The 70,414-nt window shown below is 33.1% G+C and overlaps 7 protein-coding genes and 1 long non-coding RNA gene across 9 annotated transcripts; 3 read left to right on the forward strand and 5 right to left on the reverse strand.

The window, feature by feature from the left end:
- Window positions 1-4,737: 4,737 nt before the first annotated feature.
- Window positions 4,738-11,270, reverse strand: LOC114715581 (ABC transporter C family member 8-like). The gene is given in 12 exon segments (XM_028900443.1): window positions 4,738-4,906; window positions 5,160-5,399; window positions 5,770-5,833; window positions 5,961-6,028; window positions 6,031-6,265; window positions 6,387-6,601; window positions 6,705-6,999; window positions 7,089-7,253; window positions 7,351-8,061; window positions 8,155-8,475; window positions 9,066-11,014; window positions 11,246-11,270. Coding segments are annotated over 12 exon segments (4,419 nt in total). The 3' UTR covers window positions 4,738-4,775.
- A 13,697-nt stretch (window positions 11,271-24,967) lies between these two features.
- On the forward strand, window positions 24,968-25,799 carry LOC114715571 (uncharacterized). Its single transcript, XR_003737560.1, has 3 exons — window positions 24,968-25,028; window positions 25,146-25,346; window positions 25,552-25,799. It is a non-coding gene; the product is annotated as an uncharacterized LOC114715571 (long non-coding RNA).
- Window positions 25,800-26,052: 253 nt separating this feature from the next.
- LOC114715570 (inactive protein kinase SELMODRAFT_444075) lies at window positions 26,053-30,643 on the forward strand. The gene is made up of 9 exons (XM_028900431.1): window positions 26,053-26,499; window positions 26,709-26,866; window positions 26,957-27,051; window positions 27,215-28,251; window positions 28,665-28,825; window positions 29,067-29,143; window positions 29,228-29,375; window positions 29,475-29,624; window positions 30,137-30,643. Exons 1-9 carry the CDS (start codon window positions 26,310-26,312, stop codon window positions 30,368-30,370), a joined length of 2,250 nt encoding a protein of 749 aa, XP_028756264.1. The 5' UTR covers window positions 26,053-26,309; the 3' UTR covers window positions 30,371-30,643.
- A 1,193-nt stretch (window positions 30,644-31,836) lies between these two features.
- Window positions 31,837-36,686, reverse strand: LOC114715572 (U2 small nuclear ribonucleoprotein B''). The gene is made up of 10 exons (XM_028900432.1): window positions 36,336-36,686; window positions 35,214-35,276; window positions 34,495-34,576; window positions 34,229-34,303; window positions 33,950-34,016; window positions 33,763-33,805; window positions 33,436-33,539; window positions 33,210-33,279; window positions 32,165-32,247; window positions 31,837-32,071 (listed from the first exon to the last, which is right to left on the reverse strand). Exons 1-10 carry the CDS (start codon window positions 36,519-36,521, stop codon window positions 32,041-32,043), a joined length of 804 nt encoding a protein of 267 aa, XP_028756265.1. The 5' UTR covers window positions 36,522-36,686; the 3' UTR covers window positions 31,837-32,040.
- A 4,327-nt stretch (window positions 36,687-41,013) lies between these two features.
- Window positions 41,014-41,866, reverse strand: LOC114715583 (PRA1 family protein F3-like). Its single transcript, XM_028900444.1, has one exon. It carries the CDS (start codon window positions 41,794-41,796, stop codon window positions 41,233-41,235), a length of 564 nt encoding a protein of 187 aa, XP_028756277.1. The 5' UTR covers window positions 41,797-41,866; the 3' UTR covers window positions 41,014-41,232.
- Window positions 41,867-50,583: 8,717 nt separating this feature from the next.
- LOC114715575 (calcineurin B-like protein 10) lies at window positions 50,584-53,766 on the forward strand. The gene is made up of 9 exons (XM_028900436.1): window positions 50,584-50,674; window positions 50,907-51,081; window positions 51,159-51,241; window positions 51,641-51,700; window positions 51,817-51,925; window positions 52,025-52,077; window positions 52,272-52,352; window positions 52,442-52,554; window positions 53,235-53,766. The coding sequence occupies exons 1-9, from the start codon at window positions 50,612-50,614 to the stop codon at window positions 53,320-53,322; spliced, it is 825 nt and encodes a 274-aa protein (XP_028756269.1). The 5' UTR covers window positions 50,584-50,611; the 3' UTR covers window positions 53,323-53,766.
- Window positions 53,767-54,363: 597 nt separating this feature from the next.
- Window positions 54,364-60,745, reverse strand: LOC114715576 (protein FLX-like 3). Of its 2 annotated transcripts, XR_003737561.1 has the most exons (6): window positions 60,507-60,745; window positions 59,597-60,142; window positions 59,341-59,486; window positions 58,759-58,838; window positions 58,497-58,676; window positions 54,364-54,829 (listed from the first exon to the last, which is right to left on the reverse strand). XR_003737561.1 is itself a non-coding variant. In XM_028900437.1 (5 exons), exons 2-5 carry the CDS (start codon window positions 60,130-60,132, stop codon window positions 58,626-58,628), a joined length of 813 nt encoding a protein of 270 aa, XP_028756270.1. In that variant the 5' UTR covers window positions 60,133-60,142; window positions 60,507-60,745; the 3' UTR covers window positions 58,362-58,625. The 2 variants fall into 2 exon arrangements, 1 of the variants encoding a protein (XP_028756270.1); XM_028900437.1 differs by lacking the exon at window positions 54,364-54,829 and having other exon boundaries at window positions 58,362-58,676.
- Window positions 60,746-64,138: 3,393 nt separating this feature from the next.
- LOC114715577 (3-epi-6-deoxocathasterone 23-monooxygenase CYP90D1-like) lies at window positions 64,139-70,078 on the reverse strand. Its single transcript, XM_028900438.1, has 6 exons — window positions 69,826-70,078; window positions 69,478-69,723; window positions 67,221-67,313; window positions 66,584-66,769; window positions 66,318-66,439; window positions 64,139-64,655 (listed from the first exon to the last, which is right to left on the reverse strand). The coding sequence occupies exons 1-6, from the start codon at window positions 69,919-69,921 to the stop codon at window positions 64,565-64,567; spliced, it is 834 nt and encodes a 277-aa protein (XP_028756271.1). The 5' UTR covers window positions 69,922-70,078; the 3' UTR covers window positions 64,139-64,564.
- Window positions 70,079-70,414: the final 336 nt, after the last annotated feature.

The raw sequence follows: 70,414 nt of genomic DNA on the forward strand, positions 1-70,414 counted from the left end.
GGTCAGACGCTCTCATCTCAATAGTTTCAATATTTTTCTAGTTACTCTTTTTTTCAAAACTGATGTTTTATTAATTCCCCATTTCCTAACCTCTTCAATGCCTGACTTAATTGTATGACTTTTTTTATTTTATAAAATTGATCTTTTTATTTTAAAAAAAGTCAAATAGTTATGACGTAAACTTGTGTTTGTGCTGAGTACAATTATATTCGGTTAATTATTTCCTGACGTACGTAGTCCATCCGACCCGCTATATACAACATTCAATTTTTAACATATCGTTAGTTCTTTTAAGAAAATCTCAAAAAATAGACCCTTAAAATTATGAAATTATGAAATGAGTACTTAAACTAACAAAATTGCAGTCAACAATCGGGCCTTAAACATGAATTATGAAATGTTGGATTAAATAAAACTAGAATGTCCTTCTTATTCTCTTTCCTCCATCATCCCATCTCCTTCTCTTTCCTACTTTCTTCCTCTTCCTCTCTTTGTCCTTCTCTTTTCTCTTATTTTACAATAATTGCCCAGCAAAGTCATAAGCCATGATATTCCGCATAAGCCGCAAAGTCATAAGCCAGGGCCTTAACATGCAAAGCCAAATCCCCCTCCTCCTTTCTTTTCATGTTCGTTACGGAAAATGAAGGAAATTGATTGGATCATGTTTGTGAACTTTCAATAGATAAACGTACTGGTGTAACCACTTTGTCTCTCGCATCATCCCCTACTGTACTAATTCTTTATTTGCTCATCATTTCCGAGCTGCAGTGTGCCCCGGAGATGTGATAGTAAAATTTATTTTGCTCGCCTATTGTCTGAATCTGTTGTTCCTTTTATGAGGCAAACTTCTCTTGCAAAGGTTCCTACAATTGCTTGATTTTCACCTGCTTCAAGATTCCTCAACCATCAACATATTCTTTTACGTAACTTCTCTTGAAGAGGTTCCTACAATATTTTCTTTCTCACTAGTTCCGATAGACCCTTGCTATGCTTGGATAAGAAAGTAAAAAATTTCCAAGTTCAAATTTGATTATACTACCTTCGGTCTTTAATATAAGATCTTGTTTGACTTTTATTTTGGTCCTAAATATAATATCTCAATTCATTTTGCTTCTCATATTTATACATTTTTTCCTAAGATAGTCCTTTTAATGATGGTAATTCTATCCAATATACTTGATTAGCAATGATATTTTAGGAAATACAGCACATATTTATTACAAATAACTAACTTAACTTATTTTCTTAATCTCCTCAAATTAGTTAACTAGCTCTTATAATTAGGATCGAAAATAGTATGTAATATCCTAAAGGAATAGTTGCTGTCAAACACACACTGGTTTTTGTTATTAGTGATAAAATTGTTATTATTTTTCACTGAAGACTTCTTTTTAGCAACTAAATTGTAAAAATTGACATTAACTTAAGTTTTAGCAAAATTTGGCTTTATTTTTACAATTTAATTGTCAATGATAAGTCTAATATGAAAAATAATAAGCGTTAAATAACTATTCACATTAGCTTATATTTTAATAGAAATTGACATTATTTTCATAATCTAGTTGTTAATGACAAGTCTAGTATGAGAAATAATAAGTGTTCAAAAGGTATTTACGTTAACTTAAATTTTAATATAAATTGACTATATTTCCACAATTTAGTTGCTAATGACAAGTCTAATATGAAAAAAACAAATGTTAAAAAACTTTTCATATTAAGTTAAATTTTAGCATAAATTGGCATTATTTTCAAGTTTAATTGCCAATAACAAGTCTTGCATGGGAAATAACAAGTATTGAAAAGCTATTCACATAACTTAAGTTTTAACAGAAATTGATTTATTTTCACAATTAATTGATACTAACAAGTCCTGCATGCCAAATAATAAGTTGTGAATGTCATGTTACTAATTTAGTTTTAGCTAAGTTTGTTGAACAAGATTCTCAAACTTATATTTATTCGGGTTAGACATATAGATAATGTTAGCTATAATATAATAATATAATATAAGTGACCGTTTTTTCTAAAATATCATAATCATTTTTCTTAATACCCCTTATTCCTCTCTTACTTGATTATGGTTGAGGGAGTATCCATAGGGGTAATTTAGAGAAAATTGATAAATATGATAAATGGGTCTTATATTTAGGACCAAAACTAACTCAAGAATTGAGTCCTATATTAAGGACCGGAGGAGTTATCATTTTAGGAATACATACATAATGATCATTAACAACTAATAATTATGCTGGCTAATTATTAGTACAAAGTCAAATATTAAACTTGCACCAACATTATCCACGAACTACAATTTATCCCCATTTCATTATTCACTGAATCAGTCTCTTTTTTTGGGCCTTTCTTCTGTCGGTTGATTGTGATAGAAGCTTCAAAGTGTGATCATGCCATTGATTGAATTCATGGGTGACCAACCACTACATAAGATCAAAGATCAGGGTGAAAATGTGACACGTAAGCCTGGACATAGGTTTTGAATATAAAAATAATTTATTAGTCTCTTGAGCCAGGTAAATCCATTAACTCAATTTGGTTATTCCTTTCTATTCTTAAAACCCCCAAATTCAAAACTCAAATTAACTATTCAAAATAACAAGTTAAGTTTTACAAATAACAAGTTAACTTTTTCAAATAACAAATTAAGTTCTGGAAATAAAAATTAAGTACAATGTTAAAAATTATAATTTAGGTATTTAAATAACAACTCTACAGTTAGAAATAACAACGTCATGTCAAAAAATAGAATCCATTGAATTAAAATGCTATAATTACTCATGTCACTATTGGTACTTCTTTAGAAGTAAAATGAAATATAATCTGTAAGATGTTTATTGTGCATTTTTTTCATCTAACAGAATACGTTTTTTTTAGTTCGTATCAGATCATCATAATCTTCAAATGCATCTTAGATGGGCATGATGCAATATTTGTCTATGAACAAGGTCTTTTTTCTCAATCAAAACATCTCCTTGCAGAAAAATTTAGATGGAGTGAGAGAAGATATTTTTTTTACTGTAATATTTGGGTCTGAGAAAGGGAAAGAAAATGAATAAGGAATAATGGGACATGCCCTCACTTCTACAGAGAAGAGACCCGGTGAGTGCAATTACGTTCAACAGTGCTGGTAGTGGCAATCCATTGGCCCCCCACGCTTTTCCAAGACATAGCCCCTCAGCCGCCACCCAATTAATCATCTCCACACGCGCATTTCGTCAAGCACTTCACATCCCATCTCTCTTCTCTTCACTTCCGTTCTTCCAGATTCCTAGAGCTCTGGAAATGGCTGGAGTTGATTTTGCCTCACTCCATCATCCCACTTCCAAGTTTTCTAAGCCTCTACCTGCAGAAAACCAACATCTACACCTTTGTTCTTCCAGATTCCTCGCTATCGCCATAAGAAAGGAAGAGGGAAACGAGTCCAAGAGTAAAGAAAGATGAAGTTGGGACATGTGAGCAAAGGATTGGGAAAAAGCAGAAGGGCTTTTTTAATCTTTTAACTAAGATTTTATAATTTCTATTTAGAACCGGGCCTTCAACAAAAATTATGTAAATTCAAGAACCCAAGTCGTAATTTTATACATTCGAAAGTCTTTGTTTGTATTTTTCCTTTTATAAATTATACTTTATATTTATTTAAAAAATTTAATTCATTTTTTAAGTAATTACATGTCCTTTTTATCTTTTTTTCACTCATTAATATCTCTCATTTTTTTCCATCCATGGTCCATTATTCTTGCCATTGCTCACACATCATACATAGAAGTATAGTTTAAAAAATATGCATTCTATAAATTTATTTTTAACTAATTTTTTTATTGTCATTTGTAATTTATATACAAGATCTCAGCCAAAAAATGGCCAATATATCTTCAAATATAATTTAAATTTATATTATTAAAATTAAACATAACCGATCTAAAATCTGGTGTAAAATAAGAGACACATCAGTGAAGAAACTCGGAATGTACAGCACACCCACGACAACTGCATGAATGTCATAAACACGTCTTTTCATGGTGAATACAGTATAGAGAATTGTTATAATAAGAATCACAAGTTATAGTAAAAAATAATAACAAATAATAATTTTCATGGAGAAATTGTTTTTACTCTGACCCTATTTATTTTATAATAATTTTACGTTAAGTCACCTCAATTAAACATGCAATTGTCTAAAAAGAAATCCATTTTGTATAAATAAGTAATGAAATAAAGAAATATAGGGAATATGTTTCAAAACAAGATGAGGTCTAATTTAAAACAAAAGGAAAAAAAGAAGAAGAACAAGATAATATACAGTGACAACATAAAAAACAATGCGTGGGAGGAAAAGGAAAATGAAGTACTCCCCTAGTCCTTAATATAAAATCTATTTAACTAATTTGATTAGATTAAGGAAATTAGATAAGTTAGTTAATTATAAGAAATATAACATATTTTTTTTCTAAAACACCATAATCATCTTCATTAATATCCCGTCTCCCTCTTCTACTTGATTATAGTTGAAAGAATGTCTATAAAGGTAATTTAGAAAAAATTAATAAATACGATAAATAGGTTTTATATTTAGGATCAAAATTAACTCAATAATTAAGTCTATATTAAGATATGAGAAGTATTTCTTAATTATACATACAAATGATTAATGTTAATTTAACTTGCTTTGTGTGCATAAATTTAGATCTCCTCAATTAATTAAAGATATGAATAGAAGAAAAATAACAAATAAAGAGTGAGATTAACACATCACACTCACCCTATATATTAATATCAATTACAAATTTGGGGGAGTTCTTATTGCGGCTGTACCAATACTCAGCAACAAGTTTGGAGAAAGAAGAGTTTGTCTCTATAAGCTTTGAAGGCTCATCATATTCCACCACTTTCCCTATATTCACACAAATAACAACGAAAGTTTGGCAAAAAATAGAGAAATTAAATTTCTGATGAAAATAAGGAATGACAGAATAAGAATTTTTTAAGCATACTTTGAATCACCTATATAAATATCCAAAATTTTATTTTTATTTTTTTATTGGAGATCCTAATAACAAATAGTTAAAGAAACGTATTAAATTTAAGTTTTATTATAACAAATATCCTCGAGGTTTTTTTGGGAGAGAAGAAAAGATTCAACATACCATAAGAGAGGACCATAACCATATCGCTATCTATTACGGTTGGAACTCGATGAGCTATGGTTATAACTGTGCACCCTGCAAATTCTTGTTTGATAACTCGTTGAAGGATGACGTCTGTGGTAGAATCAATGGAAGCAGTGGCTTCATCAAGAACAAGAATCTTATTTCGCTTCAGAAGAACTCTTCCTAGGCATAAGAGCTGACGTTGTCCCACACTCCAGTTTTCACCATCATCATTTACTGTTAAAATTTTCACATCACACTAGTTTAGTTATTGGGTCTCATATCATAATTTGAGTCTTGACAAGGACTATATATATATAACTTTGACTTCTTGCATATCACTTTTGGACTAAAGCTCCTGAGGTAAAAGATCATAAGTTCAAACTACTTCTGCATAAAGGGCAGGTCTGTTTTTAAGGTGAAAAAAAAAAAAAAACCTTGTGTGAGATGAGTTAAAAATATTAATAAAACCAATCAATAGTTTTCACATAGCACATCGCGTTTCAAGCTACGTTATTCTTACAAAGCATGGTACATAGCAATCAGCTCAGAGTTGCTTATGTGTGTGTCTGAGATTGAAAGCATCAAGTTCCGGGATTAAACTCACCAGAAGAGTCCAATAGATTTGGAAGCCTGCTGATTGTTGACTTGAGCTGGCATTTCTCTAAAGCCTATAAACAAATACAGTGGACATCAAACCTGCACTTGCTATGAAGCTGATGTAGAACAATATATGTGTGTGTGTGCAGATATGTAGTCATTTTTTAAACTATAGAGGTAATTCATTAAATCATTCACCTCCCAGATTTCATTGTCAGAGTAGAGGCCAAGAGGATCCAAGTTGGTTCTAATGCTACCCCTAAAAGAGTGGGTTCTTGAGGAATAATGCTCAGCTTCATCCTCAAATCCTTCAACCCCATTGGGAATATGCTGATCCCATCGATAAGAATATCACCTCTTGCAGGATCAACCAAGCGAAACAAAGCACTTACAAGTGTACTTTTTCCACTTCCAGTCCTCCCTACAATTCCCACTCTATTCGCTTCTTTAAACGTACAGGTAATTCCCTTAAGAACTAATGGAGCATTTGGACGATACCTTATCTGAATTCAAAATATTTATTTAAAAAAAAAAAACATTGATCAGATTCCACCTCATACACTTAAATTATTTTGGGGGGGGGGGGGACAGGTCTTTAAAATGATGTATAATTTGTTTTGTTACCTCAAGATTTTGAAGCTCAATCCTACCCTTGGAAGGCCACGACAGTGGAGGCTTTCTGGACTCCACAATTGCAGGAGGCTCTTCTGGTATGTGAATGAACTGATTAATTCTTTCAACGGAAACAATATGATTAGATAAGTTGCAAAGCCAACGAGTCATAAAAATTTGGGTTCCTGTCAATGTCAAGGCATATGATAGAGAGAGTCCTGCAAGGCCTGCAAGCAAAATATATGCCAAGAATTTTTAGCATGTTAGTAACAGTTTAAAAGTAGGCCTTAGAATAAACTGTAAACTAATTTCTTATATTAGGAATGCTACCGGGAGACAAATATCCCTTTGGAAGAAGAACAAGCAGTAAAGCTGCTGTGAAGAGTGTAAAATTTTGAAGTGCTTCAATCCTCAAAAGTAACCACTCCAAGGACCCAGCAGAATGAAAGAATAGCTTTGCATCTGTGTCCACAAGTTTGAGGTAATTTTGGTAAAATCTGTCTATCATGTTGAAAGCTCTCATAGTCACAACTCCGAGTGATGTCTCAGCTGAGAAATTCATAATTGGAGCTTTTGTGGTTCCATTTATCCTCATTAGTTCCCTTGAAGAGGCTTGATAATAGCCCTTTAAGCCAAAGAATTGAAGTCATCACCTTTATTTTGACAGAGTCAGAATAGGAAATCAACAAAAAGAAAATGAGGAAATGGATAAACCTGCAAGTATTTAGAAGCTATTAAGGCAGGAACTGCAACAATAAGTACTTGCCACGTGACTGAAGCCATTATCCCGATTGTTGCCAGGAGTTCAGTTCCACCAGCGGTCACAAGGTCCAAGGCATGAGGTATATCGAAGTCTAAAATACTCAAATCTGATGAAACCTGCAAGATCAATTAGCAAAAATTAATGATAATTCCCAAATGGGGGCAAACAAAGTAAATTAGGTATTCAATACAGTTGGAAATGAAGAAATCTCACACGGGTCGTAATCCTCCCTACTGGGGTTGAGTCAAAGAAGAGCATAGGAGCTTTGAAGATAGCATTAGTGAAACTAGAGAAGAAAGATGTAGAAGCTTTTAATCCAAGATAAGCACTGATGATAGACCTTGAGCACGCAAAGACAACACCTAGAAGTGAAACTATTGTGTAAACTCCAATCAAGATGACATTTGTTACATTTGGGAATTCAATGGCTAGAGCAAGCCAAAAGATTGATGTTGACTGCAGAGCAATAAAAGTCAACTGTGCTAAAATGCTCAAACCCATAAGCATTAATCCTTTAGAGAGACAAAGATAATCCCAGAATGGCTTCAAGCCAACATCACCAATCTCTTTTTCTTCTTCTTGTGTAAGTTGTACCCCAATTTGAACTTCTGTAGAAATGTTCTCCTCGCAAATATGATCCATAGTGACATGAAAGTCATGAGGTTCCAGTGGCTGATTAACACCAACTGCTCCTTCAGATTCTTTTGGAATTTCAGTGTTTTTATCAGACCCTGCTATTCCTTCTCTATAGGCATTTACAAGCTGTTTAAAAGTTGTCCCTTCTATCATAAGGTCTTCATAACATCCTGATTGTGTAACTATTCCCCCCTCCATTACCAAGATTTTATCAACTTGTGCAAGAAACTCCACCTGATGAGTCACTAGAATGACAGTTTTCTCCCTTAGAGCAGTCATGACACAATCCTGTTATTACATGGTAGGAATTAAGATTAGCTCAGTGAAAAAAGGCCGATAGTTTAACACTAATACTTAGAGTACAAAAGACTTTCTCATTACATTGAACAGAATAGCAGCAGTATGCGCATCTACTGCACTGAAAGGATCATCTAAGAGGTAAATATCAGCATCATTGTATACTGCTCGAGCCAGTTGAATCCTTTGCTTTTGTCCTCCACTCAAGTTGATCCCTCGCTGACCAATTTCTGTAAGGTCACCGTGGCTAAAAGCGTTGATATCTTTATCCAAGGCGCAAACTTTGATGGCATTCTCATATCTGGTTTTTTCCATTGGCTTGCTGAAGAGTATGTTATCGCGTATTGTTCCGCTTTGAATCCAAGATGTTTGAGAAACATAGGCTAGGTTTCCACCCACTTTAACCTATTGTTAATCACCAAGATGACATAAAGTAAACTGTTTTGAGTATTTCAAACTAAAATGGCGTCAATTTCATTTAAAGTTAAGGAGAGCTACCCCCCCCCCCCCCCCTAGTTTATGAGGAGTTTGATACAATTGATTTGAACTTTAAAAGAGTTACACATCAAAAGCAAGCTCATGAGATTAGGTAGCTCAAATAATCATCAAGAAAAGATAAAGTGAACTGTTTCAAGTATTTGAAATTAAAATGGCATGACTTTTATCTAAAGTTTGGGTGAACTACGCCCCAAAAGCAAGCTCATGAAAAGTTTAATGCAATTGATATGAACTTTGAAAGAGCTAAACCTCATAAGTAAGCTCATGAGATTGGGTAGCTCAATAGTCAATATCCTCATAGACATCACTTTAAAATGCATTATTAAATGACAAAATAAAATGTTCTGATGCTATGAATATCAACTTAGCGATACCCTGTACATCCCAAAATTAGAGAGCGTATATGTTCCAAATTTGAATAACATACTCCAATATGGATCTCATCTAGGAAAAGTGTCATAACAAATTAAACTGAACATTTCGTATTATAAACTCACAGTTCCTGAAATTTTGGGTATCTCGCCAAGCACTGCATGTATGAGGGATGATTTTCCAGCTCCAACTGGTCCACACACTGCAATTTTCTCCCCCCGTTTGATTTCTACATTCAAATTTGTCAAAGTTGGAGACATTGACTCCAGATCCCAACTGAAGTTTCCACCTTGAATTTCCACACCATTAACTGGGCTTTGCGTTGAATTCCTTCCAATATCTCCATCTTCTAGTTCTTCATCAAGCAAAAACGTGTTGAGACGATCAAAAGAGACCTTAACTTGGATCAGCACAGAAATAGCCTCTGGGATCATTCTAATAGGTTCACCCATGCTCCTCAAAGTTGCAAGAACCGTGAAAATGGTTCCTGCATTCAAGGGGGCACTCTGGAAAACAGAACATCCTAGGAAGATCACAGATGAAACAATGGTAGGAGAAATCCAATAGGTCGCCGCCCCGTAAGCTTTCAAAAATTGTGCCTTAGACAGAAATTTGAATTCTTTCGCACGAAGGGTTTCAACCAAAGTCCTGAACTTTTCCTCCCAAGATTGCAACTTTATGATTTTCATATTATTTAGCATCTCTGAAGTTGACCTTAGACGTTCATCTTGGGCAACCATAAATGCTGACTGACATTTTCGAAGAATATTTGCAAAGGGTATATCAAGAAGGCTACATATGACAAGAGGGGCTAGACCTGGAAGAGCACCAATGCCGACAATACCAAATAGGATCCCAATGCCTAGAAAAAGTTGTAATGAATAAGTCCATGTGCTATGAAACCACCATGGAAATTCTCCCATTCTATAAGCATCAACTGCTATGTAATTTACTATTTCCCCTGTTGAGTGTCTTCTTCTGGCTGCACTTGAAAGCTTCAACTGCTTGTCATAGACTGCCACCATTAGAGCTGATCTCATTCTCATTCCCAACCTTCTTGAGTGAAAATGCCAGTGTCTTTGAGGCAAAGATTCAATGACCTTACAGATAAACAGGCAACCCAGTATGGCAAGACCCTCTTTTAGATCTTCCTCTTTACTATTTGAATAGTTCACAAAAGCATAAAGTAATAAAGGAGAAACTACTACAGCAATTGTCCTGGGCAATGCCCAGATTGCTATAAGAAAGTTCTCTTTCAGGTAAACTCTTGATATACACCAAATAATCAAGTTCTTGGTATTACTATTTTTGCTTCTATCTCTTAAAGAGGAATTCCATGCATGAGAAAAAATTTTATAGGCTAAAGCAGCTTCGTCTTCAGAAACAAGAGATGGGATATCTTCAAGAGCTAGTGGCTTGGAGTAGCCCAAACTCAGTAAGGGATTAATCCAAGAGAAAGTCAATTTTCTGAGAAAAGTGGCATGAGAAATTTTTATTTTTTTGTTTTCAGCCTTTTGATTTTGACCTAAAAGAGGCTCTGAAACAGTGGGATTTTGGATTCTCTGAGGAATAAAATAAAGGCTTCTGAATGCACAGAAAATGAGTAGAAACTGTGCTGGCCATTTAACCATATCAAATGTTTGAATTTTATGCTCTTTGTACAGAATCTCAATATTGAGAGCTGAAACAAGTATGCATGAAGAAGCCCACCAAACAGAGTTTAGAATTTTAATACATTTTGATCTCTGAACAAGCAAGGAGATTGTTAAAGAAATCCACACTAGTCCACGGAAAAAATAAACCAACCACCCCAACTTCCTAAGATCTTCAGGTTTGGCTATAAGATTCCACACTCCGTTACTAAAATATGCAATGCTTATAAGGGCACAATAGACTGAGGCAGCTAAAGAAACCCATCCCTTTCTGTGGAAGTCATTTGCGTACTTTTTTCTGATCAAACTGCTAAGAAAAGATATGTAAAAAGCACAGACAAATAGTATATTCATAGCGTCAATGATGCTCCTCTGAGTGCAGAAGGAAGTGAAATCTTTGAGACAAATCCATGAGAAATCCCCTGTACATTCAATCAAAAGTATGTGTTGTCACATTTTCAACGTGAGAAGGCATAGTCTTAATTTAAAGGAGAGCAATCTTTCCTTTTATGACACACATCAAACACATTACAAACATGACACTCTTCAAGAATATCATTGTGAGAAAAGAAGTGACAACCCATCAAACCTTTATAGAAGCAATTAGAATCTGCTAAAGCTATATAAAGGCAATAAGTTAACAACCAGCTAACCTTTTGAACTCGCTACGTTGGCCATTTTTGGAGCTTCAATGGTCTGATCTTTTTGCATATCTCTGGAGTTTCAACGAGGGTTAACAGGAGGACTTGCCCCTAAGGTAGTGGCTTAAAAATGATATCTTTTAATCAGATCACAAAGCTTATAAACAAGATGTTTTCAATAGGTGCTGCAATACCCTGACGATTTTGTTTTTATATTCCCATGTGAAAGGACAGATAACAATAGTAAATGCTTCGAGGAATTTTTCTAGGCATTAAATAATCCATCTTGTATTTTTATTACGTAGAAGCGCTTGTCAAATAACGACAAAATTCCTTTTTAGAAATCTGGTGCAAGCAATCTTGTCCCTTGTTCTAAGCTTATGATTATAGTTTTGTCTAGTGGTATCTCCAAGTCAGACCTAGGGAAAAATACAAGCAAGTATATATATCATATATATATATATATATATATATAATAATATAGTATCATCCATTGCTGAAAATTTAAACACCGTTTAAGGTCACTCAAAGGACGTAAAAGCTTATCTATTTCTGATGATGACATAGAAATCCTACTCATGGAATAATAATAAAATGACAGAAACCATCGTAATGAAAGCGAATAATAAATGTTTAAAGGTGACAACTTATTCAAGGCCGTTAATTTTTTATCTATGGAGCTACACATTGTATTTAAGCTTCATTATTTCTTCTTTCTTTTTTTTTCACTTCATAGGTTTAGTGGGGATATGGTGTTTCTTAATTGTCAAGTTCATGAAATCATATTTGAAGCGATATATTATCATCAATCAATCAAGCAATATATCTCTAATCTTTTACTTTGATGATTTCAGCGTAGTGAATTTCTACAGTAAATCAAACAATGAATTCTACAGTATTTAATGTTTAATTGAGTAGTTTTTGGCAGGGTTGTTATCAGCATGTGCGTTGCGGGATGACATAAGATTATTTGATTATTTGTATAAGAAAGTTAGTTAAATTAATTATTTATAATAAGTGGATTTTTTTCTTTCTTAAATTATACTTATTAATCATGTGCATTGAAATTACCGTTAATGAAAACTCTTTAATGTGCGTAATCACTATAGGAATTATTTAGAGACAAAATGAATAAATATGAGCTACAAAATGAATTTGAGTATTATATTTAAAATTAAATTGAATTTTTAACTAGTTCTTACATTAAGGATCAGAGTTGTATGTATATATTTGTGCCAAATCCATATGCCTTTTTTGTTTTTTTAATCTAGTACACATGAGCTCAGCTGAGTTGGAAGCCACAGTTATAATTTTTAATAGTGTGAAGTAATATTTCTCTAGTTGATGACTCAAAATAAAATTATACATCCATCCATGGTATTGTTAATTAATTAATTAATGTATTATTAATTAATTAATTATTATATCTTAACCTACGATGTACTCGTCTTGACGTGTTAACAAACAATCCTCTTTATTTATTAAAAAATCTCAACGTGTAACCTAATTAACCTGCTTCAAATTCAATAATATTAATCACAATTTTATTTATATTCCCTTTGTTTTCTTCATCACAACACAACCATGACACAATTATAGTGGGTTGACTACTTCAAAATATTCTTACATTAATGATAATAATGCTTATTATTCTGAAGAAATATGTTGCAAAATTAACTAAACTTGATTTAGCTACCATGCTTTGATGTTTATGATTCATTAACTTTTGTAGAGTAGTATACTAGTGTAGTATAACTGTATAAGTCATCATATTGAATAATCTTGATAAATGTAATAAATGATGGTTGAAAATTATTGTAATATATTAAACCTTAGAAATCGGGAAGCATTTATGACAGATCCACAGGTAATTTATGGGAAGAAAAATAATTAGACCAACTCGCCAACTTGTGGATAAATTCTTACATGCTCCGGATACACCACGTCATCTGTGTATTGTCCAATAAAAGTATGCCACATCAGATTTATTTAATCTTATGTGTCATCAATATTTCTCTCCTCTCCTCATTTATATCACCAAACATTCAAATTATTTTAATAATTTGTCCTTAATGACGTTGACCCTTATAAATAAAGACTGAACTGAATCTCTCAGCTATTACGTCAAGTCCTACCCTTAAAAGAAAGTCATTTTTATAACAAATAATACTTCATTTGATAAGCATGATCTCTACCAGTAATTAATAGATAAATAAACCAATAATCGTGATCAACTATATTGTTAAAAATTTGTACTACTCAATTCATTTAAAAAACAAGTCAAATATGACATTATGAGATTCGAATCTATTTAATTAATAAGATTTGGATAATGCTTTGATTAGAATTTGGATATACTCCTCTAATCCTATTTATAAGTCACTTCAAGTATATTTCACACAGACCAAGAAAAACTTTAAATTTCATTAACTCTCATTTAAAATTTAACGACTTTCCAACTTTATTCTTATTTAATATATAATATACCTCATATAAACAAAACCACACACTATTTTTATTGAGAACTGAGTTGCATCAACTCACAACTAAGTTATTAAGTTATAAATAAATTAAACTTTGAATGATTAAAAGATTAACTTTTTTTTACTTTTATCCACTCTCTTTCATAAGCAATATATACCAGAAATCATTTTATTCTGTACGCAAAAATCAAAACAACACAGCAACAAAGATGAAGAAAGATTCCCGTTCATCACAAAGGCGGAAAAAAAGGTTGTTATTAAAATCTATATTTATAATATTAGTGATAATATTATCTTCAAGTTCTCTCTCTACCAAAAAAAATTATCTACTTTTTTTTTGGACACAAGAGAATTATCTTCTAGTTTTGACTTTTGATGATGACATAGGAATCTTACATCACTCGTGGAATAATAATGATAGAAAACAACGTAATGAAAGCGACAAATAAATGTTTATTTTTTCATTTTTGAAAAAAAAATGAAAATACCTAGTAAAACAAAAGATACATGATTAGAAAGTCCTAGACAAACAAGAAACAGGAGAATTCTTGTCCCTTAAAATACATTCCTAGACATGGGAAACTACAAACACCTTAATCTACAAATCGAAGCCTCTTATGGTCACCCATTTTAATGAAAGACTTTTCCCAATCGTTTACCAAAAAAAAAAATTTCGGATTCTAAATGTAAAACTTATTTTATAGTATAAATTATATTATAAAATGAGTTTTAAATTAAAACAGAAGGAGTAATAAATAAGAAAGCAGATAAATCCCTGCTAAAATTGTAAAATCGAGATGAGGAAATCCAAATTATCAAATGACACTTAAAATAATTATGACCATTTGGGAATTAAGTTTTAATTTGGAGTTTGATGATCTTAATATGGCACCTGGAGAGCTAAAGCCTAAATGTGTGGGCTTGTGAAATAAATTAGTTTTTGGGCCCTATTGAGGCCCAATTATGAAATGAACAACCACACCAAACACGTAGGAAGTGCAATTACAGACCGGTAGTTTGACTCCTTTTGGAGCTTCCATTTTTCACAATATTTTGTTCAATGTTATTAAAACAAATTGTGATGTGTTTATATTAATAATAAAGAATTAATAGTAATTATGCATAGTGATTTAAATTGGCTACCCTCAGAGTTTATCAGGACAAATAAAGTCATGAATTTATTAAAAGTAATAACTTTTTGTGACCAGTATCAAAAAGAAATAATAGTTTTTTTGTTAAACCATAACGGTAATAATATTGAGATTATTATTATTATTATTAATTATTAAATAAACTTGAAATGTCCTTTAGGGGCGTGAAAAGTCAACAAAGATGAAAAATGAGAAGGAATAATAATTAAAAAAAAAACAGTTGGACAGGTGAGGCTATGATTGCAGACTTTGTTTTTTGAGGAGGTTATTATTTTGAGTTAAGATGGAAATCCGTCTCGTTGCCACAAAAGCCAATTAGAGTTTGAAATACAGCACATAATAGTGCAATGAATAGAAAGATCTGATCCAAAAAACAAATTTTAAAATGAGGGGAAAAATCAACAGTGGTTAATCATAAGCAGCTCTTTTTGTGAATTCCATGGACGTAATCATTATATTATTCTTTGAAAAATATGCTGATGGATAATCATTGCTTCGTCTCCCCGTTTATAATTATAGGACATATTTTACAATATTCTCTTGATAATATTATTTCCCTAGTTCTATTTATATATTTTTTTTAGTCTTATTTAGAAGGTATTAAAATTTTTTTAATATAAATCTATACTTTTACTTTTTATTTATTATTATGTTAATTTTTTACATGAAATATATTATATATTAAATGGAGATAAAATTGAAAAGTTGTTAAATTTTAAATGAAAATTAATGAAGTTTAAGATTTTACTTCATCTATATAAAGAGTAAAAGCTAAGAATACGCATTTTTCTGGTGAAATATCACATCTGATTTAATACATTAATGAGAGTCCATTCCGATTTAACCATGTGAAATAGAATCCCACTTAAATTGTTTAGGCATATAAAATAATATACAAGGAGTATAAAACAATCCACCAATGTTTATTTGTTTTTTCCCTCCTTCCAAACAGCGACAATTTTATTTTAATGAAGTTAAAGGTACAGATGACGATTGGTATCCTTTGCACCTGCTCGTATAGAGCAGGTGAGCATTAACCATCCGAGAAAGTCATCAAGTACAAGAGTGTCTCTTGGAATACAGATTTCATAATACGTTTAATTATTCTTTTTTTTTTTGTCATAATTGCTCTTATTAACGTATTAGAAATGATTTATAAATAGAATCACGGGAGCATATAACAACCAACATGAAATTTAATGTTTATTTAGCATGGAATGATAAATGTCAAAAGTGTAGTATTGAACAAGATGAAAAGCGGGGGGCAGGGGGTGTGAAGCGGGAACAAAAACCTTGGGTCAAGAGACTCAGATGGCCCCTACCCGTGAGAGCTTCAATTATTGAGATTATTGACATGCATGCACTTCACTTTACCTCACTTCTGGCCTTAACTCTTATTTAAAAAATATATATTTTTCAACCCTTTTTTTTAAAAAATATGGCAGTGAAAAATAGTTGGGTCATTCCATGTTTAAAGGAGGTCAGACTGAGATGGTCAGGTAAGGGCTCCTCCTCACCTCTTTTTGTTTCCTTCTAACTTTAGGTTCCGAAAATTTTGCAAATTGTTCTTCTTTTTTTTTTCATTTTCTTAGGGGAAAAACTTTTGGCCAAATTTTTGAAAGCTGTAGTGACTTTGATAATAGTACTACCTTCGGTCCTAATTATAAGAGCTAGTTCACTAATTTGAGGAAATTAACGAAAGAAGTTAAGTTAGTTATTTGTAATAAATATGTGTTGTCTTTCTTAAAATATCCTTACTAATCAAGTATATTGGTTAGAACTAATATTGTTAAAAAGGCTATCTTTAATAAAAATACATAAATATGAGAAACAAAATGGATTGGAGTTTTATATTTATAACCAAAATAAAAGTCAAACAAAGTTTTATATTAAAAACTGGAGGTAGTAATGATTTTGACAAAAGTTTACTATAATTTCAATAACTAGTTCCTTGATATCATACTACAAGAATCTTGATCCAGATTGATCATAATTTTACAAAGTTAAAACTATGTTTTCTCTATTTATTTTAACTTATTTATCCAGTCTAATTTTAGTGCCAGTGAAAAATATGATTTAGTAATTGAAAATTAAGAAACTCATCCTAAATTTGTGGTTAGCCAGGGTTGGATAATTCCAACTTCCAGCGAGCAATTTTACTTAGATTCCTTGAAATAAGCCAACAAGTTTCTTGTTTTTTTTTTTTTTTGGGTTTTCATTTTTATTCTTGGCACATAAATAATAAAGAGAAATGATGGTCAAATGTCTCAATGCAGCAAAGCATGGCAGCGGCTCGTTGGGGGGATCTCTAGGGACAAGCGAGGCCCAGTGCCATTAATGATCTTCTCCTCTCAAAATCCTCACTTGTTTGTCCACATTCATGGTTTCCTCATTCTGCACTTCTATATTAGGAAAAACTAATTTTTAACTTTATACAGTTTTATTTTCCCTGATTTTTAACACAGATCTTTATATAATTTTTTACTAGGTACTTGTAATTTCACTTGCTTCTAATCAAGTTCTTCTGAATTTTTTTATCAAATCATTAACATTTCATCACATTTTTAATTAACTACCTATAGTTTCAAGTTACTGGTAAAACTACATGACTTGTAGATCATGGACATCAAACATTTGAATTTATCAGTATACAGTAATACTATGACTATATATGATTATAAAATCTAAAAAGTTACTAATGGCTTGCCATGAATATTGCAATTCATCCAAAAAAAACTCAGAAATATTGAGCTTGTTTAGTTTCTTGTTCTAAAAACAATTTTTTATTTTTATAAACAAAAATTAAAAAGGCTTATTTGGTACTTTGTTTTTAGTTAGTTGTTCTGAAAAACAAAAAAAAGACAGTGATATATTTTTAAAAACTAAAAAACCAAAATAATTTTTAGATTTTTTATTTCTGTTTTTATTTTTTATTTTTATTTTGAAAAATTAAAGAAACTTTCTTCTCTTCTTACCTGCCACCCACCACATATCACCTTGGGCAAAGACCATTGCTTGTCAAATACTCCTCCGGTCCTTAATATAAAACCCATTTAACTAATTTGATTAGATTAAAGAAGTTAGATAAGTTAGTTAATTATAAGAAATGTGACATGTTTTTCCTAAAATATTATAATCATCTTTTTTAATACCTCATTTTCTTCTTCTACTTGATTATGGTTGAAGGAGTATCCATAGGGGTAATTTAGAGAAAATTGATAAATATGAGAAATGGGTCTTATATTTAGGACCAAAATCAACTCACCAATTGGGTCCTATATTAAGGACCGGAGGAGTATGATTTTTTGTATATTTTTTGTTTCAAGTGTGATTTTTAAAATAATTATCCAAACATTTTTTAAGTTTTTATTTTCAAAGATTATTTAAGAAATAGTTTTATAAAATTGTTTTAGAAAAAAGAAAACCAAAAACATAAACAAACAATCCCATAATATATAACATTTATGATTTCTCAAGAGAATTCGGCGAATTAGAAATTTCTGCCAGCTCGGTTCCAAAAAGAACAAACAAGCGCAAATTTAGTGAGATTGTGATTGTCCCTTTATCAACATACTCTTTTTCTTATATCAAACAAAAAAAAAAAAGGATAAAAGAGAGTATAGAAAGAAGGAAAATAGTATTAATTTTCACTCTTAACGAAACATTTTGTTCAAAAGTTTTATTTCTTCTTTTGATATAATGGACTCCCTTTCTTGATTTCCCACCATTAATTTTGTGATTTGCATGATTTTTTTTTCTCGCCAAAATGATTTGCATTATTTGATATTTTCGTTCAATATATATACTCCAATTCATAAGATATTTTCAATATGCTTCACTTTGATGAACCAAAAAATAATAATTTAATATATAATATAATGATACACATGAAAATTTTTAAAAACTAACATGTATTACAATTAAGTTTTAATCTTTAAAAATTAGTTAAATAAATTTTATATGAAGTACTGGACATATAATCATTGGTTTAAAAATGAAATGCATGGGTGGGCACACCGGATTAATTTATAACTCCGTGGCTCGAGTTTTCAGGAGGCCCAGTGTCCAGGAAGATTCACACCTGCCTATGAACATTATATTATTTATAATATCGTTGAAAATTAAATGAGGAGGTTTGTCTTTTCTGAGTGAGTTTGTTTATTAAATAATTAAATAATTAATTACAGATAGACATAGACCAGTAATTCTGAAAAACCTGAAGTTTGGACATGCATGCACGATGAGGCATGCCATCCCTTTGCAGAGTGCTTCATATTACATATTTTAATTAATTTTTTTTGGCCCGATTATTGTAGTACTCCTACTTATTCTTATGATAAGCTTTAAATAACTAATTCGGATAACAAATCATTAATTAAAATTAGTTAAAAACAATAAATAGATTTAAAATATAATTTTGTTTTCAATTATGTTCTTATAATAAATGAAAAAGAATAAAAGAAAATGTGTAGAAAAATATGATAAGAGAGAGTATGATAAAGGAGAGAGAATAAATAATTAAGAACAAAATCAGAAAAAAAATTAAATATTAAGACAAATTTCAAATTAAAGCTTATAAAATACTACTTCTAGTCTTAATTATAAGATCTCTTTTATAGTCTACAAATAATATCTTATAATTAGGATCGGAGGTAATAGTTCACATATTTTCCCTATTTTGAAGTTTATAAATATGACAAGATAGAGTATCTTAATTTAAAAATGAGTCTTTTAAATTCCACCCCAGACATAGTTAATTAATGGCTGATTAACCCCTCATTCTATATTTAAATTCAGAGACAAAACAGACAAGGTTGTCTTGTCGTACGTATTAAATGGCAATAATTATAAACTTACACGGAACCTTTTTTTAAGCCCAAATAATCAGATATTATAAGTGTTGTTGAATAATTAAGAATGCACGGAACTTATTCTAAAGGGTTAATTAGCACAGAAATAAAAAACGTTATAAACAAGGACTTGTAACAGATTTTGTCGCAGGTAATTACGATATATTCCCCATGCTTTTATTATGACAACTTTTTATATGTTGTTTTAGTAAATACTCCTCCGATCCTAAATATAAAACCCTTATACACATAGTATAAGGATCTTATATTTAGAACATAAGGAGTACTTCTAATTAGTTATAAAAGCATTCTAACAACTAATTAACCAAATTTATTTAATTAATTATTCTTATTGAGAATAATTTTCATGTTTTACAATAAATAATTAATTTTAGCTAACTTTCTAATTTATATAAAATACTTAATTAGAGCTTATTTAGAAAAAGTAATAAATGCTTAACACGTAAGCTACATACGCGATTCGCGTGCGCACAAGGTTCCACAATGGCGGGATGGAAAACGACGTCGGTTGGTGGATGAGTGATGACGTGAGGATGGGGGGTGTTGGTTGAGGGAGAGATAAGGCAAAGTACGCTAATAAACGGCAATGCAGGAAACGGTTCAAGGGGCTAATGGGAGGATGACGGTGACGGAGTAGCGATAAGGCCGTGCGACGGAGTGACGGTTTTCATGTGGGGCCCATGATAGCGGTGGTTGATGTGGGCCGGGGGGAGGGGCCATTCAGGGTATTTAAATATCTGAAATTCTGGATTCCTTACTTAGGAAATCAGCGCTGCTTACAGTAACACCCCTCCTTGTTTTCCTATTTACGCATCAAGGCATTCTCCCATGTCACGTGGTCAAGTCAACAAAACAAAACAAAATATAATAATTAATTGTTAATCATTTTAGGCTAAATTTACATTTTATCTATTGAATTTATAAAATGTACTTTTGGTCCTTAATCTTACTATCATTTATCTCATTTAACAAACGATGTTGACTCAACAAATTTACAAGGTGATTAAGGAACAAAAATATTACTCTTACCGGTCCTTTTTATAAGGTTTCAAAAAGTTAAATTGATTTGATTCTTTTTAAAGACCTTGATAAGATGTGAATATTAGATACACTTTTACTAATTTTATTTCTAATTAATTTTTGTCTTTTTTTTTTTATCGTTTTTCTCATACTACATTCTTTTTCATCTTTTATCTTATTACTACTATTTTTCTGTTTTATTAACTCCTTTATTAAATAAGACATACTTTAAAAAAATAATTTTTTACATATTTATTACTTTTAACTATTTTCTCAAACAGTATAATTCAATTAAAAAATCTTATAAAAAGATGAAATTGAGTACCATGTAAACTGGTTTAGTTATCATTTCCGTTAAATGTGACTATTGTTATTAAGATTAAGGATTAAAAATACATTTTATAAACTTTAAGGGAAAAAATTAAAACTTAATTTAAATTTAGAGGACTAAACATTTATGTGGTCTTATTTTTATTGATCGTAATTAATCCTTCTTGGTTAAGAAATAATAGTAAAAAAATAAATATTATTGTGTGATAAGATATATTTTTCACTGAATTCCTTAATTTAATCGTATATTATTCTTGTAAATTAAAATGACCGCATATCATCATGTTATTTGTGTCCATTCATTGATGTCAGCTTGTTATGCTTTAAGAACATTACACTCTTTTGAAACATATATTAGAATTTAGAATGACAAACACTTTAATTTGAAAATAGTAAGTTCTTTTATATTTCTAGAAAAAAGAAAGAACAAACGATACAAGGCATGTGGGTCCCAACAGTAGTTTATTTCGAAATTTAAACTATTTACGTCAACAAAAAGAGAGACATGAGAAGATGAGGTTTAACTAATTAATTAGTTAAACATTTTCCCATTTCCCAGATAATTTATTTATTAATATGATGCGTGCATTTGAATTGAATGCACAAAAAGAGACATCTACTAAAGACACGTAACGGTATTATTCTCCCTTTGGCTTCAAAGTAAATCAAGAGTATAAATTCTCTTTTAAAAGAAAAAAAATGGAAAAACAATGAAAGTGAAAGGGGAAAAAGTCAAAGTTACATAACTTTTATTGTTCGTAATTTTTTCGAGCATTTTGTGAAATCATTTTTTAAATATTAGCTTACAAACCTATTCAAAAATATCAAATTAAGACCATCCTTTTGACTTTTCTTAAATTAAAAGTTATTGCAATTCGAAATATATAGGCCTTAGGAAAACGATTTAGACTTCGCTAGAAAAAAATTATGAAAGGAAAAAAAATACAAAATACCAACGGTAAGAAGTAAGATGTAGAATATATATAAAAGATAAAATGTAAAAAAAATTTCTATGGTAAACAAATGACCTAATCAAAAATTTCCATTTTACTATCTTTCGTATTATGCACGTCTGCTTGCATATGTTTTTAATTGAATAATTTTAGATCCTTTTTTTCCCAATTAGTTTGGTCATCAAGCCCTTAATTTATTTCCTTGTTTTTTTTTTTAAATACAAAGACAAGATCAAAACTTGAATACACCTAACATAAACTAAATACTACGTCCGCTCCTTAGTATAATAGCTACCTAATTAATTTAGAAAAATTAATTAAATTAGTTATTTATAATAAATAGGTGTAGTCTTTCCTATGATATCCTTACTAATCATGTATATTAACTAAAACTACAATTTGATATAACCATTAATATATGCAATTACTACTCAAACTATTTTTTTAAAAAATAAATAAATATGATAGACTAAATAAATTAAAGTCTTATATTTAAAATCAAATTAAATATTAAACTTTTTTTATATTAAAGACGGAAGATACTAACTAATAACAAAACATTAACAAAACACAAACAAGGCAAATTATCCTCGTAAAGTGTGTATTCTTTGCAACGTTCTGAAAATCTCGAGATCTTTGCCTAGAATCATAGATCTAATAAAAAGAATCCGTCTAAATTTCAAATTTTGTACTTTAATACTTGGTAATGTTTTATACCCCCCTCATAAAAAAGTATTTAAAAATGAATAATTTCACTCTTATCATTAGAAAAATTAATAATCAATAATAGTTTTCTAAAAACTAGAGTGACATTACAAAAAATAAACTTCCAAACGCACACGGCTGGTTTGCGAAATAACCTTAATCCGAAAGTAAATGGGGATTACCGAAGTCATGGAACATAACGCAACATGGAGATAATGGGCTTGTTTGGATTGACTTATAAGTAGCTTTTCAAACGTGATTTATGAAATACGAGGTAAGTATGTGAGGAGAGTTTTGTCTCGATTTATGTGAACTTGTTTAAAAGCTCATTTTGAACGGAGCTCCAAACAAGCCCATTATGGTGGAAAGAGGGGGGCATTGAGGCAGTGGGACCGTAGAGGAGAGTAAGTAATACTGCCAGATGGACTTGCCAGAAGCCTCTGACTATTGTACTCCAAATCTTCTCTTGCCTTGTGTTTGCCTTTTTGCGTTTCCTACAAGTGTTGCTTTTCAGTCCCGAAATGACTTATTAATATTTTTTTAATCATAACTTATGAAATATAAAATAAATATATGAAATTTTTTTGTCATTTTTAACTATTTTTTTATCCATTTGATTCAGTTTAAAGTTTTTTATTAAAAAAAAAAAAGAAGGAATGGAGGGGTACAACTTACCATCATTTTCACATTTACAATTTACTAATTACTAGTACTGTCAACGAGATTTACCACGTCCTGGAATTTACAATTTCGCATGCTTCGTACATTATCTTTTCTCGAAGTTTGAACTTCAATAAAAATATATCTAAAGTACGCCTCCCAAGGATGATCTGAATTTGATATCTCAAAAACTTAACTGGCAAGGGAAAAAAGAAATACAATTCTCCGTCCACTTACAAACTTAACAACTAAAAAAATGTTTTGGCAACCCTCACAAGTTTATTTTACAGATTATAAAAATATTTTTAAAATCATGATTTAATTTTTATCCAAACAGTTTTTAAACCTAAATACATTTATAGGACGGATGTTGAAGGAAGCTAGAGCTTATATTTGTAAGTTGACTATTTAAGAAGGGATTTCAGTTTCTACTCAAAAAACCTAAATGCATTTCAATAGTGTTATTTAAAAGAATTATAACAAGGTTTTAAAAAAAATATATCGAGGTTTAATATTCTAATCATGTTCTTTTATTAAAATTTTATTATAATTCTCTCTTTTACTTCTGCATACACGACAACTTTTTTATTTAATTAATTATTAACGTGAATAAATTATAAATACTGCTTGAATTTCATAAACACGAATTGTTGTTTAAATTATTTTTTTGAAATAGTTATTTTATTAATAATTCAGTAGATTGCAATAAACTTCAAGGTAGGCGGTGAACTAGTGGAGACGTTGGTCCAAATGTTAGTGATTTAAATCGGATCAATGTCGAGGTCAAATTAATTATGATTCAAATAATATAATTTAATCAAAATATATGAGACTATTTTTAAGAAAGAACCCAAGTCAAATATGATGAATTACTATTTTTTTCCTTAATAAAAGTCCAAACAATAAGGACATATAGAAAATATGAAATTCAATTCAATCAAATCATTCAAAAGTCTTAACAAGACATTCGCATGCATAATAATTATCAAAATTAACAATACCACTTCCTGTTTTTAATATAAGAGTTAGTTGACTAATTTGAATATATTAAAAAAATAATTAAATTAGTTATTTGTAATAAATATGTGTTGTCTTTTTTAAAATATCTTTACTAATCAACTATATTGACTAGAACTACTATTATTACAAGGACTATTTAAAAAAAAATAAATACGAAAGTTATATTTAAGACTAAAATAAAAATCAAATGAGTTCTTATATTAACGATTAGAACTAGCAGTTCACAAATTTTCTTTGTGGTAGAAAATAGTTGACAAATTTTTAAAAATAACCGTTAAAAACTAAAATATACTTGGATAATTCGCTGAACTTACAAAACTTGTGTGCCTCGCCATTTTCTCACTGTTGTTACTCCTTTCAGTGAAGCGTGTCCTTCACTTGGAATGTTGAAAACTCAAAAACTACTCCAAATTTGCGTCAATTTGGTGGTCCTTGTCCTTGTTTTTGGCTCCATAGTCCCATCTCCATTATTTCTTTCATTCTGTGCCATGGTGGTTCCCAGATGATGCAACCCGCAGTACAGCGAACTTCAAAGTACGGATAGCATTGCCGCGTCCAACCTTGATTTTCCTGCCAATTTATGGAACACCACAATAAAAATGGTGACCAGATGTTTTTCACTCTTTATCTCTTCCACTTCGGAAATTTCTTTGTTAGCGTTTTCGTTTTCTTGCTTTTTTTTGTTCAATGATTGACTCTGAAACATATCAATTATTCAGTTCCAGTTCGGTTCTCTGTTATTCAGTTTTGGAGGTGTTTTTGGTTGGCATAAGCGGTTCTTCGCTGGAAAATGCTAACGTGCTGATGATGATAGATTAATTATGGTGAGCGGAAAAAAGTAGTGCATTATTATATTCTCTGTTTCTTTGCTTTCTATTCAACTGTCTATGAGGAATGGCAGACAAGAAAGAAAAAGAAAGGTTTGGATCTTACTCCGGCCCCTTTTCTTTCTTGTTTTCTAGTCGCCAATGATGTTCTTGATCTTCCATAGCAGCGAAATGGCGGCTGCAAGTGAATTTAATTATATGTTTGTTTATACATATGTGTCACATTTTTGTGGTGCATTTTCTTCAGACGCTACGCGTCATTTTGCTTTTTTTAATCAGAGGTTCTTGGACTGTGCAGGGATTAAACCTAACGATTAACCTTCATTGACCCGGAAAGCTAAACGACCTCTTCCTGTTGTCATATCGCTGGTGATTAGATTGATTTCTGTCGAATATAGAAGATGTGGTGCTATTTCTGTATCGGAATCTTCGGCGGAGATTTCCTCTAGTGTTATCGAATGTAGAGCCAACTAGTTGGATCCAAATCACTCCCTGCTTTAACTTTTTGGAGCTCCTGCTTTTCGCATTATTTTGACTTGACAATTTGAAGGCACAAAAGGATCGCTGGTGACATAGACTGGGGGGTCTCCGTTGGTTTTGTACCGTTAAACAGTGCTTTGAATCTTCTTGAATTTCAGAGAGTTTGAAAAATATATTGCAATATAAGCTGGGAACTGTACCATCTTGCTTTCTGAGCCAAAAAAGTATATTATTCTTCAAGGATTTGAATCATTCGGCACTATTTGGACAAGTACTGAGGGATCCCTCTTGTTGGTGAGAGTAAAAGCAAGCTTCTAAGAAAATTGGCAGAGGGCGTACTTGCCATTGAGGAACAAAAAGTCTGAAATTAGTTAAAAGGGTGTTATCGATGGTTGCTCTGTTATTCCTGAATGAAATGTTAGCGAGTTGGTGGTAATATAGAAGAACTTGTCCTTCAGTTTATTCGTATCGTTTGACTTTTGAGCATGTAGGAACGAACATACGGGTTTGATGGTTGCTGAGTCTTGAGATTGAGATTTACTCCCCTGGAGGTGAGCGGTTGTTTTGGAATCAACAATGCCGATGAGTCGAGAACAAGAGAAGCGAGGAAAGCAGGAAAAAGGCTCTGATGTTGCTGAGAAGGTTATTGTTGCCGTTAAGGCATCAAAGGAAATTCCCAAGACTGCTCTGGTTTGGTCTTTGACTCATGTTGTTCAACCTGGGGATTGCATTACACTACTGGTAGTTGTTCCTTCACAAAGTTCAGGTAGTCTCTCTTCATTATGATTTATTCAGTGTATATTGAGAAATGATTTGTTCCTCCTCCTCCTCCTCCTCCTCTTTTATTTTTTGGTTCTTTCAAGGCAAGCATTTTAACGCTCTGCGAATGATGCTTGAAATATACCTGTCTTATATATCTACTTTTTAAAGTGGTCTACAGAATATGTAACTGATAATTACTCCGCAACTATTCAGGTAGAAGATTATGGGGTTTTCCGAGATTTGCTGGTGACTGTGCCAGTGGCCACAAGAAGTCTGCTCCAGCAACAACCTCAGAGCAGAAGTGTGATATTATCACCGATTCTTGCTCCCAGATGATCCTTCAGCTTCATGACGTCTATGACCCAAATAAGGTCAGTATATAGCCTTAATATTAGAAAGGCTAATGCATAATTGCACATTGATTCTTGATAATGCATCGTTGTTCCTATCGTTTTCAACAGAAAAATGTCAAGATTAAAATTGTCTCTGGATCTCCTTGTGGAGCAGTGGCTGCAGAGGCCAAGAAAGCCCATGTCAGTTGGGTCGTATTAGACAAGTAATAGTCTATCTTTTCTTTTTAACACAGAAAGGCATGACATTTTAACTATGAAACTTCAATGACGAAATCTTAGTTTCTGGTTTACTATTTTGTTGATCTGTGATCAACTGATTATAATTGCATCTGTATTGTTGGTATTTTGGTATCGCTTCTCTTGCAGACATCTCAAAAATGAAGAAAAACGTTGCATGGAAGAGTTACAATGCAACATTGTCGTTATGAAGCATTCCCAACCAAAAGTACTCCGCTTGAATTTGGTTGGCTCGCGCAAAAAGGATCCTGAAGAAGCAGGCCAAGTGTCTTCTGGGAAAGACGAGATGCATGGAAAGCAAACCAAAAAGAAGAATGATCGTTTGAATTCCATTAAAGGCCCAGTTGTCACTCCAACTAGCAGCCCAGAGTTGGGGACACCATTCACGGCAACTGAAGCAGGTACTTCATCGGTTTCAAGCTCTGATATAGGAACGTCACCATATTTCATCCCAGAGACAAATGGTGAATTGAAGAAAGAGGAAACAATCAAGGAAAATCAAGAACTTGATGATATTAATTCAGACACAGAGAGTGAAAATCTATCCACATCCTCAGCAAGCCTGAGATTCCAGCCATGGATCACAGAATTACTTCGACATCAACAATCATCTCAGCGCACAGGAGAAAGACCAGAGAAACCATACAATAAGCCTCATACGTCTACAACCAGAGCTTTGCTAGAAAAATTCTCGAAGCTTGACAGAGAAGCTGGAATTGATACTTCAGCCAGATGGACAACTGAGTTGGATTTCAGTGGAAATGTGAGAGACACAATAGCATTATCCAGAAATGCCCCTCCTGGACCCCCTCCATTATGTTCAATATGTCAACACAAAGCACCTGTTTTCGGAAAGCCTCCAAAGTGGTTCAGCTATGCTGAGTTGGAGCTTGCAACTGGCGGATTTTCACAAGCCAATTTCTTGGCAGAAGGGGGATTTGGATCTGTACATAGAGGGATTCTTCCAGACGGACAAGTCATTGCCGTCAAGCAGCATAAATTGGCCAGTTCTCAGGGTGATCACGAGTTTTGCTCAGAGGTTGAAGTCCTAAGCTGTGCTCAGCATCGAAATGTTGTGATGCTAATAGGGTTCTGTATAGAGGATAAGAGAAGGCTGCTGGTTTATGAGTATATATGCAATGGATCACTAGATTCTCATCTATATGGTAATTTCTTATGCTTATGCACTAAATGCTGTCTTGACTGAATTATACTCTTGACATTTGACTTATTGTGTTACAATAGTCCATGTAAAGTTTTTTTTTTTGGGGGTATGTTTGTCCAATTTCAATGCAGATTATTAGCTAATGGGAAACGGGTTTACACATGCTCTATATTTTGTGTTTCAAACTGTCAAGAGAAAACTCCTACGAGTATCAGGTGGATCTTAGGTGCACGTGTAACTCAAGAATTATGTTTTTTTGCGTTCGAAATCATTCAATCCGTAAGACTTGTTAGGCCTTGGATGGAGTAGGATTTAACTTGCTCTTAAAAGATAAAATCATGCTGGATATGTAAACATCATGATTTTATTAGGTTGAACACAAAAGTTATCAATTGTCTTTTTTGGCTATTTCAGGGCGACAGCAAAAGCCGTTAGAATGGTCAGCAAGACAGAAAATTGCAGTTGGAGCTGCCCGAGGGTTGCGATATCTCCATGAAGAGTGTAGAGTCGGTTGCATTATCCACCGTGATATGCGGCCAAACAACATCCTTATCACCCATGATTTTGAACCACTGGTACATATTACCTCCATTTACGGCTCAGTCCTGTAATTACAAAAGAAAGTCATCATAACCAGTATTTTCATCCCTGCCTAAAGTTGTTTTTCTTGTAAATCGTCATTTATCAGATAGTTTTAGAATCTTTAATACGTTAAGTCAATATAGAACAAATAGCATGAGATTTCAATGTTTCTTATACATTGTGTGCCTTGATGGGTGAATCCAAACATGATTGTTCTGTGATGAGTTCTGTTAGGTAGGTGATTTTGGGCTAGCAAGGTGGCAGCCTGACGGAGACACTGGTGTTGAAACTAGAGTAATTGGAACATTTGGGTAAGTGGTGCTTTTTAATGCTTAATTAGTTCGATGTTCTGGTCTGTGCTATTTAAGCAGTCAAGCTTTATTTTGGCTATGCAGGTATTTGGCTCCAGAATATGCTCAAAGTGGACAAATTACTGAAAAAGCTGATGTTTATTCCTTTGGAGTGGTATTAGTGGAACTTGTTACTGGACGAAAAGCTGTGGATCTTACTCGACCCAAGGGACAGCAGTGTCTTACTGAGTGGGTAAGTTAAAAGATACTAAGATAATATTATAATCTCTTAACTGTATTATTTTTGTTCTTCTAAGCCTTGAGTAATTCTGAACAATTGGATATTAAACAGGCACGCCCACTGTTGGAAGAATATGCCATAGAGGAACTGATTGATCCAAGGCTGGAAAATCGCTATTCAAGACATGAGGTCAATTGCATGCTGCATGCTGCATCATTGTGCATTCGCCGAGATCCTCATTCTCGACCGCGTATGTCACAGGTAAAGAGATTCCTCGGATAGATCTATTGTTGGACTTGGATTCAAAAACTTGCATTTATATATTGTTTAGAAGAACATAATCCAACAGTTGGGGGATAATTATTTAGTGTTAATAGGACGAGGATGAAAATAACCTGTGCAAAAATGTTAGTAAATGTCCCCCAAGAGATCAAAGGCTTCCATATCAACTCCGTGTCTGTGCAATCCGCTGTCTCTTACTATAATCATTATCTTACCACTTTCTATTCCCCAAATTGACCCACCATATGATGCAACTGACAAGGCCACTGTCTGACGGAAAATCAGGAATGCGTGTTATTAGATCAATTAAGGAATTATTCTCAAGTTAAATGCCCTTTGATGGGAAACACTTGTGTGATAATGATGTATTGATATCTTTAATGCCTAAATGTCTCTGTTTTTTTGGTATATGTTGTTCTACTCTGATGTCATGCACCATCTTCATTTTCTTATCGTAATCACATTGCCATACTCTTGCTTCTTTGTTTTAGGTTCTCCGAATATTGGACGGTGACATGATCATGGAAACAAATTACATTTCAAATTCCGGGTATGATGTGGGAAGTCGGAGCGGTCGAATCTGGGCAGGGCAGCACCATTTCAGTGGTCCATTGTTAGAAGAGTCGCTGGAATCGTTCAGTGGGAAGCTGTCCCTTGAGAAATACAGGACCTCCTCCCATTGGACAAGAGACAAGGTTAGGAGGACTGCACGTGAAGACATGTAAAGCGGTTCCCTACTCACATTGAGGGTGGTCTCTCTATCTCGATAGGCCCTCCTCCTTTGTAGTTATCTGTCTGTTTCTGTGGATTGTCATCTTTTTTTTTTTTTTGCATCTGTAAAGTAGAGGAAATGAAAAGGATAGATATATAAAGCCCCCCCCCCCTTTTTTCCCCTAATTCTTTCATGAAATTTAGCTTTGCCGCCTAAATGGCCTTGGTTCAGATCTGACTCTTGAAAGCTACTTATGGTCTTGAAGTGTCCAAATAGCTTCTTGTAATGAGCTCCACTCTGTGTGTGTGTGTGGAGTCAGTGTATGTGTGTGCAGGTGCTGAGAAGGAAACAAAGCCGGAGCTGGGACAGGTCATCTGAATTAGCAGACAAAGAGACAATGATAATGTGAAAGTCACAGCTGTCCATAAGCTTTAATGGAGAGGGTAAAATCCGGAAATGTCACTTTTGGATGTCCAACTTTTGAAAACATGTAATAAAACAAAACAATCTTGGTTGGCTGATGATGACAACCCTGAGAGGGTTTCGGAGGTAGTGGGACTAAGAGACATGTCAAATATGTTGTTCTGTGCCTTAGCCGGAGCATGTTCTCAGGAACCGACCCTACAAGGCATCCTGCAGTACTTCTCATTGTTAATTGTTTACTTTTACTACTCATAGGACATGAACATCAACAAAAAATTTGCCCAAAAATAGATTTATGTGATCTTTTTTGGAATTAGAAAATCAAAATCAAATTTACTATCCTTTCAAGCAATTTTTCTCTCCAACATTGAAGGCTTGCCTCGAACGGTTATGCTCTTTGCTTTTTGGATATGCGAATTTTATGCTCTCAACAAGAATCATTTGGCATATAAAATAAATTAAAAAATGTAAATAATTATTAAAAATATGATATAATTTTTATATAAATATGTTTCTCATGAAGTTATCAGCGAAATCAATTATGATTTTTTACAAGAAAGATATCAAACTCATCTTATACCATATGAAAACGAAGATTCCAATCAATTTAACTGCTAATACGTGGTTTTCGAAATGTGAGACATACTTTAGCCCCGCAACAACTCAAGAACCCAACAGAAAAAACTTCCTATTTTTCGAGTGAGAAACTTTTTTTTACCCAAAAGAATGCCGCCACTGATTTCGCAGAATATACCATTTGTCTTGATTCTTACCAAGTTATTGCCATCAATATATTTCGTAAAGCATGAAATTGCATTTTGAAAACATCAATAGCAATATATTTTGGAAGAGTGGCAAAAAAAGACCACTACAATAGAACAATTACAAATAAGGACTCATGATAATATTAGTATGGGTTTTAATAATAATTTTTACAAACTGATCCCTATGTACAATTTTGCTATTTCAATGGTCTTTTTTTGTCACTTTCCCATAAATTTTCAAGTCTTCCAACTCAAAACTCTTGAGAACGGACGCATCAAGGAACACAATGAATACATAACGGATAAGATGTCTCTTCATTAATTAGTTGGTCACTAATCTTTCCACCCCAAAAATATTTCAGAAATATACACTTCTTCAAACTCTACGTAGCTCCGCTAAGAATCTCAAACATAAGAAACAACTCAGCGGACTCAATGAACAAACTATAGTAATTATTTTTAAAAAAAAATGGAAAAACGCTTGCTCCCCGATCGTCTAACGCTTCCTCATTTTGGATCTTGCATATCTAGAGCAAAATGGAGGGAAGGGTCAGACAGATATCAAATCTCAACAGAGCAAAATAAAAATAGACTGGAAATATAGGATTAGAAGATGATACTCTATGTGCATGCCACCCCGATCTGATGATGACAACGAACTTCCTTGAAGCTCCTCCATGACCTTAGCAGCTTGCTCAATTTCCTGGTCGAGGAAGCTAAGGTTCAGAGGAAGATCATCTATAACATGACTAGTATTTGGGAAGAGATCATAGTCAATGGTGAAGATTCTAATTTATCTTGTTTCATTTTCATAAAAGTCAGCTTCTATTGTGAATCTAAGCTGACCTTTGCGAAAAAACTTCCAAGACAAATCATATGGCTCAGCACAAGTGTATAAGTGCCTCACATTTTGAAGCCTTCCGAGCTACATCCACTGGAACCTACGAGCTAATTCTGATTAATGTTCAACGGTGCGAATAGGCATATTGCCTATTTTGCATGAGAGCCCATAATAATGGGTGAGGGTTGAAAGCCAAATGATTTCTTATTCTTAAATCCTGATTAATAGCAGTTATTTAGGTCAGTTGAGAAAATACAAGCAGCAATTAGGTATTCAGACTCCAGACCCACTCTTCTCCAAAACTGAAACTGGCAAAATAATTAGATTTGTTTTTCCAAAAATATGTTCTAAACTTATGTCATGACTCATAGCTTCAAAGAACAATGTCACTGTTGACGTTATGTTATACCATCAGAAATCACATAGGTCAGGTCTGTCTCAAATGAAAATATTCATGTCACTCACCGCCTCTCCTCTATAAGATTATATAATACTCCTCCAGTTCTTAATATAAGACCCATTTAACTAATTTGATTAGATTAAGAAAATTAGGTAAACTAGTTAGTTATAAGAAATGTGACACGTTTTTTTTCTAAAATACCATAATCATCTTTCTTAATACCGACTCTTCCTCTTTTACTTGATTATGGTTGAGGGAGTATCCATAAGAGTAATTTAGAAAAAATTAATAAATATAAGAAATTGGTCTTATATTTAGAACCAAAACCAACTCAACAATTGGGTCCTATATTAGGACCGGAGGAGTATTACAGAATAGCCTACTAAATGAAAAAATTCCTGTATTTTCTTGGAAGAACTAATACCTCGAAATCAGCAAAAGCAACTGGCATTCCTCCTCTAGAACGCATTTTGACCATATTGAATCCAGGATACCTTGAACATAGAACAGATGGCATTGAGTTTTTTAATCACAAATCAAGTAGATAAATGATGAACATAGCAGGAGGATCCGGTAGATCCATTTCAATAACAGTGACAGAGAAGACTCCCCCTATTTAACAGGCAAATAAGAGAGAAGCAACATCTTACACAGAAAAAGCTTGCTTCAATTCACTTTCAGTGCAGTTTGGACCTAGATTTGCAATGAAAAGAGTGGAACATGGTCCTCCATCGGCACCCTTGTCTTGCTGCTCCTGGGGATCCCAAGTCAAAAAGATTTAGAAAGACCTTGACGAGAAACATCCTTTGCTAAACACAAATTTTCATCCGGTATATATTTATGTGATTATGTCAAGGTTGAAACGCAGAGTATGACTTCAATGCGCTCATTTTCCAGATGCAGAGTCATGAGATGTGTCGCACAAATCTATATTCAGTAAGCAGGTGAGGTCCATTGTATTGCTGGTTTTCACTTACATTAAGATGTGCAGCATCATCAGAATTAACAGCAGTCTCACCACTGCAAGCGAGCAGAGGAGAAAAAGGATTTAGTGATCCGCCACAAAAAATACTATAGTAATCTTATCTTTATGCTAGTAAGTTGAGAAACTACAAATTTTGGATTTGTTATGGTGAAAAATTCATAATTGAATGTACTCCCAACCTTTTCATTGATGTCACATCACCATGGCTGCTGTGATTCCCAAGTGGTTCTTCAGATTCTCCATCACCTGCATAAACAAGATGTGCAAAAACGTGAAGTTAGATTCAAGAAGAGCATCACCGGCCCTAAATTCAGTTGAGAGAAAACGTAAAGTAACGTATTGAAGCTCTAAGTGGATTGCAAAATACTCATTCCATCAAACAGGAGCGAGTTAGACGATAGCCATTCAGAATATAGGATATATACTTTTCCTTGAATTTATAATTAATGCAGTTTTACCATCATCACTTGATGATGCCTGAGCATCAGCCTCCCCTTTAGATCTTTTATCAATAACAGCATAGGCTCCACTACCTGTGCAATGTACAAGTTGGGTAGCCATTGGGGAAAAGTAGTTAAACAAGCTGACTTTCTCAATAATTCATCAAATAAATACACATTCATAAAACAAGAGAAATGGAAAAAATTTTGAAACAAGTATGCATCTAGATGTGCATTTAGTTTGACGAAATTGATTATTTCAGTCTTCTTCCAAAAATATATACCTGGTTTACGCTTTCTCCTTGAGTTTGACCTGGCAAGTTCGATATGTAGAACAGACCCAGCTTGAGGATCAAATTTGATACCCTAATGATCATCAACAAACTAGGAAATTAGATGTTAGAACAAATTCCAAAGATTCTAAATTCCTATAAATACAAGTTAATCCTTTTTTCCTAGATTCTATACTAGAGCACTAAATATAAAAAATGAATTATAAAACCATGGAGGCACTTGCGAAACTTTGACCTTGACTATAATTATTTTACCAGTAAATTAGAGACAAATGTCGCATGCCAATTGTCCAAATGTTGTTGTATTCCAAGAAAGAATAGCACGTAGCACTTTGAAGGTAGGTAAGTAACGCTTACGTAAAATACATGCTAATAAATTTCGCTTTTCTTTTGCATGGATAAGTATATCAATAACTATCAGAAGTTCCTTAGTAGCATTGTTGTCACTTATCACGCCACTGCATTGACATGTGTCCTATCAATTCACGTTCTATGCATTTTGCTTCCTCCACACAAAAAGAGGCAAAAACTCCAATATGTTCAATCTAAAGGCAAGAACTGTGAGGGAAATAAATAGATTCATAGAAATCAGCTTTCACTAATATTTGTAGTTGAACTTTACATCCTAACCTCATGGTCTTTCATTGTAAAAAAACCCAAACCAAAAAAAAAAAAGAAAAGGAGGGAAAAGGTTTGCAATAGATTCTTACATTTAATGCATGCAATGCTGCCATTGCCGATTGGTGATTGAAAAAGGTAGCAAATGCAACAACCTGCGAATATTAATAAGCATCAAACAAAATATCCTCCGGAGAGAAAATTTGCCACTGATAAAGGGCCACGGATAAGAAAAAGACTGACAGAGAAATATAAAATCAGCCAATTTTTTATGGAACTTCAATAGGCCAAACCCATAAATTAATTTGTCTATTTCACTAGCACATTGCATAAAAGTAAGAGTACTGAATAGTAAATTGAAGCATCAAGCCGTAAGGCTGTTGGTAGAATAGAATGTGTAACAGTCCTATTTTCCTTCATCTTCTAGGTGAATGGAATCCATGATGCATGGGCACTTTTAGGGGGGCAAATAAGGGAGTGTTGAAAAGTCATAATAGACAGCAACACTATGCTAAACTTTGAAGCACTTGTGGATACTTCAAACCACAAACCAGGTCAATATATATGCTTCTCAGCTACTGACAATACGGTGAAGAAAGAGTATTCTCTTAAGAGCAGTGAACCAATATGTTTCTCAGGTCAACATAAATGGATGTCCTAAGTTTCCCAACCAGCCGATATGTAATGTAGGTATCACGTCACTGATCATATAGAGGACACAGGCATCCACCCAACGTATTCTTAGTTTCTTATGAAAAGAAAAACTCTCACATCGATTTTGCTTCTAAAATCATAACATAACCCAAGAAAGATAGATTATGAACATATCTTAGTAGAAAAAATGAACAAAAAAAGCTTGAAGTTCTTTTAATTTGGAAACTGGAAAAGGTCGAAAAACCACCAATACTGTTTGGGTGGTCAAAAAGGTTGACCAAGAAATAATTTTTTATCTACTGGACAGAGAAGAAGCAATGTCAGCTCGACTTAGGCTCATCTGTGTTAAGCTTTTGAGTTGCCTGAAATTAACAAGAATTTTCGATTCATTAACTCGTACTAAGGCGGTCTGCGATCTCCCAAAATTCCGAAATGAACAAAGAAAACAAGGCTTTTTAGGTAGATTGAACCTGCACCACAAAATAAGAGTTCCAAAGTGTTCTACAGAACGAAACAGACCCTGCAAGCATCTCAGGAGAAAAATAAGACAGAAAACGAACCTGGTTGCCGCGGCCAGTGTACTTGAGCTGACATGAGTCGAAGCCGGGACGACGGCGGAAGAGGTTATGAATCTCACGCGCCTTTACATCGTCAGGGAGGCCTGATACGAAGAGCGTGTTGATGTGGCTCCGGTCATCAGGTTGGTGGAGATAATAGGAATCGAAATCTAACGGCTGCTGAGCCATTCACGGACGACACTGTTGGGGCTTTTACCGAATTGAAAGGATCAAAATGAATGAGAGCGAGACAAGTACGCCGACGACGGCGGTTTCAACGGCAATCGCCGGCGAAGCACCTTAATGCATAATTCGAGCGTCGAAGAAGTGACATCAGACGTCCGCAGGCGACTATCTCAGTGAAGAGACGGCCCAACAAGGGGAAATATTGTTTGGTTAAATTACACATTTTAACTGCATGCTTTAATTAAATTTTACTTAAGTCCCTCTATATTTCCCTCTCCCCCTTTTTTTTTAAATATAATTTCCCTCTCATCTTTATTTTCATATATGGATTACATATGGCAAGCTATAAGCTTGACGGAAAAAAACTAAAAACGATGAAAAGGAAATGGAAAAATCACCAAAAAAAATCATGAAAATTATGAAAATGCAAATATGTTATTTTATCAAAAATTTGATGTTATTTGTCATTGAATTGTTGTCAATTTTTTTTCCGATTTTCTCAAAAAAAAAAATTGCCTCGTTAGACTAATCATGACAATTCAATGCTTTTTTAAATTTATAATTTTTGCTCATAGCATCCTTGTTGATTAAACATGTTAGGAGAGTTTTATCAGGAGATAAATCAAACGCTCATAATCAAAAAAATAATTTAGAAAAACCAAGTACATATTTCATGTAAATAATTAACTTAGTTAATTTTTTTAATATTTACAAATTAATTATTTAATTCTTATAATAAAAATTAGGAGCAGTATTTATATTAATAGTGAGACTTGAACCAATGACTTTGTACATTGTGGACCGAGTCCTTAGTAATTGTATCAACTCAAGAAATGTTTTGACAAGTAAGATTATGATTAAATCAGGGTTTAAATTGTTGGCAAGAAAAAATGAGTGTTCAAGTTATTATGGGCTGGGCCAAAATTGTTATGGGCTAACATTTGGGAGACTCGTGGCCCAATTTAAACGGGCCACGATACCATAGAAGAGTCCCCTCGGTCGTTTAAATTTAAAGTTGAAACCGTTCGTTGGACCCACAATACTTGCGAACATTTTTTTTTAAAAAAATATTTTGACAGCACTTGCAAATATGGCATCAACGTTGATACTTAAGAAAAGAAAAGAAAGAAAAAGCAGAACTGTACTACTCATTCATGTTGATTCAGATTTTGTCGGTAAAATGAGATTTCTTTTCCAAATTAAAAAAGTATTTGGATAACCCAAAAACACTTTTCAGAAATAGTTTTCCGTAAATCGAGATAAATTCTTTCAGATATTTATTTCGTATATCATAAAAGCACCTTTAAAATCATGATTTTGTTTATGTCAAAACACCCCTTATATCTCATAATGTTTACAAAAAGTGATGCTTGTACATTTTTTGTGTCCAACAATAATTTTGTATTAAAAATAAAGAATAAAAAGTTATATTCCCAAGTACAAAGTTATGCTCCCAAATTGGTGATAAATAGTTAAACACTTTATTCATTCATATAGTTTGTTTTAGCATTTATACTATAACCCTTAAAACATTTCTTTAAAATAATTTAATTTGATGATTGCACATACAAAAAATTATTAGAAAAATATCACATGCCTCAGTTATAAAAATTTTGCATTTTTTGTGCCATTAGAAGTAATCCTATTTTAAGCATTGTTGGGTACTAAATATCTACACTACTTTTTCTTATTTTACATATTTTATTGCATCGTGTAAGCATGCCATATCTGCATAACACCACTGTTGTTTCAATTCTCAACCATTGATGGACCCCTTCAAAAGGATTATAATTGATGCTGACGACGACGACGATAGCACACGGGGAGGATTGCAACTTTTTCTTCATTTCCTTAGCCCAAATAATGCAGAGAGATCCCGTTGGTTTGATTAGAAGGAATAATTCTCATTTTAGCAACCTAATTCTTTTGTTGTTTATTTTAATAAAAACTTTTGCTATTTTTTGAATAAATTAAATTAATATGAAGGATCATGTAAACAGCTAGGGACGCCGTTGACATTAAGTTAATCATAACCATAAAAAAATGTGTTAAAAATTAACACGTTTTTCGTATAAAATTACGTTAATAAAAATATTTATATTGGGCCGGTCGATCATTTTCTTTATGACCATTATTTCTGACGCGTGGAATTTGGACATGGATCGATGTATTATATACTATTGATTGGTTTGATTATTATTAATTATTAATAGAAGGGTGATCTTGTAGCCAACTGTTTTTTAAATACTACCTTCTGTCTTTAATATAAGAACTAGTTTGTCTTTTAATTTGATTATAAATATAAGACCCTAATCTACTTTGTCTCTCGTGTTTATCTATTTTTTTAAGATAGTTCTTATAGTAGTTATACATATTAAATGTTTCATCAAATGATACTTGATTAATGACAGAAGGTAGTACTAATTATATTATCCTCTTGTTGTGGAATCCGTCATCTCTAACAACTCTTCTTGCATATTCTTATGTGCAGTGATTTTGTCATTTATGTCAAATATTCTCCTTAAAATTAATATTAAATTTGCGTTATGTGCTATATGTTATACTATATCTGGTCTTTAATACTCCTTCAATCTTTAATATAAGACCCATTTAACTAATTTGGTTAGATTAAAAAAGCTAGATAAATTAGTTAATTATAAAAAAAGTGACATATTTTTCCTAAAACACCATAATCATCTTTCTTAATACCCCTTCTCCCTCTTCTACTTAATTATGGTTGAGAGAGTATTCATAGGGATAATTTAAAGAAAATTAATAAATATGATAAATGGGTTTTACATTTAGAATCAAAACCAACTTAAAAATCGAGTTCTATATTAAGGATAGGAGGAGTATAAGAGCTACTTGACTAATTTAAATAAATTAAAAAAATCTAGTTAAATTAGTTATTTATAATAAATAGAAATTATTTTTTTCTAAATTATCCTTACTAATAAAATATATTAGTTAAAATTACTATTATTATAAAGATTACCTTAGAAAAAAATAGATAAATATGATAAAAAAATAAATTAAGATCTTATATTTAGAACCAAAATAAAAAATCAAATGTGTTTTTGTATTAAAAACCGGAAGTAGTATCGAGTTACTTTGTGAATGAATTGCGAAACATTAATTTCACCAACCTTTTTTTTTTTTCCCGGACCTAACACCAACCATATATCAACATTAATGTTTTGTAGCTCATGTGTAGTGATGAGTGGTTTGAAAATTTTAAAAATTAAATCCATAACCAATCGACATCCCAAATTATTTATAATTAATAATTCAGAGGATCGAATCAAAGTCGAATTATTATTTCAAACAAAAATACATAGAAAACATGTATTCTTTTCCATACTAGGTATGGAGGAGGGTATATGATTATTTTGTAGAGATTATGGAAATTAGGTGGTTTAGTTATTTATTAAAAAGTATATTGATTTTCTTAAGGTATTATTTTAATTACTTGCATTGAGAATTCATTGACTAAAAAAAATCACATTAATATATACAATAATTAGAAAGAATTTAGGGAAAAAATTGTAAATTTAAAAGATAATATGAATTAACATCTTATATTTAACTTAAAATAAACCTCCCTATTAATTTTACATTTAAAACAAAAACAACTAGTATTTTATACATGAATTGATGATTTCAACTAAAACTATCAAGCATGACGGAATTTGTTGTGAAATATTACCTTGGTCCTAATTATACGGATCTCTTATTAAAAAATATAAATTTTTTTGGTGAAAAGGATGTAAATTAAAATGTGAACATTTATAAGTCCCCCGTATAAAAATTTATTTGGTCATTCTATATCTTGTTGCATGATGGCTGCTCCCAGATTTCAATAATTTCTTTATTGCAACCAAACAAGACCCTAGATCTATATTTCTTCTTCCTACATAGTACAAATTACAAAATCTTTCTAGATTTCAATCTGGACTATGATTAGCTGGTCTCTGCGTTTTTCACCCGGTCATTTCAAAAAAAAAAAACTCAATATCATACTCTTCCAGTTCTTAATATAAGACTCATTTAACTAATTTGATTAGATTAAGAAAGTTAGGTAAGTTAGTTAATTATAAGAAAAGTGACATTTTTTTTAAAACACCATAATCATGTTTTTTAATACCCCCTCTTCCTCTTTTACTTGATTATGGTTGAGGGAGTATCCATAGGAGTAATTTAGAAAAAATTAATAAATATGAAAAATAGATCTTATATTTAGAATCAAAACCAAATCAAGAATTGAGTCCTATATTAAGACAGAAAAACTTAGCTCAAAATTAGGAAGGGGAAAAACACCTCCAAACAATAAAAGCAGGAGCCGGGGGGGAGTCTTAACTGTACTTTTTTTGGACAATCATAACTTCTCTAAAGTGTAGGATCCAATTTCATCTTAAGCACCACATTATCTATTCCAAAAATTTAAATTTCAACTTTCTAGCAGCTTCAAAGCCCAAAAAAGCAAACATTAGTGCCATAAAAAAGAAATGAAGAATGAAATTAAAAACTAAGGAGTAAGAACACGTTATTCACCCAAAACCCAACCCCATACCAATTTCTACACATAATCCCATCCCAAAAATAGAAATATGAATTCACAAGGAACGAAATGCAATCTCTAGTTTCAAACTTGAAATTAATTAACAAATAAGTGAAATAACAATAGAAGAGAGGAAATTAAAATTAAACAGAAGAATCAAGAAGAAGCACCCGTAGTAGCTACATTAGGCATCAATCCAGAAGTTTCTTCTTCATCGAGGAACAAATCATCGGTCCTCCTAAACGCCGCGTGCGCTACCAGGAACCCCGCTCCGATCAAGAGCGCCACCACTACATTGAGAGTCACGTTGGTCAAGAGCAGCAGAACAACGGTCAGCACCGCCATCACGATCAGGACCACACGGTCATCGATCAGACGACCAGCAATCACCAGCGGCTCGTCGCGGAGGAAATAGAGGAACAGCCAAAGAGCCATGAGTACGACGAAGACGATCAGGGAGATCGGGTGCCAGAGGAGGCTGAGGAAGAGAATAAGAAGTACGATAATAGCGTAGTTCATACGAAAGTAGCCGATGTTGACTCGAAGACGAGAAATTGCGTCGGGGAGACCGGCAGGGAGGCCGAAGGATCGGAAATTGAACATAACCTTCCATGGGCGGCGACTTCCGAGACCGGCTTTGATTCTTTGCTTGGCGCGTGAGATGAATTCGAGGTTTGAGGATGGGGCAGACGAAGTAGGGATGGTGCCATAAGTGGTCATGATTCTTCTGATTTCGTAGTGCTAACTACTGAGAGATGAATCTGAGAAGAAGGAAGCGAGGAGAAGACGAAGGAGGCAAGGGAGTTGAATTAAGGAATTCAATAAATTATTCCGTGAAAGGGAAATATATCAAATAAGCACAGAGACCTTCGGGATTATGAATTTTAGTTCTTTTTTCTTCTCGAGATTTTAAACCAGAACGGGTTTGATTTAATTTACTTTAAATATTTTAGCGCCTGTAATAAGTTACATTATTAAATTTTTAATATGAATATACTATTTTATTATTAATTTGTTAATGTGAATGTCTTCCTATTCATAATTAAATTTTCTCACAAATTAAGTAATATTTGTTTTAAAATAATAAAAATTAGTTATTTTAACCTTATTAAAAAATGTGATAGAAAAATTGTCCCATCCCTCCCGCATTTAATATTCTCTACCCTTTTCATAACAATGGATAAAAGTGACAAACCATCATTAATTACATTTTTATTCTCTTATATTTTGAATCAAATTTTGTTTTTAGAAAAACTTTTATATTTTGGCCAAGAGGAGTAGATTGTTAATTTTTTTTAAAAAAAATATATATGTACTAAATAAGAGTAAAATTATAAGATTTTTTTTCTCTAGGAAAACATGTAAATAGTAACTTATAAATTGGTTGAAAAGTATAACACAAAAATGTTATTTTAGCCTTTTGGGGGCGATCTAAATGCCAAACTTATTGAAGTGCTTGTTTAGAATGGCAATAAAATTTTTTAAAAATAGTTTTTCAATTATAATTTACAAAATATGTAACTGGGTTAATAATCTGTATGATTGGACAATGGGCCAACATGAGTTGTTAATCAATTTTATCAAAGGCTATAAAAAGCTACAGCTGTCAGTGGAGGTCTGGTTTCAAAATAAATGAACACAACGAACAAGCAGTCAAGCCCAATTTAGTTTGGTTACTCAAAGCATCAGACAAGAGGAAATGGATAAAAAAGGTCACAAGATGCAGATCTCATTTTATTATTATAGAAAATAATGTTTCAAGATGAAAAACGCTAATTAATCATCAAAATGGAAATACCATTAAAAAAAAATAGAAAAGGCGCAAATTGCCAGTAGAGTGGGGCAAAAGGATCTTGATTTGACGCGAGGATTTTTGTGATTTGACTGTCTGATGATGCTCAAGTCTCCCCCCCACCCCCCTTTTTTTATTACAATAACTCTTGAAAATCTTATTAATTTTATTTCTTACTTTTTATTAAATTTGTCATGATAAATTATACTCTTCCTGTTTTTAATATAGGATCCAATTATTGAGTTGATTTTAGTCCTAAATATAAGACTCATTTTTCATATTTATCAATTTTCTCTAAATTACCCCTATGGATACTCCCTCAACCATAATCAAGTAGAAGAAGGAGATGGGATATTAAGAAAGATGATTATGATGTTTTAGGAAAAATGTCTTACATTTCTTATAATTAACTAACTTACCTAACTTTTTTAACCTAATCAAATTAGTTAAATGGGTCTTATATTAAAGATTGGAGGAGTATTATTTATTTGGCAAACAAAGAATTCATGCTTTTTTCTATTCTTTGTTTAAGCTGTTTCTCTTTTATTTGATTTGGCTTCTTTGTTCCGCATTGTCTTTTCTTGCTCTAAATGTGATATCAATCTTCATCCTTGTGCTTGTATCGCAAAAAAGGATGGATATAATGTTGTAAATACTATGTGTGGGTGTATCAAAGGAAGAGTCCCATATTGCTTGGGATTGTGAGGGTCCAAATAATAAGTGGTCTTGGGCTACCAAATGGGCCAAGAGGAGGAGTGGACTTACGCGCACAATGGGCCACCGGAGACAAATCCGGCCATTTCCCCTCACCCCCTTGTGCATGAGTCAAATGCAGTACTGGACACTTTATTGGAAATATCTATCTAAATTTTAATTATAATTATGCCTCTTTAATATTCGTAACCGAAGACTTTATTCTTCTTAAATAGTCATTAAACAAGTTAATTACTACTTGAAACCGCTTATTTAATTATGAGTTAATTATCATTAAGTGCATTTAAATGTGCCTAATGGTATTGTGATCCGTAGCCTATAAAAAGGGCATGAGATGAAAGTTCAAAGAGGGACCGCCGTGCTCCGAGCTTTCTGGCAACTCTCTTCCCTCCTCTGGTATTCTGCCTTACTGAGTTCTTTTACCTTTCGCTGTTTTGCTCACCTTGTTCTTATAGGAAAAATCCATTTAATCCTGGGGAGTGCCGCTTCTTGCTTTGCCGGTAGTTGCAGAATAGCTCTTAAGGACAGTGTCTATAAGACACGACTAGGATTTACTGTTCTTTGCAGGTGTTGCTGTCAACAGGGTTTGCCTAGCATTATAGAGGAGGTGGAAGATCTACTGGATCTTGGAGAATTTCAATGCTACTGCCAACATATAATAGCGCTCAATTGATGGCCTTCTTTAATAATTTCCCATAACAGGAGAAAACAAATGGAAATAACTCCATCTTTATGATACTAGTTCTGATATTTGATATAAAACTCAACTGACTAATTTGAATAGAGTAAAAAAAATCTAAATAGATTATCTAATTATAGCACATATCACATAATTGTTTAAAATATTTACATGTATTGTTATCTTATATATCAATTTATAAGTCGGTTAAATTAGTTTGAAGAGAAATAATAAATATAAATAACTTTAAAATAATTTATTTAACTTTTTTTAATCTTATTAGATTGGTCAATTATGTCTTCTTTTTTTTTTTTTTTTTGCCAAAGAGATAGTTTTATTACTAAAGAACACGGATACAAAGGACTATCAAAACTCATAAAAACAGACTCAAAAAAACACAATGCAAACACTTAAAAAATAACACTGAGGCTATTAACAGAAATAAAAGACTAAAAAAAATAGAAACATACAGGCCCCAAAACAACATAGAAAAGAAGCAAATGCAAGCAAAACAAAGACCACAAAAATATAGCAAAGACTCAAATTAGATTAGCCGTTGTGTAGCAGTATTATATTAATGACCGAAGGTAATACTAAGAAACGGTGAAAGCTCAGTCTATGATTATTCTGGATGCATAGAGAAAAGATTTGGCAAGAACACTCAACTATTTTCTATTTTCTGTTTGTAATCAATTGAACAATGATTCATTGGAAGGAAGAGAATCTCCTCGACTAGTAACTTCATTAGACTTTGAGAGCAAGTACGTATAAACAAGCGGAAACTAGGATCTATTGCGACTTGATGGGGCTAATTGTTGTAAATATTGTGTGTGGGTGTTTCAAAAGAAGACTCTCATATCACTTGGAGTCAGGGTCGAACTACTAAGAGGTCTTGGGCTGTTAACAAGGTCAAGAGGAGAAATAGACTTGCACGCACAATGGGCCACCGAAAACTAATCCGACAATTTCCCCTCATCCCCTGTGCATGAGTCAAACGCGGTACTGGACACTCTTTATGAAAAATATCTATCTAATTAATCCACTTCCTTAATCACCATTATACCTTTTCAATATTTGTAACTGATATTTTTAATAATTCTAAATCCTCATTAAGTGGGTTAATAATTTTGAAACCGAAACTTAATTGTGTTTAAGTGCTCAATACTCTTTTGTGATCCACAGCTTATAAATGGGGCATGAGACTGAAGTTCATGACCATCGAGTTTTGAGCTTTCGGGCAAGTTTCTTCCCTCCTTTAGTATTTTGTCTTACTAAGTTCTTTTATCTTTCGTTGTTCTGCTCACCCCGTTCTTATAGGAAGAATCTGTTTAATCCTGGGGAGTGCCGCTTCTTACTTTGTCGGTAGTTACGAAATAGCTCTTAAGGATAATGTCCGTATAACATGACTTGAATTTATCATTTCTCTGCAGGTGTTGCCATTAACAAGATTTATAAAACATTACAGAGGAGATGGAAGATCCGTTAGACTTTTAAACAATTTAAGTGCTGCCGCCAACACTATTTTAATTTAAACAATGATCACAAGTTACTGTACATGCATTTTTTTTTTGGGGGGGGGGGGGGATACTGTATATGCATTTGGACGCCCGCAGTTTCACACAATGCGAGGCTCTTCCCATTAACACCCTCCCACACAAGCTTATAATATCAATGGACTATAAAATGTATGTAAATGCTTTTATATTACATCTTACTCCAAAACCTAAAAATATCGAGTTTCATTAATATATATATATATATATATATTTATATATATTGATCCATGAATGCACACACATTTTTAAACACTAGATTTGATTTGAAATTCCATTTTACATCAACTCATGCGACTTCCAATAATTTGGATGTTAATCCCACGATAATTTACGTTTCCTTTTCTATCTATAATTTTGCCCCAGCATTTTCAATATTTTAACGTTTTATTTATATATATATAATAAAGGAAAATGCGGGGCCTGTATTAAAAAGGTGGATGTGGGACTCACAGAATAAAAAATAAAAAATTAGGTAGTAAATTCTGGCAAAAAAATTAGGTCGTAAATGTGGTGTTTGTAAAAAGAAATGGATTATGAACTATAATAAGCCTGTTTAGAATAATTTATGAGTAACTTTTCAATTGTGATTTATAAAATACTAGATAAGCAAGTAAGAGAAGTTTTGTTTCGATTTGTGGCCAAAAAAAAAGTTCCATCTCAACTGATGTAAAACATACTTATAATATTTTTGAACGCTATTCCAAACAAGTCCGATATTAGAAATTTAGAATTTCTTCTTCTTTCCTTTTCATTTACCTCAAATCAAATGGAAGGTTAATATACTTATGTAGTAAAATCTAATTTTAGCATATCAAAATTGTCTTCCTAGATTTTTCAGCATAAAATGAGCGCTATTTTTGTTAATTTATGAGAATTTTTATAATATTAAAAAAGGAGTTTATTGTTATTTAATTAAAAATAGACCAACATTCAACATATCAATGAGTTAAATCAAGAGCTCCACATCAACCAAGAAGAGGGATTGTGCTTGTTGTGCTTGTTGCATCGTAAATGACAGATGAAAGAAAATTAAATAGAAAATAGAGAGCTCGTCCTTAAACGATGTGTCCGCTTGCAGAACCCGGGAGCTATTGGGGCTGCGACACATAGAAACTCGAAGATTTCAAGCGTACGGCGACGTTTGATCTATTTATTTTATTCGGAATCGGGTCCAACGATGCCAACCGCTCGCCTACAAGGAGTATGTTGGACTATTGTGCGGATAAGACCACACTAACGGTGTGGGGACGCAAATAAGAAAGCGACACCCATCGTATAATGACTCAATACGGGATCCACGCCAGCTGGCCCACGTGGCTCCTTTGTAAACTCCGAGAAAGTTTTCCTATTAGTATTTACTAGGTCAATAAAGACCGTTTTTTCTTTAAAAAAAATTAATTTTTTATTCATATAATTTTCATTCAGTCATAGATGCTTATATAAAATTTGTTATATTTATTATGTTAAGTTCTTGAATATGAATATAGTTATGTATTTTTTTATTACTGGTAAAAAATTATGTATTTATTTATGTAAATTATAATGAAATGACAATATTTTAAAAATATGATAGTGTTTGATTAGAAAGTTTAGTATAACGAATATAAAGAATTTAACATAAATATTGTTAATAATACAATTTCTATAATTTTAGCTCAATCATAATTCATTTTCTAAATTTTTAATTCACTGCGACTCAGTCACATAAATTTCAATCATTCAAAACTTTAGTTGTTGAAGCTTTGGATTGTATTAAATCAAAATTTAAGAACTAAATTTCAAAGAGTCAACATCACCGATATTAAAAGATTAATTTTTTTATTATTATAAGCAGAATTGCGCACTGAAAAGTTAAAACAATCAAAATATTTTTACTTGCAAGTTTCAACTTTAAAAAGGGTGGACCGAGGTCAATAAAATAATTTTGGCAAAAAAATCAATAAAATAATTAATGAATCAATCATACACACACAACTCACATAATATTGAAATGGACAGGATAAAAAAAAATGCTACGTACCAATTAAATTGATACAGATAAATACTAACAAGCGCAATATAATATGAACTCGATGAGTAATATTTAATAACAGTTTAAGAAAGGGCGGTGTCATGATCATGTTAGCGATTCATAGATCGAGATAAGAAATTGCAAAGTGCAAATCATGATACCAATTGGAAGATTATCAACATATATGCGTGTGATGAGCATGTTGCTCTGATTCTCAGTGTAACTGTATAATATCTAGTTAATTAATTTAAAGAGATTAATAAAATTACATATATTATTTAATTACATTATATGATTCTTTAAAAATATTTATGCATATCATTGGATTGCATATCAATTTAAAAACAAATTAGTTTAAAAAATAATAAATATAAATATTTTAAAGTAATTTATTTAACTTATTTAATCTTTTCAAGTTAGTCAGTTGAGTTTTGTATTAAGACCCGAAGGTAGTATATATGTCTGTTGACTTGAAAAACTGGATTGAAAGATTTGAAGGTTGGTCTAAGTGAGATTGGATTGGAGATGTAATGAAATTACTTGATCATTTATTTTTTGAATGCTCTATTTCAAGTGAAGGTTTGATTAGAAAGCAGGGAAAAGCACAGAGGAGTGAACTTGATGACTCTATATTTTCATTTGTTGGTGTTGCATGTATGCTTAATTATGATATCTCTATTCCTTTTGTTGCCATGGTTTAAGATGTTATTTTAAACTTGTGTTGTTATGGAACTTGATTTATGTTATGATGTCACATTCGATGATTTTGAAAGTTAAAGGATTATTTAGTAAGTTGATTGACCTTTGATTTGTGGCTGGGCTGAGTCCTGGATTTATAAACTCATGTTGAGCTGGACGAATGGGAAACTTGGTTTATGAATTATGATGTGGAAAGTAATTGTCTAGCTAGACTTGGGGAATGTTATTATAGCTTGCGATTCAATAAGCCTCCTTAAGGTATCAAGACAAGTACTTCAAAAAAATCTCAAAAATAAAGGTTTCGTGATTTTTTACTTTAAAAAAAAAGGGCCAATCTGCTATCTTAAACCTCTACTTTTATTGATTAAATGCTCATCTTATGTCTTAAAGCAGGTATGGAGAATTTTGAGATCATGTGCCAAGAAAAAATCAAGAATCATTAAGCTCTTCCAAATCTCAAACCACCACGAGTCCACACATGCTGTCTACCTCTTTATTCACATGACCATGCCCTATTTGAATTAGTGTTTAAAATCATTTATAAATATTTTTATAAAAATCGAGATAAAACTCTTCTCATATTCTTATTCTGTATTCTGTAAGTCAAAATTCAAAAACTGCTTATAAACCACTTCAAATGAATCCTGATTTTTACCGATGAAAATCCTTTCATCTTGTGGTATGCCTTAAACCAAACCTTTGCGCATCTTCTAAAAACATTTCTTTCAAGATGTGTTTTTGCCTTGACTTTAAGTGCATAAGTGCTAATATTGCCAATTGTATCATGTCCAACGATCATTCTTAAAAATATAATTATGTTTTCAAAATCAACCCTGCCAATTTCCATCTTGTTTCTCCCATACCAAAATTTAAAGTTGGTCAATTTAATTGTTAATATAAGAGTTAAGAAGAGAACTGCAGGAGAAATAAGGAGCAGATCAAAAGCAAACAATAAATAGAATAAACACATCACTAACCCCTCCCACCCGAAAGACAATGAGGAGGGGAAGAAAATAAACAAACACGCCTTTTTTTTAAAAAAAAAAAAATATAGCAATGCTTTCTCAGCATTTTAAACTACAGTATCAATTTTTTTCCCATTAGATTAATTTATTAAAGAGTAAATAAAAAACACTTAATAAAATCAATGAACTAATATGAAACCTTACACATGGTTGGAGGATTAAAAGTACTCAATATAATAATTAATTATTGAGTTAATTTTAGTTTTAAATATAAGATCTACTTCTCATGTTTATTAAATTTTTTTAAATTACTCCTATGAATACTCTATTAACCATAATTAAGTAGGAGAGGAAATGATGATATTAAAAAAGATCTACTTTATATCGGATATTAACAAATTTATCTAATTTTCTTAATCTCATTAAATTAGTTAAATAGGTTTGATGTTAAGGATGGGAAGGAGTATATTTTTACGTTTATCCCCAAAGTTTCTAAATTACTGTAATTATCAAAAGTAAAAATGAGAAGACAATTTAAAATCATAAAATGAAGACCAAAAAAAAAATGAAGCTTGTTCTCTTCTCGTTCTTAGGCATACTAATTTTTTATTCCCTAAAGTTTTATAACAACATAAATTTCATTTTTTGCTGACTTCACCTGAAGTTGCTTAATAGATTTGATTTAGCCCCAAAGAAGAGAACCACACGAAATTGTGGCCACGTCGACATGAATCACATGGCGAAATTGGATTCCATCCACTACTTTCCCACTTGACAAAATCAAGTCTTAGTTGGCCCAAATCCCCTTCCACATCAGATTTCATCTTTGCTTTCTCGTCCTCCTATTTATTATTTATTAATTACCAAGTCCCTGATTAACCAATCAACCTACCGTAATAACACGCTCATGTGATTTTGTTATTACTACTATTTAATTAATTAATTGATTAGCCCCTAAGGTCGGTGGCCCCAGCGCCCACAACGACAGTTTTTTCCAATAATACCAATCATTCGCAGCCCCATGTGGCGGCCATTGATTATCTTCAACCTTCAGTCATTATTATTTCTCTATTGAAACAGCATAACAGATTCCAAAATTTTGCCGTGATCTACCTCTGGATGCGTCTCTCGTGGGAAAATCTCCGATGTTTCGCTGATATGGATTTTAGTACGAGCTCTTTGGTAATGTCTCTCGTTTGATTCTGCTTTTTCTTCTCCGTCTTTCTTTTTCGTATCAGGATTTTATGTTTGCTTAAAGGGTACTTCTTCTTTTTGTTTAACATCATTGATCCACGCATGTTGTTGTAAATTATTCAAATAATTTTAGTCCGGTTTTTGAGGGAAATTCTTCTTACTGAATGCTTCTCTCTCTTTCTTTTTTGTTTTTCTTTTTCTCTGTGTTGACTGGGGAAAGGATCCGAGGTCGAGCTTGACAATCGGGGAGAAGCTTTGTTTCGTGTTCATACCGTTCATAGGATTATTTGAGGCTTTGGCTTATAGCTTGTCCGGATGCTTCAATATTCAACCTCCCAAGAAAAAGATCTATTCCACATTCGACGATTTAGTCCTTCTTGCTAGGAGTTCTCCATGTTCGTTGCTTTCTGTGATCTCACTGATTGCGTATAGAAATTCTGCTTCTTACAATTTTGTTCCGGTGTTCGTGCAGTTACTGTTAATGAAATTGAGGCTTTGCGTGAATTATACAAGAAATTGAGTAGTTCAATCATTGACGATGGCCTCATACACAAGGTAACTGAAATTGTCAGGACTTTATCGACTTTTTCCATCTGCTTAGTTTTAACGGAGTTTGCCTTTAAAATTTTGTTTGTTTGGATGTATGACAACACTGAACCGTATGGCAGCATGTTGCTGGGATTTGCCCTGTTCAAAGAAACAAGTGATTTAAACATTATGACGATGAGGGAGTAGTGCTCACTGAAAAATTCTAAAATGAGATCCTTGCCACTGAACATGAGTGTGGACTTCTAAGCAAAGATGTGACAGTGACTTTTTAGATAGGAAGTGCTTTTAGTGCTAAGATTGTGCATTGTTATATTTGATTATGTTGGCTGCTTAGTTTATCAACACTGGAGTTGATATTATTTGTCAGAATGCCTTCTTTAACTCGTCTTTGTTTTCCATATGAAGGAAGAGCTTAGATTGGCGCTGTTGAGAACGTCATGTGGCGAGAACCTGTTCCTTGATAGGGTATGTTCATTCTGACAATTTTATCCTATTTCTTTTATCCTTAATGCATCCTACATACTTGATTTGAAGTTCAAGTTAAATGGTGAGTACATTTCTTGTTGATAACTCGTTTTCAGGTATTTGATCTCTTTGATGAGAAAAGAAATGGTGTTATAGAATTTGACGAGTTTATCCATGCTCTTAGTGTCTTTCATCCTGCTGCTCCTCTGGAAAAGAAAATTGATTGTAAGACTTAAATAATTTAATAGCAGTTGCTTCCTTCATCTGAGCCAATTAATACTTTATATTAATAAATATCTATTGTCTCTTCTGGCTTGCTTGCAGTTGCCTTTAAATTGTATGACTTGAGGCAGACAGGATATATTGAGCGGGAAGAAGTAAGTATCTTGACATTTCCAGGTTTGGCAGATGTTATTCAGTTTGTACCGTTATTATGGGTTAATAATGTATAATCGAACGGGTGCTATTGGTTATAGCAAATCTCTTTGCACAGCATCAGTTTGGCTAGACATACTTGGTGGATAAAGGTGCTAGTGTTTAAACTGTTTTGCTCCCCTGAAACTTTTTCCAGGTTAGGCAAATGATGATGGCCATAATGTCAGAATGCGGGACGCAACTAGAAGACAACTTTCTGGAAGCTATTCTTGATAAGGCAATTTTTTTCCCCCTTTGTCCCCCCCCCCCCCCCCCAAAAAAAACTTTGATTGGAGTTTTGATTCTTACATTGTTGTTCTTTATCAGACTTTTCAAGATGCTGATGCTGACAAGGATGGTAAGATTAATAAAGAAGAATGGAAGGAATATGTTGTTCGGCACCCAACACTACTGAATTACATGACTCTTCCTGGGCTTAAGTAATTTACTTTCATCCCTTGTCTCTCCTACATTAAGTTCACTTACCATCACAATTGTCATAATTGATTTTTCATTTTGTCATCAATGTTTATTGATTAAAAAAAATAATTTGTTGGGAAATAGATGAACATTCTGGAGAATTGCTTCATTCTATAATTCAATGGTTTGTGCTTCCTGATCAGTAATCAAGGCAGTAGTATACATTTGGCCCAAAAAAATGGCCGCAGTTTACATGATGAATGAGCTGAGGACACGGCAAAAAACCAAAATGAAGAAAAAATGAAAAAGAAAATCCTTCCACTTAACTTAAATCATCAGTTTAGTTGTTGGTCATTGTTGTATTTTGAAAGATACCTATACAATACCATAAATTAAGGGGAGAAGAGAAAATGTTAGCTGCTTGTCAACAAACTGACTTGGATAGCTGTACTCTAAACTCACGGCATATGATTTATGTCTTGCTCTTTCTGTTTGTTACTTCTCTCACAGTTTTAGTAAATAACAGTGTTTAGAGTCAGTGAGGAATATTTAGAAGGACCTGTTTCTTAAGAGAGGGAGGAATAATGTATTTTTGGTATTTATTAGGTAGAAGAAAGTAATTTAGCTTATATTTTATAACGGTTTGCATAGTCAAGAACTGTAACTCAATCTCTTCCTTTTTGTATTGATGCTTGGCCAGCGAGATCACTACTGTGTTTACTAGCTTCATTTTCAACACCGAAGTTGAAGATATACTCTGGCAAATTCCAGGCAACAACAAACTATGAGAAGAAGTTGCTTCTGTTACGCTGGGATTGTCGATTTTGTTACAAGGTATATTCGTATGATTTTAGAACCCCAATGTCAGTGGCAACTTGTGAAAGTTAAAGGGAATATGAAACGGATCAAATGACCTTCTCAGAAGTTATCTCCGCTGAACCTCTGGCGGCAAATGGCCAGGGCAACTCAAAGCTATTTTGATGTTATTTTTCCCCGCATTGCCTGATGCGATAAGCTCACTGACTATGCCAAAATGTTCTTAAGCATATGATGATTTCAGCGGCCGAGCGTTATATTGGCATGCATGGCCCTGTATTCTTCTTGTTCATTGTATTTTTACACAACTGTATAATATTTAGTATTTCTGGGTGTATGGTATTTTTAGCCAACGTTCAAATTCTCAAGCTGTGACCATGCTGCCATGATTTCATGGTTGGCGTTTTTCACTTCTACCTTTTTTCTTCTTTCGGATACATTGTTAGTTCTCATGTAAATTGAAATTGTATTTAACCATTTTATTTAAAATCAGGCCAAAATAAACCCATTTGATTTAGAAATTAATTTTATTAATAAATCAGAAACAAATATAAATTTAAGGGTCTGAACTCAAAGACTTGGTCAAATTACATATTACTGCGTTCTCCTCTGCCAAAGATTAAGGGATTCAGCTCATGATCCTGGAACCGGATGCAGTTCAATTCGATGCCTAGGATGCAAACATCCTCAGTGTCGTAATCTAAATGAACAAAACGAGTAGTTGGGCAAACAAAAGGACTCCAGTCTTATAATAAATAAAATACGAATGCTGCCCTTAAAAAAGGCTAGAAGATACGAAACTCAATTTTGCTGGAACTTCCCTCGAGATGTATCCTCCTGCAACAGTCAGAATACGAGCATACCCTTTCGTAGTGTCTCCCTTTAAGGTGGAAATGAACATGTGATGGAAAAAAAAGTATAATTTGTCTGTTTCACAATAGGAGCACACTCCTTTGTAGTGTTTCACTTCTGATAATCGCATAGCACTATTAAACAGGATATGAAAACCAACGCCAAATGACGGACCAATCTTCATCCCCCAACAAGTAACCATTGGATTTTTTCCCCGTGCAAACAGTGAACTTTACGTTTTTCCTCAATTTACTCTTTACCAAGGATTCCTCACCATTCCCCACTCAGGCAAAATATGCTTTGAATTATATGGCCGAAGAATCTTCATCCCCAAACAAACATGGTCGGAATACGCTCCTTGAAACAATAAATTCCCATGTGATCTTCCCATGTTATTTTGTCTACACAACTCCCTCACCACCAGGCAAAGCAACCAAACCCTTCTAAGGGTGGTTGACAAATCTTCATCCCAGAATAAGCATCTTCAGATTTTGCTAACCCGGCAAAAAAAGAAATCAAAAGCCTTTTGGTCTTCCCAGAGATCTATCTCCCACATTAGCGTCAAAGACAGGCATTTCTTTTTCCTCTTCTAGATCACCAGCATTGACAAGATTCCAAGCGTCCAATCTGCAACCATGTTAAACAAATATTAGATAAACATACAAGGCAGGCAATTGAATATGTTATGGTACAGATAGTTCTATGGAAAAATTCCATGAAGAACCAAACCTGAAAGAGTGGACAGATTAGTATTAAAAAAAAAAAAAAGAGTGGAAAGATGAGTTACAATGCCATGAATATATTCAATAGAAAATAGCACCATAAAGAAAGAAAAAACATACAGCGATCATTTCTATAACAAGTGAAGCAAACTTCTACACATTCACGAGAACTAGTATTCCAACAAACTTATTTAACTTCTGCTCCCCAGCCCTAAGGCATCCATCACTCTTATTTATTAACTCTTCAAAAGATTCATATGTAATCAATTGCCTAAGTAGGCACCTGGTATTTTCTAATTTAGGTGGCATTGACTGACAGTCAGATTAACATCTGAGAAATCTGATATTTGGAGTCATAGAATTCAAGTTTGAGATAGCTAGAAGCGCAGAAGAGACAGCTTTAAAACCTAAAACTACATGAGCAAGCCCCAGAAATACTCCATCGCTCCTTTACCCTCTGGCGTCCTGGCTTAATTCTTTTCATCAGGTTAGTCTCCAAATTTGGCCACATATAATTCACCAAAGAGGGGGGGAAAAACCAACTAGTGCAGTAACCCATCACTGGAAACAAATTCAATCCAAGCTTCTAATGCATCAAAGCTGACCAGGTGGTCACAAGATCCATAAGCAAGCAAGCATTTTAACATCTCACTGGAGAACATAGATTGTCAGGTATACACAAATCAATTGTTGACCTCCTCTTGCCATATCAACAAGACAAACAATGGGACCAAAATTGTATGTGAAGTTTGGTCGTCCTACAATTATCCAGAATGCTCCAACTAAACAGCAACAAAGTCTAGCAGCTGCTACACAGCCTTTGCAGTTATTTCCAAAATACTTCACTTAATTCTCAACAGAAATAGGACAGTGGCATTGAAACAAGAAACAGAACCACGTAGTGCAAACAAGTGGCCCATTACGCTAATATCAGAATTTTCCATCAGTACCAGATAATTCAAAGTTTGAACATACTCTAAATGATAAAAGATAAATCCTTTATTATGGTGCTAGGAAAACCATCAAGAGTCCAGAAAACTTGGATAGGGATCTAAGGGTATAATGTACTAAGAATCCAACAGGATCTCACATTTATCCTCACAAACAAGAAATAGGCTGCTATTCCTTGGCTCTCCTGTACAATAACAAATAATGGCAATCTCATAGCCAGCAATGGAAAAACTTCATATACTTATAGGGGTCTCAATGCATGATGTGTTACTTAAGAATCCAACAAGATCTCATGTCATCCTAACAAGCAAATGATGGGTTGCTAGTCCTACAGTCGGCTTTCTTGCACAATAAGAAAGAACTTCAGATACTTACAGGGTTCTAAATGCACGTGTTAAAAATCCAACAAGATCTCATGTTATCCTAACAAGCAAAGGATAAACTGCTATTCCTAAAGCCGGCTTTACTGCACAGCAATAAAGATTGGCCATCTCATAGCCAGCAACGGAAAGTTTCAGATTCTAATAGATCATCAAATCAAAGGTCTCAATTAACTTTAGACAACTTGTTCTTGTAAAATTACAATTACAGATTCCTTACGACTAAAGCAAGTTCAAGGTTATAGGAAAGCACTAGAAGCAAAATGCGAAGATGATCAATCCCATAAACCCAATTCAGGTTAAGACTAAGCAACATGCTAGTTGCTAAACCTTACATGAAGGCAATCAACAGGGTAACACAGTAAAGTCTATTTGTTACATCATTCAGGCCACTAAAGAGGAGCAGAATACTTGCCTATGAGCTTCAAATGAGCTGCTGGCCTTGACATACAGCTGGTCCACAATCCTTTCTTTGATATTCCAGTGTTACTAGCAACATGTGGGGAACTTGCGAGTCAAGGAGAGTCTTCACTGATGAAACATCAGCAGCTCATACAATATGAAGTATGAGATGCTTTGTAACAGTATGAGAGATAAAAACTATACAAGGGTTGTTTTTCTCCTTCAAAACTGATTAGGTGATAAAACTAATAACATCCCACTTAATCTGTCACATCAGGCATCCCAGCTTACAATCACTCTCAAATCAACCAATTAGTGATCAACTTCAAGTGAATTGTTCATAAGAATACCATTGTGATTGGTAAAACATGACATTTTCAAGAAACCAGCTTCCCAACCAAAACTATAGTTCATCACTTATAGCAATCTCAATCCACTGTTTACCAATGTACAGCCTCCAAGATCAAATTCAACATTGTGTCTGATGGAAAGACCAAACAGAAGCTCAAAATACCGTGAACCTGTAGCTTCTCCATCAAAATTCTGGTTACCCTCAATTGATGGAGCAACATTACAGAATACCGCATTGCTCAATAACTACAGAAAAACAGCACTTCAACTGAAAGCCACCAATAACACCACTTAACACTTCGATCCCAAAGCAACATACATGCCCCACGGCCCACGCCAGCAAAAAGCTTTAGTTACCATTGGCAGCATAGCAGGGAGAATAAGGAACAAAGAGCAATTATATATTTTGGAACCTAAACATATTTTATGTTCAAATTAACTCTAAAAATGACTGTGACCACCGCAAATACAAATATCTCTCCCAAAACCAATCGATGTACCCTAAAACATAAATCTGCATTGAAAAGCCCACAACTTTTTCTCCAAGAAATTTACACCTTACATATAGAGACCAAAAGATATACGCATCATAAAGTCATTGAAACACCTGATCTCTCCATATAACTTGCATGTTTAACGCCTCCCTTGCCAGTTGTAGGAGCATGAATGTAATTGTCAAATGATACCCACCAGTCACAAAAAACTCAGCACTGGGGGTTAGGTGATCATAAATCCATCTGATTCCAAAATAGTTGGATATGCATGTTAATCTATCATCCTAACCTATCTTACAACATGCTCCACAATCTGTGTCAAAAATCTAACAACTTGCTTAATTTAGTTTAGCTAACCAGAAAGCATGGCCTAAAATGATTTTTCCACCAATACTCTACAGATAGTAATTGCATCACTAAGAGATGTTCTTCCAACTATCAAACACTCCATATGAAAGTACTAGCACCAAAATGACCCTTTTCATAATCTTTTCATGACCATAACTGCTCATTAAACTGCAATGGCAGGACTTCAACAGAAAGTATTGACAAGAAGATAAACTGCAATGGCAGGACTTCAACAGAAAGTATTGACAACAAGAGTACAAACAAAAATATCTATATAGAGTCTTCTAATACCGCTCAGCAAGCATGACAAACTTGTCAAACATTGAACTTCGGCCACATGATTCAGCCCACAGGATTAATGGCACCTCCTTACACTTATGTTACTTTCCTGTTCCAGGGGCCCATCAGGATGTGAAGACTTAAACCCAAATGAAAGAATTATAACTGAATATATTGAGGGAAAGTGTTGAGAGAGAGAGAGAGAGAGATAATGATGCAAATAATAAAATACAAACCCAATAAAAAGACAGATAAGATTAAAGAAATCCATCATAATACAGTATCATTTCAGATATATTGCAGCAAGATAAACATTATGGTAAAAGCAAAGGAACGCTAAAACCTATGTATTCAGTTTAGAACTAACAATATATCCAGATAAATGACCAGTGATGTGAACATAGAAGGACTTGCTAAGTTGTTTCAGCCATTCCCCCAACACAAAGCAGAGTAATGGAGGAAGCTGTTCTTCATCTCCAACAGCGATCCTACAATCTCAACGACGATTCATGCGAGCCTTCTCATGATGTCCCCATGAAGCACCTCCCTATAAAGCAGCACATACATATCATGAAATCCGCAAACTTATAAAGGGGGGAATCTAAATCATAATTTAGAACAGAACATACCATATGAACACCATATCCATCGGGATATGGAGCTGGAAAACTTCCCTCAGGGCTGCCAAACTTAGTCCCGTAGGTCCCACCTTGACACATGATGAAGCATAATTTTTAATTAAAAACATAATGGACAATAAAATAAAAAATAATTTCTCTACACTACGTATGATCATAGGTTAGGGGTGTTTATTTATTTATGATCAATGGTTTTAGTTTCCAGGGTTATAATTTAACGCTTCAGCAGTACTAGTGATGTGCATCTTTTTGGGTCTTCATAGTTCACAGTAGATGAGTATCCAATCATCCCAGACATTACGCAGTGCTCTCCCCCCACCCCTCTCTACTTATTCTCTTACTGCATACAACTTTTATACTACATGTTGTCCTAGCTCCTTCTAGTTTCCCTTAACAATTTACAACTTGGGATAATAGAATATCTTTTCACTGCAAGAGCAAAGGAACAAAAGATAATTCTTCCTACAACCAATTTTACCAAGTAATACACAGCAAGCATGTATCTAGCAGAGGATCATCAAAGTGCAGCAAAAGAAAGAAGTTACGGAATGATAGAGTAGAAGCAAATCTCACCAGCACCCCAATGTCTGCCATTGGAACTAGCTAACTCAGCACGTAATTTCTCAACTTCCCGAGCCATGGAGACCAAATTTTTCTCCATTGCCTGTCTTTGTTCCATCATCTCTATGTTTCCTTTCTTTTCATAATCAACCATGGATCTAGAAAACAAAAATTTCCTTGTTATAACTTAATTAGACTTGCAGTAAAATATACCACAAAAGGACACATGGACAGAAAATAAAATCCCATCAGCAATTAAACCACACACCTAGCACGCATAAGCTCTTGATGTATTCCATCGATGTCAGCCTTCAACATAGGAATTTGTTGATTATCAGCTTGTAACCTCAGAAGATCTTGGGTAAGTGTCTGAACCTTCGCTTCAAGATCCTTGTTAACATTCTTAAGTTGCTGCACTTCAGCTCGCAATTGTACAGCCTCATTCTTCAAGGGCTTGGTTGCCCGAATATCAGATTCCAACTTCTGTCTTTTCTCATTAAATTCCCTTGCATGCAGATCTCGTTCTGCATGAATTTCGGCAATGGCAAGGTTCATCCTATGAAGTTCCTCTTTTGTAGCTGCAAGGTCCCGCTGAAATACCATTCGGTCCTCAATCAGCCTTCGGTTCTCTAACACTAACCTCCGGATTTCTGTGTGCTGCATTTCAAGTTCCTCTTCCAATAGAGCTGGATGAGGCGGCATAGGAGGGCGAGGCAACGGAGGCCCTGGAATGAAGAGCCGTTCAGGTGGGTAGCCCCGCCGATCATTGATTGGTTCTCGGGGACCACGGTTCCTTCCAGACATTTGAGGTTACCTGAAATGACAGAAACATATAATAACATGAACATTAACTTGTAATAACTAAGGAATGAAATTCACAGAAACATTAGAGTCTATCAGAGAACGACCGTTGAACATGAAGGTTATGTAACCACACGCTCTTGAATTAAAACATTAGGCTTCACTGACCGGAGGACATATGAATTCTAATATTTTTTTTTTTTTGGAAAGGAAAAAAGAGGCACAACAACTCACAAGAGGACATACGAATCAAAGCAAAAATCCAAATTGTATATGCAAAGCGAAACTAACGCAATCAATGAATAATATTACACAGAACCCAAGTCCGCGCGTTTTTATTGAAATCTAAAGTGAGCAAGTGAAGGAGAGTTCTAAACCTTGAAGGTTAGGTTTAGCGTCAGAAAAGAGTTTCTCCGATTGCACAGCGAAGAAGAGGAAGACGAACAGATAAACGTAATCGCAGGCGAAGATGGGAGGAAGAATCAACAACTTTGTGCAAGGGCTGGCAAGTTGTGAGGTCCCCTCACAGAGTCGCACCTTCGGAACTTGGGTTTGTGCAGCGGATTGCCTATACGGCTCGTTTCAGAGATCAGAGCCAAGTCAATTGATAATTTGATGCTGCTCTGACTCCTGCAGCGGCTCCCGACTTGGGGTTAGGGCTTAAAATTTACGATTGTTTTAGGAAAAAATTACACTAAAATGTAAAATCTCATTCGTGAAAATTAAATGCAAAAGAATTTTTTAAAATTATCAAATTAATTTGAAATCCTAATAAATATCATCACGAGAAGTTCTACTCATTCAATTACTAAATTACTCTCATCTTTTTTTTTAAAATATATATTAACAACTAAAAAAAACACTCATTAACCACTTAATTAATAATCCTAACGCGATAGTTGTTAATTATCAATGCATATTTAAGAAAAAAGATGAGAGCATTTAAGTAATTAGACAAGTAAAATTTCTTGCAATAAAATTTCTTGACACTTCAAATTAATTTAATAATTTTAAAGAACCTTTTAACATTTAATTTTTTTGAGTGGCACCTTAGTACAATTTTCTGTTTTTTTTTTCTTCATTTTGCCACACAATTTTCTGTTGTTTTATTATACTTTCCGCATTCTTAAGTTTCCACTACCGCAATACTCCAATTGGTTATGTGACATCATTTGCAAATTGCAATTGAAATTGAGTGAAAGTTGAAGCGAATTTTGGTTTGAAAATAAAAAGTTAAAAACCCTATTTAAGGGAATCAATGTTTCGGTCCGCAATTTGGCCCCGGTTTTATAATTAGTTTGTTCATTTATGTAATTGTTAAATCGGTGACATGAACCGATTCAATGGGAACATTTTTGCATATAAATAAATTAATAACAATACAGTTATGTTATATAAAAGAATTAAAGGGTAACCAGGGACGTGTGATTGAGCAATAGGGGCTCATTCTTCTTTAACCAAGGCTGGGGTTGGATCTCCATTTGAGTATGGAAAGTGTTAAATCTCCTAACCACCTATCCCACCTTTTGAGGTGCCTATTTGCCTTGACAAACCAAAGTGCTCTTCTGGTTTTATTTTTTTTTTTTTTTTTTGTGAAACATCAGAGTATCCTTCCACTGAAACATTAGAAGACTAATCTCTTGAGACTTGTAGAGGCCCAATTATGGGGGCTACCCTCCCAAGTCCCAAGTACCCCAATTCCATTCCCATCCCCTAGCGGAATACAACCTGGGAGAGATGATTAAGGGACACAGACTCTCATCCATTTGTGTCAACGTGTATTGGTTAAATATAATATAAATTACATTATAAAATGTGTTTTATATTTAAAATTAGAGGAGTAAATAACCGGTGAGTGAAATAGGAAGACGAGAGAAAGTCAAAAGATTTTAGCCCATTTCAAACTCTATAGTCCATAGAACTTGCCTATTCTTCATCTTCATAGGCCCAACAATATTTTGCCTTTGATTTCTCAAATAGGTGTAACGCAATACATCATAAATGTGGATTTTTTATTAACAAAAAAATAAATGTGGATTTTATATTTTTTTTCCATAACTTACATATTTATTATATCCTTTCCTACGAGCTTGAAATCACAATCTTATACTTGTAAAAAGTTTAAGAAAAGTGTTTGGTGTTAATTGAGCTACAAAAATCCAATTATAGACAATATAGTTAATAAATTAAGCCATTCTAGTTATTCACATGCTGTTCATATGTCATTTTTTTTATTTGTTATTTCTTGAAGGAATGTAAAAATAGTAGCTAAAAAACTATATAGAAACAAAAAAAAAACTTCCTATACAAAAGATACATAAAAAAATCACATGGAAGTCAAGGTTTGTAGACAGAAACATACTTAATCATACTAAAAGATGTTAAATTTTTTACCTAATGCCTTAGTGTATCTGTTTCTACCTATAAAAAGATGTTTCTATTTGACTTTTAAATCATATACAATCCTATGCCATATTTATTTATTTTTATTGAAGAGAACGTTGCTTCTTACATCAAATTAAAAAATAAATAAATCAAACGGATGCTTCTTATGCCCAAAAGAAATTGAATTGTAAAATGTTATATTAATATAATCTGTATTGAAAATTTGGCCCATAACTAAAAGCATTTCCTTTGGGACAGAATTTGAAAAGCTAATATATGCATTGAGTAGAAATGCAAACGTGAGCTGGATTCATGGCCTTTTTATTTATTGATTATTTATTTTAGGATTAAGGTACACTCAACATTCTATAGTATTTTGTAGTGCATCTAATATCCTGAAATATTTTTTAAATACGTCCAGTACTTTGAAGCATTTTTTAATGCATCCAACACCCTAAGTATTTTTCTAAGATGCGTCCAACAACCAAAATATTTTTTGGTGCATCTAGCATCAAGGTTAAAAAAAAAAAACTTCAACGTACTGAATGTATCTGAAAAATACTTCAGGATACCGAATATACCACAAAATACTTCGGAGTACTGGATACACTGAAAAAATATTTCAGAATGTTAGATGCATCTTAATCTTTTATTTAATGAGAAGCTAGTCATTCTAAAAAGGCCCAAATCTAAAACTTGGAAAAATTATTCTTCAAAATGACTTCAAACTCCTTGTGGAGGATCTCATTTCTTCCAGGAATCATAATAGAGAGATATCATTTTATTACAAAATGAACTTTTGTTATTATCCATGAATTATGGGGCCAACAAAAGCCTAAAAAATAGGTTAAAGTGAAAGTTAGATCAACAAAAACCGAATAAAAATCATGTCAAAATGTGTCTGTCCTTTGACCAAGTGAAGGCAGCGCCTTAGCTTGAACTATATAGTAGTACTAATATACAATGACCCCGCCACTTTTCCACCCTGATTTAGTATACGCATATATATATATATATATATATATATGGGGAAATAAAATATATGATCAATGTTATCTCGAGTCCTTAATGTAAGTGCCAGTTTATATACATACCTACATATATGTATCATAAACTAATTTTTCTATCAATTTTAAATTTATGAATTTCATATTTAGTTAAAGAATGAAGGACCTAAAATCTCAAATATAAGCTACATTTGAAGGACTTAGAATCTCGACTTCTTAATATAAACGCTAGTTTATATACAGACCCATATATATATATATATATATATATATATTATAAACTGAATTGTTTATCAATTTTAAATTTGTGAATTTCATATTTAGTTAAAGAATGAAGGACCCAGAGTCTCACATGCATATGATGGCACTGCTTAATGGACCAAACCGATGGGTGGGTCTATTTCCTAGCTAACTCGCTAATTCAATAATCCTGAACTATAAAGTGCAAATAATGCAGAGTTTAATTTAATATGAACTTCTCCCAAGTGGCCTTATGATTGTCATTATATTATGGGACCCATCAACTATGATTGTCCATACCCTCTATCCTCACCCAAAAGATTAAAAAAAAAACAAGAGAGAATAAAAGTACAAAAAAGTGTGAAGAGAAATGAGGAAGAGAGAAGCTTTGATTAGAAACAAGATGAGGGTGATTCCCCTTGCAATCAGCCTTTTTCATTGCCTCTATGCATATACTTGTAAGGTAAAATTGAAAAGAAGACTGGGTTAAAACTTAAAAGTAAAATCCTAAAATTGGTGGGCCCAACAAAAGATGAAAATTTTGCCCTTTATTTTTAATTAATTATTGTTTAAATTGTCTTTAAGTAGGAGAACTATGCCAGGGGACAAATTCATTGGGCTTAATGAATCTTCCCACACGTGTGTTCATTCACATAAGCCCACCCTTCCTTCTTTGTCCACTTCTCTCTCTGCAGTTGTCCTTTTCTTCTTCTCCTCCTCCTTCTTCTTCATATTACTGTTTCTTGTACTGTGCCAGTTTTGAATAAGTTACTTCATAATGATCTTTTTTGACCAAAAGCACCTCAAAATTCCACTCTTTTAACCCATATTGGCATTCTCCTCTTCATTCTCACTGTAGGGAAGTTCACAATTGCGTCTTCTTCGGCAAACCATCTGCATGTGAAACATTTAACTTTTTGAGACTATCTAAGAGACTCAAACTATTCATACACAAATATTTTATCTTTATTTTTCTGAATGTAAACAGGAACTACATACTACTCAATATCAGAAGGATTACTAGCTGCAACAGTAGTAATTACAAAGAACAAGAAAAAGATACCAAAAGAAAAAAGCCACCCATTATCCTATACCTATCATCATTACCCGCCTCTCTCATAAAAGGTGGGGATTGATCATAGGTGTGACAAAAACAACCGGAATTCAAAGCTCATTTGGCTATGGTTTTAGCTTCTCTGTTGTAATCCCTATACAAAAAAGACTAATCCCAACAACCCAAATATCCTTGTTTATAACAAGCTATTCAAAGCAAGGTACTGTATGTATCAGATATGTTAAAGGCTTAAAGCGGAAAGAAGAAACTAAGCACTATTTATATAAGATAGTATATTATATATATGTAGACCTAACAGATCCCTAGCTTTAGGCGGTTTGACTAATTTTCCAAGTGCTTTTTGTCGACCTAATCAACCCAATTTTGACTAAGATCACTACCTCGGAGTATCTTTTTTTTTTTTTTCCATTTGTAAGGCCAGATCTTAATGGAAGAATGTGCTATAAGATATGAAAACAACCGACTTCTAGGTGAGAAAAAGGTAGGAAAGAACAGTTTTATACAGTAGACGCAGGTCGAATGGATTTAATTTCTGGAACTAAAGTAGTAGTAGTAGTAATATCCTGTGTCTTCTCAACAGCTGTCTCTAATGGACCGTAGGTCGCTTCAGTTTTATATGTCAGCAACTTTTCTTTTTTTAATGTTAATGGCTGCTTGGAGATTGTGAACAGCCACTTGCATCATGAGCAAGAAGACAAACACTAAGATTTGGGACACTTGACCGGTCAAACTTTTTGTTCTTTTGATATACCTTTCTATAAGTGAGTGGTTACCAGTGACAAAACTTATTAGGTATATTCAATTTACAAATATTGGTAAATATGAGAGGTACTGCTTTGTTTTTTCCCCTCTTCTCTTAAGGAGATATAATGCGCTCGACTATTTTTATATGACTAACTTAGTGTATTTTATTAACTTCACCTTAAAAATTTCTCGTGAATGGCAAGATGGTTCAAAATCCTACAGCTTGGTGAGTCAGAATTCACGTGGACTGACAGCTCGGTGAGTTTCAGTTTCACAAAGCATCATAGTTTGATTCATCACAGTTAAGATAACCTGTCACTTTGATACGAATAATTCACCAGAAAAGATCAGAATCAGATGGGTTTTTTCCTTTCTCTAATCTGATGGAACGTGTAGAGCTTTCTCTGGTCCCATTAACTTTTACTTTCTTCCCCCTCCCCCCCAATCAGAAAGTTTTATGCCTTGTGATTTTGCTTTTGCTGCTATGGAGCTAGATCAGATCCTTTGTATTTATGTAATTATTTCTTTCTTTCTGTATTTCCGTCCAAATACACTACGAGCATGTTTAATTTTACATTGAAAACCACTGAAACCAAAGTTTTAGTAGTTTCCAAAATAAAACCAAAATGTTCTATATTCAAGCAATCTTTAATGAAGGTAGAGAATCCCAGTTTGGAATGAGGAGAGAGTAATAAAGAGTGACCATAGTCACCGACCAAAAAGTGAAGAATTATCACCTGAATTGAGTAACCAGTTGGTGGAGGAAGATGGAAGCTTCAAGCCTGGCCAAGTCAACACCTGGGCATAGCCTTTGTCCTCCTCCAAAAGCTGTGAAATTGCAACTGCTAATATCTTTGTCCTGTTATTAAACAGCCATTTCATCAGTTAAAATTTCGATTTGATCTCGTAATTCAAAAGTTGGTGGTAGACTGGTTTAATCAAACCAGTATTAAAAACAATATGGTTTAGAACTTTAGAAAGAAGAAGAATGTGTGTTGCTTACTTGCCATCTCCAGGGATTGAATTGGTAAGGAGAGTCATAGTTTTGGTCATCTAAATGAACAGATCTGAAATATGCAAAAGCACACCACCCTTTTGGTATCAAATTTCCTTTGATCTCAACATCTTTCATAGCCTTTCTCATCACCCCAATTATAATATTCCCTATCCTTAAAGTTTCTGTAATCACCTGCGTAAAAGTACAGAGAGTTGTGAACAGTGCGTCTCATCTTAGATTTATGCAAATTCATGGAGATTGCCAGATTGGAGAACAATATGTTCTTTTTTAGACACAGTTTTTGATGAGTTTGGTTCTATTTACAAAGTCAAGAGAGTGCGTGTTTTTTCCCATTTAGTCACACTACCAAATTTTTTACAATATATAGTTGTACCCTTCATTATTATTCATGACAACGAGTATATACTCCTCAGGTCCTAAATATAATATCCTTTTTGTAGTGTATTTACATTACAAAAATGACATTATATTTAGGATCTAAGGGAGTATTAGATAAGGATAGAGAGTTAAAGAGTCATTAAATTTTAAAGATATAGTTAATAAGATTTAAGATTTTTCTAGATTCCAATAAAAACATATTAAAAATGTCTTATAAATAAAATTAGAAAAAAACATGTCTTACTGTTTGGGTAAATGGTAATGATGATAAGTACTCGCTCCAAGCTAAGGGTTCTCCAAGCTGATCTTTGAGCTTCTTAAGTTTCATGTTTTCTTCCTGTGATACATTCAAATTAAAATTGAAAATCATATAAAAGTCTAATCAAGATGTTACAGATCTTTCATGTGATATAGTATGAAATGAAGAATAGAAAAAGAAAACAACAAATGGGTTGCATGTGAACTGTCTCTAAAGAGATATTAATAAAAAAGAATAAAGTAAAAATGTTACTATAAAGCTTTGATTTCTCACAATAAAAAGAGAATATTTTTCTAAGAGCACGACTCATGGGAAGCCAGGTTGTGTATTGGGTAAAACAAATGAAACGAATTAAAAGATAATGACAAGTGACTTATCCTTATACCTAGACAAAGACAATTCAAAAGCAATGTATCATGTGGAAATAATGGAATGGATTTTGCAATAACGTGGATTACATCAAGTTTGGATGAGTGTGATGTTGGCCCTATCATATAAAGATAAGCTCTAATTGCCTCTTATGGGGTATTTATGCCAAATTAAGTGTGTTGCATAAAATTTGAGATAAGCTTTATGGCTCAGATGATTTTATTATACGAATTAAAACATACAGCAAAATTAGGAATTAAAAACAAATAACTCAATAAAATTAAGGTTAAATAATATTACTTTGTAAATAACAAAGAAATTTATCCTACTTTTAAACTTATGCAAAGTCCAAACGTAATCACTAACCAAATGAACAGTGGTGAGGTTGATTAGAAATCATTTTAAAACATAAAAGTTTCTTCTAGAAAGTCATCATATACTTTAAATTATATATTAATTTTATTAAAATACTCTCGATTAGCCTAAATATAGTTATTACTCCTTCGCTCCATAATATAGGACGTAATTGTTGGGTTAATTTTGGTTCTAAAATAAGACATATTTCTCATATTTATCAATTTTTTTCTAAATTATCCTTATGGATACTCCCTCAACTATAATCAAGTAGAAAAGGGAGATAGGATATTAAGAAGATAATTATGGTATTTAAGGAAAAAACATGTTATATATAATTAAGAGTTAAGGTGCATCTAGCACCTGAAGTATTTTCTCAGGTACATCCAGCACCCTAAAATATTTTGTAATATATCCAATACTCTAAAATAATTTTTATGCGCATCTAGCACTGTAAAATATTTTTTGTGTGCATCTAGCATCTCAAAGTATTTTTTTTAGGTGCGTTCAGCATCCAAAAATATTTTTTGGTGCATCCAGCACTTAGGCAAAAAAATATTTCAAGGTGCTAGGTGGCCTTAAAAAATATTTCAGGGTGCTGGATATATCACAAAATACTTTAGGATGCTGGTTGCACTGAGAAAATACTTTGAGGTACCGGATGCACCTTAACCCTATAAATAAACTAACTTACCTAACTTTCTTAATATAATCAAATTAGTTAAATAGGTCTTAATTAAGAATCAGAGAAGTAATATTTAAAAAATTTAAACAAGAGATACTCTAGAGGAAAAACAGTTTTATAGGATACTTTCATTCTAGTTAGAGAAAGTTTGTGTATATCTTAAAAATAAAAGAGAATACTATGCAATTAATAAAATTGACAAGGAGTTTATATAATTATTATTAATAATGGCAAGTGGCATCTTTTATCAACATAGAAAATTAGAATTATTTCATTTGAAAAGCTTTGTAAGAGTTCAAATGTTGAATGTATCAATTAAATGATACATTTATTATGATATAATTTAAAAAAAGGTTAAGGTGCATCCAGCATCCCGAAGTATTTTCTCAGGTGCATCAAGCACTCTAAAGTATTTGTGGTGCATCCAGTATCCTGAAATATTTTTTTATGTGCATCTAGCACCGTAAGTATTTTTTTGATACATCTAGCATCTCAAAGTAATTTTTGTGTGCATCCAGCACCCAAAAATATTTTTTGGTGCATATAGCACCCAGGCAAAAAAATTACTTCAGGGTGCTAGATTTAAAAAATACTTCAGGGCAATGGATGCACCACAAAATACTTTAGGATGCTGGTTGTACCTCAAAAATATCGGGGGGTACTGGATCCATCTTATTTAAAAAAAATATATAATTTTCATTTTTTTAATTAAACAGATTTAAATTATATATAACTCCTGGCTTCCTATTATATGCAGATAAGCTCTCTGATATTAAAAATTTTACAATAAAATCCCTAAAATTTTGAGTTTATGCAAATGAAGGTCTGATTTACCGTTAATTGCTGCAAAGCAGGAGGGCATTCTGATAAATATTTGACAGCTAGAGTCATAAGAACTGGCACTGAGTCCTCTCCTGGGATCATCATATCAATCATATTATCTGCTATTAAATCATCCGTTAATTGCTCACTTGCATCATTCAGTAATACATCCACCACATCTTTTGCAACTTTACAGATTCCACTCTTCCTTTTTCCTCTGATAATCTTCTGGATAAGTTTCACCATTTTCTTCTTTGCCTGGAAAACAAAAAAATAAAAAAACCCAGAACCTTTTAGTCAACCATGAAACAGTAGAAGGGAAGTAATCTTTTTAATTAATCTTGTAATATCTACACTTGCCTGTAAAGATTGATGAAGTTTTGTCCCTGGGAGATTTATGGGTAAAGACATGAGGCCTGAGATGAATTCTTGAAAATGTTTCATCAGAAGCTGCATGTCTTCACCTGGATCCAAGCTAATCAACGCCTTCACTAGTACTTGAAAGGCAATCTGCGGGAGACAGAAAAGAGAAAGTACTTGTTGGGATCTTTTAAAAAAGAAAAGTAGTGTGGCATCATGATTGAGAATCTCATTATATGGAAAAATGATTATGATCTTCTTCATAAAGACAACTGTAATTTTCACTTTCATCTTGAAACTCAAATACGAGCCAGAGAGACAACTCAAACACCAATAATTACTTTCACCCGACTACTCATGCAAGAACATTATGACAGAAAGAGAATCAAAGATGATTATCACAGAACAACTTTAGAAGAAAAATGGTAAGAGGAGAGGGGGACAATCTTTTGATTTTTTTTTTTTGGGGGGGGGGGGGTCTGTTAGAACTCTTCTCAAGAGGTCACCGTAAGCTTGGAGGGTAAAGGCTAAAGTTTTGACTTTGAAGATAGACTCTAACCCCAACAACACGTGGGGGAGAGAGGCAGAC

The sequence above is a fragment of the Neltuma alba genome, unplaced genomic scaffold, assembly GCF_004799145.2.
Source record: "Neltuma alba isolate B1F8T4 unplaced genomic scaffold, ASM479914v2 tig00011600_pilon, whole genome shotgun sequence".
NCBI lineage: Eukaryota > Viridiplantae > Streptophyta > Magnoliopsida > Fabales > Fabaceae > Neltuma > Neltuma alba.

Excerpts from the sequence above, each read along its gene's own strand:
- LOC114715570 (XM_028900431.1), top strand. The coding sequence starts at position 26,310 with ATGCCGATGAGTCGAGAACAAGAGAAGCGAGGAAAGCAGGAAAAAGGC. Across the intron at positions 26,500-26,708 it reads TGTTCCTTCACAAAGTTCAG|GTAGAAGATTATGGGGTTTT; the intron begins GTAGTCTCTCTT and ends GCAACTATTCAG. Across the intron at positions 28,252-28,664 it reads ACTAGATTCTCATCTATATG|GGCGACAGCAAAAGCCGTTA; the intron begins GTAATTTCTTAT and ends TGGCTATTTCAG.
- LOC114715572 (XM_028900432.1), bottom strand. The coding sequence starts at position 36,521 with ATGGCTCAGCAGCCGTTAGATTTCGATTCCTATTATCTCCACCAACCT. Across the intron at positions 33,280-33,435 it reads TTGAAGCAAGCTTTTTCTGT|GTATCCTGGATTCAATATGG; the intron begins GTAAGATGTTGC and ends TCTATGTTCAAG. Across the intron at positions 32,248-33,209 it reads TTGCTTTTGCTGATTTCGAG|GAAATTGAGCAAGCTGCTAA; the intron begins GTATTAGTTCTT and ends TTCCTCGACCAG.
- LOC114715583 (XM_028900444.1), bottom strand. The coding sequence starts at position 41,796 with ATGACCACTTATGGCACCATCCCTACTTCGTCTGCCCCATCCTCAAAC.
- LOC114715575 (XM_028900436.1), top strand. The coding sequence starts at position 50,612 with ATGCGTCTCTCGTGGGAAAATCTCCGATGTTTCGCTGATATGGATTTT. Across the intron at positions 51,701-51,816 it reads AGAACCTGTTCCTTGATAGG|GTATTTGATCTCTTTGATGA; the intron begins GTATGTTCATTC and ends ACTCGTTTTCAG. Across the intron at positions 51,926-52,024 it reads TCTGGAAAAGAAAATTGATT|TTGCCTTTAAATTGTATGAC; the intron begins GTAAGACTTAAA and ends GCTTGCTTGCAG.
- LOC114715576 (XM_028900437.1), bottom strand. The coding sequence starts at position 60,132 with ATGTCTGGAAGGAACCGTGGTCCCCGAGAACCAATCAATGATCGGCGG. Across the intron at positions 59,487-59,596 it reads CAAGAGCTTATGCGTGCTAG|ATCCATGGTTGATTATGAAA; the intron begins GTGTGTGGTTTA and ends TTTGTTTTCTAG. Across the intron at positions 58,677-58,758 it reads ATGGATATGGTGTTCATATG|GGAGGTGCTTCATGGGGACA; the intron begins GTATGTTCTGTT and ends GCTGCTTTATAG.
- LOC114715577 (XM_028900438.1), bottom strand. The coding sequence starts at position 69,921 with ATGCAGCTTCTGATGAAACATTTTCAAGAATTCATCTCAGGCCTCATG. Across the intron at positions 69,724-69,825 it reads AACTTCATCAATCTTTACAG|GCAAAGAAGAAAATGGTGAA; the intron begins GCAAGTGTAGAT and ends TTTGTTTTCCAG. Across the intron at positions 67,314-69,477 it reads CTGCTTTGCAGCAATTAACG|GAAGAAAACATGAAACTTAA; the intron begins GTAAATCAGACC and ends AATGTATCACAG.